We start from the raw sequence: 72,089 nt of genomic DNA, 5'->3' as shown, positions 1-72,089 counted from the left end.
CACCCGCCCTCTTACAGGGCTCTAGACTAACTTTTTGCCATGGTTGCACTGGTGCGCCTAAAAATAAAATTTAGGCGCACCAGCACAAAATTTAGGCGTACAAGCACAAAAGTTAGGCGTACCCAAATTTTTAAACTGCATTACTTAACACCGCAGTTTTACATGTTCACGTTTTTTTTTGATTTGTAAATGATTAACTAACAACCTTTCAAAATGATTAACTTGACACCCCCTTTGCTGCCCAAATTAACAGCAGCTCCATCAGCCCCCATAGCAATGATTTTATCCAACCAGTTACTGCACTGGTCCCCAAGAGCAGCAAATGCTTTCTTTGAGGCAGCATAAATTCCTAAACAAATTTAAAAAAAATACCATTTACTTATCAGATCAAGAGTTTACAATGCAGTCTTTTTCAGTTTGAGTTTCTATATTCATGTATTATTGCTATGTTTAATTTTCAATGATAAGAACATGCTAGATATGGTTAATTCAGTAACACGACGTAATATTATTAATCATATACATAGGCTACGTGACATGACATGGCTTACCTTGGGCATGGGCATGCTGGACCTCAATGTGTCCAATCAGTATATTCGCTGGTCTTCCTTTTTGCAAGATACGAGCGTACACAATGACACATTCTTTTGTGGCGATGTCTGTGTCTCCATCGATCAGGAAGGCCATGTATGTACTGTTCGCAATTTCCACTGACGTCTTTTTTTTCAGTGTGTCAGCGATTACGCCTATAAACTGGGCGCACGCAACATCATTGCTGTATGTGGGGTTTATGTCCAAGCCATTTTTCCTGTGAAGAGTTATTTCTGACTTGAACTTAGTAAACGGAACTTCTTCTTTTGCAATATTGTAGGCGATGTTAAACTTAATGATCATCTCGGCCTCCTCCGATGACCTGTTTACTCCTGCCTGCATTTTAAGTCGCATTTGCGACCAAATTGGTCGCACTCTAGAGCCCTGTCTTACATCATCTATAATTGACTGAGACAGGACTCTTCCTGACACTAAACCAAGGCACAATGTACATTTCAATTCCTTTAATTTTAAATATGTTTATATTGTCTATCCTGTAAAATAGTCAGATGTCTATTCATATTAATGTACAGAATTCACCTGCTTGCTGCTACTACTGCACATTCACCCAATGTATATACTATATGTATATATATATATATATATATATATATATATATATATATATATATATATATATATATATATATATATAATGTTTTTCCTCTACACCCCCCCCCTCAATTTTTTTGCACATGTCGAGGAGCGTGTCAGGCTACATTTCACTGTGTGTTATACTTGTATAACTATGCATGTGACAAATAAAGAATCTTAACCTTAACTTTAACGCTTGGGGAGTGTGATCGTGTGTACAGCGTCTCTTTATGTCTGTCTCCACGTTGGTTGAGTTTGGAGTAAGTGCATATGAGAGCATGAGGGTGGGAATGGATGTTTGTGTCTGTGTGTGCCTGTATGTCTGTGTCTATATGTCAGGTTGGGTATCAGACGTCACCTCTCTGGGGACATCTCAGGCCCTCCAAGGTTTGGAGGCCTATCTCCCCCCACCACCACTTCCCCTGCCAGTGGCGGACTCCCTCAGACATCGGTGCGTTGGTTCTTTGTGTCTGGGGATGGGCGTCCAGGTACACACCGGCTCACTCAGGCACGGCTGGCTGCCGGCAGAGCTCACGGGCGCGTCACTGCAACTCCCCCTGGCTTCTGCTCCGCGGCTGCTGAGTGAGCCCTCATCTGGGACTCTCCTCAGCTCTTTCCGGGACAGTGGCGCGGCTGCCCCTCTGTTGGTCTTCCTTGGTCTCTTGTGTTCTGGGGGCCTCTGGATGTCTGGAGTTTTGATCTCCTCCACACCTGCTTCATGCCCTGGAGGACGGGGCTGTGGCCCCCCCACACCCTCTAGCAGATCATTACATGAAGGAACCTTTTAAAAAAACAAAAAACAAGCGCGTCCATGCTCACAGGTGTACACACGGGTGATCACACCCACAAACTACACCCTTTTTGGCTCCTACCTCAAAGCACACTGTGTTCTGTTGATCTTATGTGCTGCACAATAATGTTTAACATTTAGTATTTACTGTCATATTCCCATATATCATTGTGATGTTGTTTATTCTATTACTCTTGTTCTCTTCTGCTTGTTTTCTTTTTTCTTTCTCAGCAGGTGATCCAGGTGATTGATATATGCATATTTTTTCTTTTTTTTTTCTGCCCATTCTGTTGGTTTTTGTTTTTTGCCCTTCTCCCCCGTCCCTCTTCTCAGCTGTTTCTCTTTCCCTCTTTCTTTCTCCCCTTCTTTCCCCCAGTCAAGTCTGTCCCGTATTCAGCAAGTGAAAATAAAATAAACAATAAAAGGTGAATCAAATGGACCATTACGGCAAGGCTGGGATGGTCCATTTGGTAAAGTAAATCCGTTGGGCATCTTTCTTTGCCTTTAGACAACAATTCTGATGGCAAAAGAGCCAAACGGGACAGGCCAAAAAAAAAAAAAAAATGCGATACGTAGGATGGCTATTGTTAAATGCAGCCTCTCAAAGTCAAACAAATCAAAAATATTTGGCTTCTTAATTGATTAGGTTTGGGGCAATCAAGCTACTGCACACAAACAAACTTATCTCCTGCATATTAAGCTCATAAATGAATACCATCTCTTGGCAGTGTGTTCAGCTGAATCTATGGGTGAACATAATAAGGCTTTACCTGGGAGTAAAGTTCATTTTCCCTCATGAATTCCATTCAGAGACCAAAAAAACACTGCTGATGTTATTAGGACTGGTGCGTGGGCAATTTACACACATGAATAAAATGTGGTTTGATTTTGATGAAGACAGTATCTCATCAGTCCCCTTGTTAAAACTGTTTTATTATCCCAAGGTTAAAGCAAGGTCCTTAAATTCTGTACATAATTTTCTCAGAACAACTGTACCAAGTAATAGTATTATTTGTGCTGTGTGTGAAACGTTTCTCCAATGCCCTCTTAAAAAGAACATATGAAAAATTAGCGATTCTTGTGGATAAATCCATTGGAATGAAACCAAATATATAAAAGAAATTACTTTATTTCTGTAGACATACTTCACCCAAGTCAGTTTGAAGTGCTTCCTGTTATAAAAGATAAATAAAAGCAAGAATTTATTATAAAACTCACCTAAATCTTTTTTTCTGTTGTTCAAAACTCCCCTATGAACAACTAATTCTTGGACATATTTTAAAATAAATTCAGGTTTGTAACTATAGAATTACTTCAGCATAAACTGCATTAGATATTTATTAAACATGTCCAAAGAAGTACATTTTCCTGCTGGAAAGGAGATCCAGGAGATGGCCAATAAAGATACTCAACACTGAGCCAAATGGGGTAAATTAAATGGTTTATAAAAATTGCTCTGAAGGAGAGAGATGTTGAGGAGAAGCAATGAGGATATAAAAGAGTAAGAGTTAAAGCAAACAAGATTTCATTTACATATTGTCCTCTAGGTTTAACTACAGGGTGACACACCCACCCCGTAACTGAACTTGGGAAATGGATGCACCCTTTTTAAGGATCCTTTGATGAGCCACCATAAACATGCAGGTAGAGTTTGCTGAGGCTCAGTGCCCAAGAGTCTACAGCTTTTATGGAGGACCTGACATTTGTCTCAAAGCTGGTATGAAAGGTTCCACATGTTCCCCTTTGCATTATCAGCATATATTTGATGGTAGATGAGAAGGCGTGGTTCGCAGTCTCCGCTTTAATTTATCCCAAAGGTGTTCTGGTGGGTTGAGGTCAGGACTCTGTGCAGGCCAGTCGAGTTCTTCCACACCAAACTCACTCGTCCATGTCTTTATAGACCTTGCTTTGTGCGTTGATGCGCAGTCATGTTGTAACAGGAAGGAGTCGTTCTCAAACTGTTCCCACAAAGTTGGGAGCATGAAATTGGCCAAAATCTCTTGGTATGCTGAAGCATTAACAGTTCCTTTCACTGGAACTAAGGTGCAGAGCCCAACTCCTAAAAAACTAAACCACACCATAATTCCGCCTCCAATAAACTTTGCACTTGACGTAGCGCAGTCAGACAAGTACTGTTTTCCTCCTCCACTGGATTGGCAGACAGAGACACACACAGACTGAGACTCTACACACTGTTCTTGAGATACTTTGAAGGCCATATGAAGTTTGAAGGTCTGTAGAGATCGACTCTGTAGAAGGTTGGCGACCAGTATCCTCCTCAGCATCCTTTGACTTCGCTCAGTGATTTTTGGCCTAACACTTTGTGGCTGAGTTACAATCGTGCCCAATCACGTTGAAGAATAACATTAACAGCTGACTTTGGAATAGTAGTGAGAATATTTCACACTGGACTTGTTGCACAGGTGGCATCCTTTCACAGTACCATCCTGCAATTCACTGAGCTCCTGAGAGCGACCCATTCTTTCACAAATGTTTGCAGATGCAGTCTGCATGCCTCACCTCTTGATTTTATACACCTGTGGCCGTGGAAGTGATTGAAACACATGTATTAAATACTTTAGATGGGTGAGTGAATACTTCTGGCAATATATCTGAGCATAAATGAAGAATGTAAGTTCACCCATAATAGGAAAGTATTGAAATGCTGAAAGTTCTGCAACTCAAAAGTCTCTGCGGCAGTTATTCATGTCTTCAAAGTATGAAAGGGGAGAACAGTAAAGGTCCTGGCTGTCACTCAGATGTAGCTAAGGCACAAGGTCTACTGGAGATGTCGAGATGTCACTACTTAAAAAAATGAAGGCAAAGAATGAGATTTTGCCAGTCCAGGATGAGTTGGAAGCTTCAGTCATAGAGGAGTCAGTCAGCAGGATGGCTGGAACGTGACAGCAGGGACCCTGAACAAGAGAAGAGCACTTGATGGACTGCAAAGAAAAGAAAAATGGCTTATACACTTCATAATCTTCTAATGATCCCTGTGCCAATTTATATCCTCAACTTTACTTTACTGTACTTTAAGTGTTTAATCTTATTCTGTTGTAGTTATGTACATAGACTCAAATTTATATAGTACTTTTCTAGTCTTAACTCTGAGTACTTTAGATTTTACATCACCCTATAGCTGCATGCTCATACAGTGCTTCATGCAGAATCTACCCAGGGCCATTGAGGATGTACAAAAAGACTTAAACTGACTTAGAGATTCTAACAAGGAACCGTCTTGCTGTCAGATGAGAGTGCCGGACTAGCCTACCAAGGTATAGCTTGTTCAGAACTAGTTGGTGTTAAGGTTTTAGGAAGGCAGACTAAGTTCATCTCAGCTTTTTGTACTGGAGTAAGGTTTATCAACAATATGTAAAGCACAGATAGATTTTTGCTTTTGCATATGTTTACACTGTTATAACGGCATTTGATGTTTATCTGTCCAAAAGCTTGGACACAAAAAGAGAATGAAAAAGAGAATTTATTCATATGAGCCAGACTTGACATCGATCAGTTGTAGTTATGCAGGTGGACATAATAATGTACCTACCCTTGAGTGACATGCATCGACATCCAGTTGCAGGAAACAGTAGGTAAGGTGCTATCAAAAATGTGACTATTCTTTTTATTATTATTATTTTTCCAGTAAAAAATTATGTTTTATATATCAATGGAGTTGCTTGTCTGCTTGAACAGCAGGCACAGTGGCATAAAAGCCAAAAGTAGTCTTGCTAACACTGTCCCCCCCCCCCCCAAAAAAAATAAATAAATAAATAAAATTGAGATTTATTTGTTTATTGTTTTATTTAAACCCATGTCAAAAAATGTAAATATAAGCTTAATTATTTTTACATATATTATTACTGTTTTGCAGTAGTTGCACAGTCACTATGTCAGGAGAATCACAAATTAACTGAAATCCAGTACCTCAGTTCAAAGACAGAGGGCAGCATTGCACGCAAATCCACTGCTGTCATTCCCATTAAAAGAAAGATGCAGCTCAGTCCTTCAGTTCTTTAGTATATAATTGTAAATAACTACATGGCATTGGATGACATTATTCTAAAAATGAGGACAGGGATATTGTGTAATGCTTACTAAAAGGGGGGGGGGGGGGTGAAATAGCTCATAAATAGGTTATAAAGTAACAGGCTAGTAATGTGGCTTGTTGTTGGGGGGAGAATAGAAACACTGACACATGAAGTAGTCAAAAAATGTTCCTAAGTGGAATGAGGACAGAGTAGAGAGGACCACCTAGTGGTCTTCATACTTCAGCTTGGGGTGCATGTGCGTTTGGCATAACTGGGAAACCTACTAAATGAATGGTTTAAAACGCATGTTGACATATGAGCAACAGGAAGACAGAAAGGCGTCTATGATACTACTTTATATATACTATCAATATTTTGATATCAACCATGAGTGTTTGTGTGCTTTGGTTTTGAGAAGCAGTGTTTCCAAATGCGTGCGTGCCATGACTCCAGGTTACAGCTCCCAGTGTAGGCTTCTTTCTATCCACAACACTCGTCAGGAAAATCACTCCTGTGAATGGGCTCCACTGATCCAAGCTGCAGCTGACTGACACCCTGTGGTGCAGTGCCAGCACAAAAAATTTTAGATTTGTTTATATGCTGACAATCATACTCTGAGCAACCCTGACAGGCAGTGAGACACATAAACAATGTTTTTGCTCTGAATCTCCAAATGAACTGAAATATGGATTTTAGGTGTATTGGGATGACCTGGCTGTTTTGATGATTAGTAGTTATTTCTTATACAATTGAAGTGTATCAAAAACAAAGTAGAAAAATGTTTTATTTTTAATAATTGTTTTTTAATGATTAAAAATAAAGGCCTAAATAATTTGCAGTATTTCTACAGAAATATAAATGCTTGTTATACTTAATACACCACATAGTTTAAAATTGGTGTTTAGTTCCTCTTTAAATGCCCAATACTGGGGGAGTTATCACTCAACTTTTTATTTTATAAAGTAGTCAGTGGTGATGGTAGCTGGTGGTGGAAAATCAAATCAGTTTTTTATGGTCATATGATAATATTATTCACATTTTATGCGAATAAAAATGGGCTGATTTATAAAGCAGTTTAAGAAAACTGTTATGATCACCTCCTTACAAAATACTTGAACTCCTGGGCTTTCATATGTTTTATTCAGTCTGGCCTATTTCTGGGCAATTCCACCCAGTGAAAACTTCCATCTCTAAGCAATTCTTTTGGGCCCCTGGCAAAAATCATGTGTCATGTCACACATGCCCAGTTTGCAAAGGTCGATTTGCGATACATTGCTGCATTTAACAAAAGCAGGTTTTGTTCATCTGTGAAAGTTGATGAATTATGCTGGAACTGGCAAATATAAGAAAAATGTAGAAATGTAAATCAAGAGCAGAGACGAAATATACAAAATTTACTATTTTACTGATAGTTGATCTAAGAATTGACTGTTCTCCAATATTGCATGTTTACAATATGAGTTCCCACTGGTCAAAGCTCTAACCAATACTCATAACACATGTAACCACAGAGAGATTTAGTATGTAAATATATACTGAGGTCTCAGGCAAAAAAGCACTTATTTCCATGGGTCGCAGCTAACACAGTGCAAGGACTCTTAGACAGATGCAGCGATAATAGCCAAAGACAGATCCACCTAACATAGGCTCAATTGTGCAAGAGCTACATCAGATAAACAATAGCATTCAGTGCTTGTTTTAACAGTGAGAAAGTGATTTGACCTTGTGTCACAAAGGCACAAATAGACTAGGGTAGATAAAAGCTTTTCTGGGTGATTGGTATTATGGGAGGAACTTAACAGAAATAACAAGCTGAGAATTTCTGATCAATTTGAACCAATACATTTTTAGTGCAGAAAATAGAACTTTTTGCGTCATGTGCAATAACAAATGGAGAAAACTCAAGGTTAGATCTTGTTTTCACAAGGGATTAGATTTTTATTCTGCCTGTAAATAACAGGCAACCTCAGATTATTTTTTTTGTAAGCATGTTAATTTAAAAAAAAAAAAAAAATTAAGTTGTGGCTGGTTTTACCTTTTAGGTTTCTGCTTTCCAGAAACAGATGGATGCATCGCCATCTGCTTTCAATTCGCATGGGTTTGTCCGATCTGGAAAGCGCACCTCCAGTTCAGTGTAGCGTGTATTTTTTTTAAGACCTGCTTTCTTATTTGATTGTGTTTTCCCAAATCAATGTTTGGCAAGAGGATATTGCTTCATATAGTGATAAATAAGGGTATAATTAGATCAAAAATCCCCCAAACATGCTCAGAATCATATGTTAAAAAGGATCGGAATGAACAAATTCCTCATATTCACGTTGCAGGTAATGCTTTGCATTTGCCACATGTTACATGCATATCTATTGCACTATAATTACCAACTCTAGACGAAATGCTATTCTAATTCAACTCGTCGTGATGTGCAGTATTGAATTCTTGAGTTTGGTATTTGGTTCAGCTGTTATCAAATAGCCTTTGCATGCTTGTATTAATTCTTGGTTAAAGTCTTGAAATGAGAAGGGAACTAAAACATGTAAGAAAAAATTAAACTGAAATGAAAGAAATTGCCACTTGATGTGTGTATAAGCGGATTCTCGTCTTGGTTTAAAGTCTTGAATTGATTTTACCTTGACACTAGTTCACTCATATGGTCCACAGTTTGACTTATGTAATTCACACCATTCATTATACAGTGTTTTTAATAGTAAATGAGCTGTAACATCTGTCAGCAAAAGCACTCAAAGGGAGGCAATTAGCGGAGTGACCCGCACCTATTTGTTTGTTCTTTTATGTAATGACTGAGTGACTTACAAGGTCTGTTGTTTTTAAAGTTTTGTGTTACACGGAGCACAAGACAAATGTCGTTTGGAGTCGCACATCAACATGATGTAAGGTTAATGTTTTCGAGCTTTTGCAGTGGCTCCAGTTATGACTTTAGTTATACAATCAGTCTGCTTTTTCTCTCTACATTTCTCCAAACACGCATCACGCCATGAAAGGTAGCAGTGTTCAGTTCCACATTCTCGCATAAGGTCAGCGGCAAAAGTCTGGGGTTCATTTTCTTTAAGTTTAAAAAAAAAAAAAAAGATTAATGACCTGACCTGATCAGCAAAAAAGTCAAAAGTAGGCCTAAATTGTTTATAGAATAAGAATTTAAAAAGCCCTCAGAGCTAAATATTATATCCCTGCATTCTGTTATTCTTGGCCTTTTGACCTATTTGGACAAACAAAGCAGATAAAGGCTGAACAATGACACGCAGAGAAATGTCTGTTTCAGGCTTTTAGTGAACAGAAGTTGAAGCTGAAGTATAATTCTTCTCTGTGAAAAGGAAGTGCCCTCTTAGCCTCAGAAGTTAACATTAGCTCTTTGAGCTAAAATAGCTCGTTGCAGCCATTTTGCATAATTGCATAGCAGTCTCTGATATAGCCTCTGAAAATGTTCACTACTTTTCCATGTTAAATTCCTTCAGTGCAAGATCTCAAATCCTGCCAACAACATTTCAATGGGATTCAAATCTCAGCTGTGATTACTCTGCTACATGACTTTATTCGTCTTCTAAGCTATTCCTTGGTTGTTTTTTAACTGAGCTTCAGATACCCAAATGGAACAAGTTCAGCCTTTGGACACCTTCATGTTATTTTTTAGCATTTGTTGATCCAATATAAGATTTAGAATTGAATCAGTGATTCAGTGATTTGTCTGTCCCGAAAAAGCCTGCAGTCTCCTTTATGAGAGAGTGTGTACGATCCATGCAAAGAAAATCTGCACGAGCACATAAGAGGAAATTGGAGTGAGGAAAAAAGACAGAAAAGGCAAGAAATGAATAAATCAAAAATCTGCCAGTCAAACAGCTACCTGCTGTGTGCTGCTCTTGTCAGTAAGAGCACATCTGAAAGTAGCTATGTACGCTGTGCTTGTAATGATAATATGTAGTGTAATAATAATTTTGGGAGATCTGTCTGCTGGCCTTGTTTCCTAACTGGAAATTTACATAATAGCTGTTATGATGCTATTACAGCTATTATATATTGCTGCTATACTGTAGTATAGCAGCATAACAGCACTATCACCTCACAGTAACAAGGTCCAAGATTTGAATCCAGCATGCAGGCTATGTGATCTCCTCCAACAGTCCAAAGGCATCCACGTTTTAAGCGATGAGTCTACAATATCTGTAAGTACTGAAAGCAAGTGAGTGAGTGTGTGTCTGTGTGAGACCTGCAAGAGACTGGCAAGTTGTTCAGAGTGTACCCCACCTCTTGCCATGAGACAGGCTCCAGTCCCCAAAACCCTGAATTGGGTAAGTAAAAGAAAATGTAGCGATGGATGGAAATGTTTTATCTTTTAAAAGGTTGTGATGGTGCTGATATTCCTGGTAAGAAGACAAAGTGTGTAAGAGCCATCACATTGTCTCCAGACAGTAAGACAAAAATACACATTATGCACAGACTTATAAGTGACACCCACGGCTGCCTTTCCTGTCACCTGCTGCATCCTGTCATCATCCTGTGATGCTGCTGTAAGTGCCTTCACCTTCTTCTTCCAGGACACCGATGCTGGTGGAGCCAGTCCTGAAAAAAACAGCAGTTTGAATTCAACCCTGTAGCTGATATCACTTACAGAGTGATGATTTACTAAAGTATTTTTAGTGCAAGACATGCACAAATGTGTGAAAAGCTGTAAGGATGTGATTTACTTTTTCCATGCATCTTACTTTTTTGCTTTTTAAATAAAAACAAACATAAATGTGTCTTTAACAATCAGAAAGCATCAGATAAAGTTAGCATATTCCATGGGCTGTACTGTACTTGTTGTTACCCAATATAACACTTAGAATAACTCAGAATCACTGCCCTAATTTTGCTCATGCATGTCAGCACATCAAGCACATAGCCACTCCTAAATAAAAGCACAAACTAACAAGTCACTCAGCGTTTCCTGTTAATGTAACAAATCAATTATCTCTCATTTCCTGTACATCTAAAGAGCCAGTTTGCTCCGGTTTCCTGTTTGTGTCTCGAAGGAAAGATATTTGCCAGCAGAGCAGCTGTCTTGTTTGTGACAGACCACATGCACACGTCAAACAACTTCTAATAGCTGTCTTATCACATTAACATCACATAAACATGCCATGAACCCATCAGGAGGGCAGCATGTGTACGTGTGTGTGCCCACTCCTTTGTTCAGTTGATACTGCTGTACCTAAAGCTGATGGACCTAAAAAACATGTTAGCTAACAGATGGCTATTTATACATCCAGCAGACATAGGGCACACAGCATTAACATTAATATTCATACATCTCTGATGAAAAACAACAACTAGAAACAGATATGCGCAATTTAGCTGCTAAACGCTTGATCACTGAAAACAGCTGCCTGTTGGAACTGAGGGTTATACACATGATAATGGGACTGGAGCGTAAACCTGTTGACCATTAAATAAAAAGATTTTTGAAGGAATCCAAAAGGTTTTAAGTGTTGGGAAGCTGTTCGTTTGTTCGTTGTGATGAGTAACACCTTTAAGGTACATAAAATAATTTGATCTATACTTAATATAACACTGGTTATTTTGCTGTAAAAATTTCTCTCCCCTGACTTTCCACTGATTTGCTTCACAGCGAAGAACGAGCATCGAAGACCAATTTTACATCCAGATAAATATTTTATTGTTGCTATCTCGTGCCATAAATGAAATGTGAAGGTCGTAAAGCACTACGCGGTCTGCTCATGTAGTCAGTTTAATTATTATTGCCATGATATGCATTTGAAATTACACTGAAAGAACATTTGAAAAACAAGTCATTTTGGCATCATGGTGAGATGAAATATATAAAAACAAAAGCCACAGGGAATGTTTCACATGGCTAACAGCAACACTACAGTTTTAAATAAATAAAAAATGAATGAATGCTATGTAAAACACACGCGCGCACACACGCCCAGACACATCCACATAAATTCTTTCAGCAAACATATACATCAAAGCAGTCGATAACACTAATAAAGTACAATACAATCACCTGTCCCTTTCAAAAATGTAATTTCAGTGAGACACATGACATGGGGCTATGGTGGTTAGTTCCTGATTTTGTTTTGAAAATATACTGCATATCTATTTATACTTTTCCATATAAACAACAATGCTTCTGATAATCTTAATTTTTTTAATAATTCTAAAATACTTCTATAATATTCAAAAGGCGTGTGTACAATTTTCTCCCCGCAGCAGGTTTTTATGTAATCAAATCAGATTCTTCTAAAATAGAAGAATAAATTAAAGTCTGAGCACTTGTGTTTGCAAGCCCAGTGGGTTTAAGAGCCGATAGACGTTGTTTGTCCCACGCCCACGTACTCTCACAGAGATACTCAAAGGACATGTGGTCCCAGTTGCTGTTGGAGAAAATATTTAAGCTGAAAAATTACTTAAGTGATTTCTCAAATTTTCAGAGCAACTAATAGCTGTCTACTATAACTGTGTAACCCAGCAAGGCACTGATGAGTTGTGTAATTAGTGATAACACTACCTCAGTTTGAGCTTCTTGTTTTCCCTACTGCATACTCTGTGCTCACTCTGTGTAAATTAAGTGAAACTCAGACCTTTATGTTTCAAGTTATATGAACTCACATGCACATCAAAGCCCAATCTGTAAAGAGATGAGCCCTACTGCCACACCTTTCCAGTTCACTTCCAACATAGCAAACTTTCTGTGCCCAAACATCCATGGAGTGAACAGCTAGACCAGACTTTTTTTTAAGAGCAGTATATTTGAAACCGCGTACGTGTACCAGTTTTATTTAGAGTCCTTATAACCATTTTACTAGAGGGCCACAGTCCATATCTGTGAGATCACTATAGGTAGTGTGAGGTGAAAGCTCAGTAAAGACAACGAGAAGATCGAAGGCGCTGGTGCTGCTGAAGGAACACGATGATAGTTGTACTGGCTTTGGATTCTGTCAGGCGGCTGCACCGTGATGTAACCATTGATGATGCGAACCATTGGGGGAGGCGGGGACTGCACCACAGAGCTGTAGAGAGAAAAGAGGCAAAAACATGGATTTAATAATGAAGATTTATAATATCTCTCAATTGAATGATGGGTCGTAAATGATGAACACAAAACAGAATGATTTTAATTGGTATAATTAACGAGGATCCTGCATTCATTCTGTATTTGCATTTCTTTCACTGGTTTGTGGGCAAAGGGAATGAGTATTAGTGTGGGTAATACTCCCCCCCCCCCCCAGGCGCTCCCCAACTGAAAAAAAAATTGGTTGCACAATGACGCTGCGCATTGCACACTGACACAAATTAACACTCATTAATGCAAAATAATTTAATTTCGGCTTTCACAATGAACCCATCTTCACTGCTGTGACATTAACGTTTGCTTACATTCATTGATTTTTTTCACTCTTTTTATTACAGGAAAAACAAAACAACATCAGATCTTAATTTCAGAGGCTTTAAAACTCTGTATGCTGCAATTAGTAAACTACACCATAATTTTTCTACAGGCACTGGCTCCCATTTTGCAATTTAGAATCACTACAGACTGGGTAGGGTCTTATTAATTCCAGACTTTTACTTTTTTTTTTTTTTTTAAACAAAAAGCATTTTGTTTTGTTTCTGCACTGTACAATTCTTTGGTACTGTAGGGGAAATTGTGGCAGGATCAGCAGGAAAACCAGCCTCTCTCCACATCCACACATTGTCAAAAATCGCCAGAGAAAATATGCAGACTGCAGAAAGTCAACAATGGAAACATTAATGATGATGAAAGCCACAAAGAAAAAGTTCTCTGACAGAATTTCTGGGTGCTCAAATCACTGATCGTCACATGACCAACTGCCAATAAACCTGAAAGCTATTATGCCCTTTGTTACTCTTCCTTCATCCCCAAATTACACAGACTGAAGTGTCTGTGAGGCAATGACTGCTTTGAGGTGGTCAAAACCACACAGACATCATAGCATTTCCATTTTTATTAAAAAGAAACACTCCTAACATAATGCCACTTTGCCCCAAATTTACATTACTCTTCATACTTATTTGCATTCAGCCAAATACTCAAGGGGCATAGTTTTAGAGAAATTAACTTTAGTTTGTGTGAAAAGGCCTTAAGAGGCGCAAAGAAACCAGGTGTGACATACCATGGCCACACAACAAAGAACTGTGAGACTGGAGTTGCTTCTTTTTCTCAAATTGCCTTACTTTCTCTTACTCAGCCACCTTTTTAGACATTAAAATATACAAGAACGTGCATAACATTGTAACGTCCATGCACAAAGAGTCCGTTTCATTTCTGCTCAAAATACAGGATCTTGCGGATTTAGAGAAAACACTTCTGCAGAAATAATGTACACAAATGTTCACAAACCTCCTCTGTTCACATGAAGAAGTGACACTATTTGTTTAGCTTTTTCTTTCCATCACTAATTTGGACTAGTGCATACTGCATATTGAAATAATAAATACTGGTAGCACAAGTTCAGTTTTACAAACTGCTGCCTGCAACAACTTCTTAAGTCCAGATCTACATCTGAATAACGCTAATGTTAGCTGTTCACCCATTCTCTGTTTCAATTAAGATAAAAATTTCTCTGTTTTGTGTCAAGATCACATGTTGTCCTTTTGTCTTTTCTCTTGCAACCCAAATTTGGGCAAGGCCATGGAAAATTTAAATTCCCCAAAGGTGTGACTGAATAGATTAGGACTGTTTATGTGTTGAAGTTCATATTAGCGTTACTGCTTCCAACCCAATGACAAAACTGTGTTTTGCCATTGCAAAAAATGCAGGGATGTTTCCACATGGCAGACCACACCTTGTGCAAAAGATTCTTCTTTGTCTGAAAGGTGATCTTATCGTGCTGTCCTGTGAGTTCCTGCCTGGAGCTACTGTGAGACCAAATCCCGATACTTAGCAGGAATTCCCAGGTCGCTCTTTTCATAACCAAGACACCTACACTAGCTTGGAACTAGTCAGGACTCATATACCACTGCAGGGCACATATGTGTATGTGCTGAAGTTTATGCAAACTGCATGAAGTGCATGGTGATGTGATATGGTGGCTGTTTGAGCCTGCAGCACTGCACCAGGAAGTGTCAGTTTTATTCTATATACAAGTGTGAGTTTCCCTTTACATCCTCTCTGGCTTGTTTCTGAGCTCTTGCTATCATACTCTCATTTCACCTGTGGCCTTTCATCTCTAGTCATTGATAACCCATATATAGAGAAGAAAGACCTTCACCTCTTTACCCCTCTTTCTTTCATCTTACCTCTCCTCTATCCGAACCCAGAGGTCATTAAAATGCCTGTGCCGCTGTTTCTTCTGCTTATTCCTCCTCTTTTTCTTTAGCATTTTTCTCTCAGATTTCTCCAGAACCTCCAGGCTATCTGGTGGCAGAAGCATGTGGGGTAACAGATCCTCCTCCAGAGTATGCCCCTGACCCTCCTCTTTGTGAGGAAGCTCGTGCAAGAAAGGTTCCAGCTGAGGCGACTCATCGTAATGGTCCTCCAGCTCTGGTGAGACGGGTCCAGATGATGATCGCCTAGAGGATGCACATTACAGTAGGGTAAGATGCTTTAGAAAGAAAGAGAAAAGGGGTTCGTTGCATGTCACTTTTATAATAAAATCATCAACTTTAGTCTTTAATCATCTTTAATCCTGCCAACGATGGTGCCAAGCCTGTCTGCAAAAGAAGAAGAGTAGTTACCCTGCCTAGGTGATCAGAAGCAGAAAACTGGGGATACAAGGCAAGGAACCATATGAAGATTATAAGATGATGTTTGCCTGTCCGAAGCAAAAGCAAAAACTTGAAATCTTTATGCTGAAAACACATTTTTGGGGCTGTTTTAATCAAATCACGTGGGACAAAAAGAGATCACTGTTGAAGAACTCATCAAGCGTGGTGAACTATATGAGCTCCAATTAACAATGATCATGGATACGAAGGTGATGCTGGACTATACTGGCGATGAAGCCAGTGTTGGTTTCACACTTCACACTGCAGCCTGCCCACATTTCACCCTGCATATGATTGTCTGGAGGGCTTTGCCATAAATGGAACTTTCATAATGCACCAAAGAAGATGCAGATGAAACAAACTGAGCACATCTTACAGCCTCTGTGCCTTGTCCAAGGATATTGCCATGGACACCAAAGAATGTAAGGACAAGGTCTGTTTTGCTGTTACAGGCAAAATAAATATCACATTTTCCTGTGAGGTCACTGAAACATGGCATTATAGTCTCGTGGGAGAGTCTACAAGTGCAGAGAAAATGCTGAGCAAAAGTAGCAAAGTGCTGAAAGCAGGTTAGAGTGTTTTTATGCAGGCCAGGAGTTTATTCCACCTGACAGTCCTGTTAAAGAGCCTGCCAATAAAATATTAACATGACAGTTTAAAGTGAATATTTGATCATAATAAGTAAATGGCAGTGAAACAAGCAGGAGAAATACACTTTCAAATCACAAGCAGAGCGAAGTCGAGAAAAAAGTATTATTAATTATTAATATTATATATTATTATAAACAGGTCTCCATTCTTTCTCCATTCAGGATGCAATGGAAGGACAAAAAACTAACTACAGTCTAATAGTTAACATAGCTTCTTTTTGTGGAAGAACAAATTACAAGTTGGGAAGCATGACAGAAAAACCTAAACTCTTCTTTTTGATACTATTTGACACTAGTTTTCCTTTCAAGACACGTTAATCACCATGAATAAACCAATACTGGTAACAAAGAGAGTAAATGCACTTAGACCTGAACAACTGTGATGTCAGATATACTAATGAGAAGTCGAATAATAAATTGTTATACATGGATATAATGAAGGCTGTCTGTTCTCTCAAGACAACATCAAGGTAGTCTATGAACAGGCAAGATGTGGGTTCATCTCAGGCTCATAATACCGTATCAAACACGGGGGCTGTGTGTGAGAAAGTAGAATTACCTATTCATTCACTCAGACACAGGAACAAGAACACAGATTTAAAGCGAGATTACCACCCTCAGTGTGCCAAGGTAGACTGCACTACATGCTTCACAGCAGGAGGTGAGAACCCTACTTAAATTGGCCTTTTCAACACCACTTCATTGGTGGCCAGCGGGGAATTTGTGACACTTATCTTCCAGTACAATCTAAGCTGAAACAAGAGAAGACTTGCAAAAAGCACACAGGCGGGGAGATGTTACCGAAAACACCATATAGTATATGAGAAACTGCATCTAAAAGCCATGGATGTCTTACGGTCCAGTCCTGTTAAACAAGCAGCATTATGATGATGATTAGACTGAAGCAAACTCACCGGTTTATGGGTTGCCCAGCAGGTGTGTGCTCCACCTCATATCCCTGGCGACGAAGCACGTCAATAACTGTGTTGTTACCCAGAAAGTGACCTACAACCAATAAGTAGAAAATGATAAATTTGCTGTTCTGAAAGGAGATGATGAGCCATCTCAAACTAAAATAAGCGGAACATTGTCAGGACAGCACCAGCTCTGTTAGTTCTCTTTCTCGTTTAACTTAAGAGTAAAACAAAAAGCAAGCCTGATATCACCAATCAAATTATTACGCATACATTTATATATCTGCTTCTGTCATCATTACAAAACTTATGATTCCTACATAAGTAAGTTCAGTGTTGCTTTTCTCTGCATCTCCTATCCACTTGTCATTGCCTCTCCTTTTCCCATTCCTCTTCCACGTCCTTTACTTCGAGCTTTCTTCCTCCATTCTTAATTAATCTTCTACCTTCCATATTATATCTCTTTTCTTCCCTTTCCATTTTCTTCTCTCTGCTCTCCTTCTTTCTTATGTCCAACTTCCCCTCTTCTCCTTTTTTCCCCTCTCATTCTCGTTGTGACCCTCTCAGCTAGGTGAAGTAGGGGCATTGAGGCTTCAGGTTGCCATGTCAAGAGGTCTCCATTCTTCCTCTCACTCTGACAAAAGGGAGCAGGGGTCCATTGTTTGGGCCTGCTCAGCCGTGGCACCACAGAGCTGTGTAAACAATGAGCCCCAGCACTTTAATCTGGCCTAGAGCCATCGATAGAGAGAGGTTAGCTTAGATGCACTATGGGTGTCGTGATGCTGCCCAGAGACTTGGACTGAATGCTGGTTAAAACAATGTCACATTATGTCCCAGCCATAGAAAAAGGCCAGAGAAGGGACTTCTACAATGTTTGCATATGATCTGCTAGAGTAAAACAGTTAAACGATTTGTGAGTGTGAACTTTGTGAGTTTAGTCTTAGAAGTCTTTTTGATCCCATGAGCCCTATTTTCTTCTAAAGCCTTTTCTTTTTCCTACGCTACAAGCTAACTGTATATTTCTAATGTATAAACAGAAAAAATACCATTAATTATGCTTTCATATCTTATGTTTTCTCTGTCTTAAGGCACATTTACCTAATTCAGGTTTGCTAAAATGTGTAGGAGAAAAAACGCAGTTGCCACATAAAAAGACATTTTTTGTACTTGTCCAGTAATCATTAGCATGGTCGGCTAAATATCCAGAAGCCCTTAAACTCACAATGAGAGCTGAACCAGAACGAAACAGAGACAGAGACACTGTTTTCCAGCTTGCCCAGGTTTAGAAACAACTCAGCGTGATTTATGCAAGTTTAAGTCAGGGGATTAAGGTGGGATAAATGGAGCTGTTGAGCACAATATAGAGCCATAGAGAGATGGGCGGACTTCAGAACTTCAAAGGAGCACAATTCACACACATACGTACACACACGCAAGCGCTAAGGAGGTAAGCCATCAATTCTGTCATGTCCCCAAAGGCCAGTGTGTTCACGGGGAGTGAGAGCATGTTTGACAAGATGAAAAAAAATTAGAGTTCATTTATTCCTGAGTTTAAAAAAGTTTTTTTTTTTAATCCTGTGGCACAAGAAAATAAAATAGAAAGTGACATTTGTGTGCTTTAAATAATAAATATTTTTTAATAACAAGCTATCTTATCAACATGTAGCCAATGCTTTAAAGCAGATTTTAGGGCATGCTTAATCAATATAATAGAAAACACAAGTGGTGAGACTTTAAACTTTCACATGCTTGTTTCAGAGGGACATTTTTATTTTAGGCGTTTTTTTGGATGCCATGCAGCAAACCCTTCACACAAAGACCATTTTATAAGTGTTCCATTTAGCATGAAACATGGGAAACTTGCACTCTAATCGTGCGCCCAACTCATGAAATTACAAACAAAAACAAAATGTAGACATCTTTGATTAAAAATGATTGATGCCCCAGGAAAAAGGTATAAAGTGGGAAAAGAAAATTATGTGTTAGGCCTGGATTTTGATGAAATATGGCCTGTGTATGCTGTAACATTTGGCCACTGGCTTTAACCTTATAGGCTGTTTCTTTTGTAGATACTAGTTTCATTTGTGTTATATTAATGTGAATTGTCCAGAGTAACAACATTGCTCATTAATTATATTTATTTTAATTAAGATAAATAAAATCTAAGATTCTTACTTTTGGATACATTTCATTTTAGTACACTCTGTGCCTTTTGATGATAAGATGAAGCAATATTTTCACTAATTTAATGGAAAAGGTTAGCCTACACGAACTTAACAAAACATACACAAGGCCACACCCAGATGTAAGCATATACCATAAAATATGATTCTTCAGTGAAAGCAAATTCTTCTTAGTATGTGTAATTTGTATGGATAAAAAAATTACTAAAGTTACCACTGCCCTGTATAATGTACCCTGCTCTCGCCCTGTGACTCCTGGGATAGGCTCCAGCCCCCCAGTGATCCTGAATTGGATAAGTGGTTAAGAAAATGGAAATGGGTGGATGGACAGAAAAAAGGAAGGCAGTGTTCTACTGCATACGTGAGAGATAATATCTAAAGGTATCAACAAGCAGAGCTCCACTACGGCTGCCTCCAGCACAGTTTAACTCCTGGTTGTCTCAAGCTAAATCAAAACAAACATATCTTTGTACCATAGTTATAAAAGTTGGAAATGTTGGAGTCTACTGACTCACCATGTTTCTCATTACTAATTAAGTTTAGAGTTTTCTAAGTTAAGGTGTTGTTACGTGTTGTTTTGGGTTGGGTACATAAGCAGTAGTTTATATTTATAGGGTCCCATTCAAAACAGAGCTGCAGGCTGCCGCCCAGCATACAGCCCACGCCACAGTTTTAAGAGCACACTTCTAGAATAACATGTGTGACATCTGACATATTTTCACTGATTACTCATTTAGACCAATTTCATACATTTTACATTTATGAAATTGGCTTTTACTTTGTGTCCTATTGCACAATATATTCACTGTATGGTTTATTTTGTACCACTGAGAAGGGGGGGAATGGTACAGATAAAGACCTGTGACCTGAAAGCTTTCATTCACAGCTAACTTCCTTCGTGGAGCTACATGCATACATGAATGGACCTCTGAGTTGGAGTACCATGGACCAGTTCATGTTATGGTTATATAAAAGTGACATCTTTTACAATCATCTACCAGCAGAGTCTAACAATAAACATGAAAACTAAAATCTTTCAAAACACTCTTTAAACATTGTGTCTGAAAGCTGTTACAAGGTAGTCATTTGCATTGTTGCAAAGACTTTTGCTGGAAAGATGGATACATCAGCGGCTAGTCTAGTTCTTACATCCACTTTCCCACACTGTCAAACTCAATGCCGACATCATTGCTCTAGTCCAGTCATTTTCTTGTCTGGTTTCTGTAAGCCAGTTAGCCTCCATTCTGTGTGCTGTAAATATCACTGCTCATTTGTCATTCTGCCATTCAGGCTCTAATTTGTTCAGCCCATCTCCGCCTCACCGTAGTCACTCAAAACTCTATACAAACCTCCATCTTCACCTGCACCACGACTAGCGTCTAAACTCCAAGGGGTCCTGGGCTAAATCCTATCGTAGCCGGGACTCTGTTGTTATAATGGGTCATCTGAGTCTCATCACCACATAGAATAACTGAATTCTGTATCTCAATAAATTATGTTTCTCTTCATTGAACTTTTATTATGATATTGAGATAACATTACTTTCCTGGTTGACACTATAAAACCAGGAAAGTAACTCTATATAGTCCTGTGAAATACTAAGTACACCCTTAAAGCTTCCATAGGAATCAAGGGGGTAAGCAGATGCTGCTAATCAAATGCACACGATTAACCGATCATCAGCAAGTGTGAGCATCTCTGTATAAACAATAGTTTTGGCAGTTTGGTGGTCTGGAGCATGTGTGTTAACATAACAGGTTAACGTGAGGCCACATAATGCCACAGTCTTCCCTGCAAATTCCTCACTAACGTCATAACGTGGAATGCTCAAAGAAGCTGCGAATAAACCGGGAGCTATTTCTCAGCATGCCAAAACAGTTAGAAAAAAACTGAACAGATATGCCTCGTTTGGCATGGTTGCCAGGGGAAAGACTCTTCTCAAAAAAAAAGAACATGACAGCTTAGGAATTGCAAAGTTGCAAATGAACAAACAACCAAACTTCTGGTAACGATTTTAGCTTGTTTTGCAACCACAGGGCCCGGAGTCTAGAGCTAAAGGCTAATTGCAAGGCAATCTATCTAACAGCTAAAGAATGGTCAACATTTGGGGATATAGCAGATACCAAGCACACCAGTAAATCTACAGAACAAACACTGGCAAAACAAATCAGGTTTGTTGCAATGACCCAATCAAAGTGAGACTGTGAGTCCTGTGGCAGACAGTGTTGGTCAAGTTACTTGAAAAAAATAATCATTAACTAATTTCTGATTACTTCCCCCAAAAAGTAATCCCGTTACTTTACTGATTACTTATTTTCAAAAGTAATTAATTACTTAGTTACTTTTTAAAAACACGATTTACAACCTGAATAGGTGATAAAGCGATAGATCTTTCAGCCCAATTCCACTTTTTCTGCATAATCCATCATACAAAATGTAATCAAATGGAAAAGTCTCTTTTTAACTTGTTTTATCAGTTTTAATCTTTTAACTTTACGCATCAAGCAAAAATTTAATTATATGCACCATTCTCTGACTTTAGTTTAACATTTAAGCCTATTTTCTGCACATTCTAGCACATAGGTAAAATAAAATATTTTTTGTGTTTACACTCAGTCTTTCAAATAGATGCAAGTAAAACACAGCAGAAATTAAATAAAGTCAAAGACTAGCAGTCCTGTTGCTCTATTTTCACCTCTAAAGCAGGAGTGGGGTAGGCGGAGGTGTGCTCTGGTGCAGGTGTGCTGCAGCGGTGTGGAAGAATCCGCGAGTTTCTCTGTGAATTTCCCATTATGTCGTTGCGCACTCGGTGCTTGTTTAGGGGTTTTTTTCGCTGTAAAAAGAAGTTTTCTTCCCACGCAGTGATCAGCGGACACTAATGTTTTTGTCACTTTTTATGGAATTAAACTCAAAGTAAGGTCAGTACTTCCACGCTTTAAACGCTGCACGCTCATACTCTCTCCTGCACTCGATATATTATCCATTGTTGATCTGCACACAGCTGTTGTCACAAACGTCGCACTCACTTACGTCACTGTCATGAGACATTCTCGCAAGAAATCACAGTTTTAGTAACGCAGTAACGCAGCGTTCCTACGGGAAAGTAACGGTAATCTAATTACCGTTTTTGCGATAGTAATCCCTTACTTTTAGGGTTGCCAACCGTCCCTTAAAATACGGAATCGTCCCGTATTTAGAAACAAAAGTACACGCCCCGTATTGAGCTAATAAGGGACGCACTTTGTCCCGTAATACAGTGATAATCAAAAGTAGTCTATAAATGTTAATGGAATTAACGCTTTGTTTGAAAACATAATTCCCAGCCCCTCTCCTGCTTTGTGACCAATGAGCTGACAGCACACTTATGACAATTCGAGTATGACAATTCAGATTACCGCTCATCTCATTGGTCGAGGAAAGGTCGCTTACGGAGAAAATACCGGAAGACAACAGATGACCACAACAAGAAGCATGGCCAACAGGGAAACAAACGCCGTCACTGCGGTGCAAGTCTCGGACGACAGTACACCTAAAGCTGGGCAGACACTGTGCGATTTTTTCAGTCGCGTTATTCAGCTCCTGCTCAAACTGCACGATTGACTCGCAGGGATTAGAAGTTGGTAGGTCACGATGCAGGTCTCACACTATACCGCCCGATGCTCTGATGCGACCTGAGAGCTCACACTGTGCGTCCATAAAATTAAGGTTATAACAGAAAATCTGTCGCTCGCTCTCTGTCTTTCACTCACACAGACACACCACCACCATCAACTTTGCTAAATTGCTAATGAAAAACATGATCAGGCAGCTGTGATTTAGCAGCGATGTAGATCCAACTATTTTCACGGTTGTTGTGGTCGTGATAATTTTGTGAGGCCACATCGAAAAGGCTCGGATGAGCTTTTCAAAGTTCTACAAGTTGTGCCTCCATCGCTTGTGTCCAGATCACACGCTGCACAGCCGTGCTGCTCCGTCTTTTTCACCGACGTTTACGTGTTTGCGCGCGAGCAGTGTGAGCGGCTCACGAGCGATTGATGATCGGGAGCTGGTCGTGAGGTGTTAATCACTTCTCGTTACCCCACGTATACTACACGATGAAGGCCAAAATCGGTCCGATCACTCAAAAATCGGCTCAAAATGGGCCTAAAACCGCACAGTGTGAGCCCAGCATTAGAGCAGCAATGTTTGTTCCCCTCAGAGAAAGGGAAGAATGGGAAAAGGAAAACACCTGGCTGGAAAAAGTTAATATGGGCATGTGCAGTGAATATCAGCGCTATGTGGCCAGAAGTGTGATAATATAATTTATTTTGTGTAATAAACGACTGCAAGGATAGATGATTACAACAAATAGATGACTAATACATAAAAGTAATACACAGATGAATAATGATGATGAGTTAAGATGCGTAATCATGGGAACAAGCGGGTTTTCAAACGGGAGCAGCTGATTAGCATTAGAAAAGCTGAAATAATACCTCAGCTGAAGCCAATTGTACTAAATGCACTAAATGTGCACTGTTACAAGAATATTTTTCTTTCTATTGTTTTCTATTATTTTAAGTTAAGCAGGACAGAGTTCTTTTAAAGAAAGATTTACTTATATTCTCAAAAGTTAAGCATGACAGGCTTCTGTTTAAGAAAGAGACCTGTTTTACTGTGTTAATGTTGTCATTTTGAGCTAAAAATAAATGGCTAAATGATCATTTGTTTCACATGTGTTCATATCACAAAGAATACACATCTACTTAAATCAAATTCAAGTCAAAGGGTTAAAAAAAATAATTTCACACACAAAAAAAGAGCTAGAAAATTCACCACACTGGGAAGGGTGAAGACAACTGGGTCGCCCGGCCCTGGCCACGAGGTGTCCCTTATTTATTTTTCAGGGAGTTGGCAACCCTACTTACTTTACTCGTTACTTTAAAAAAGTAATCAGATTACAGTAACGCGTTACTGCCCATACTGAATCAACACTGTAAAGAACAGTGGTCAAAATTCTTCCACAACCATGTGAAAGACTTAGAAAGCCATACAAAAAAATTATTACTTCGTTGTTGCTGCTACAGGTGGTGCTACTAGCTAGTTACAAGCTAGGTTCTACATGCTAGACTCTGCAGTCCACAGGACCTTTTCACATGACTTTAAGTGCTAAATGTGAATATTTGTCTGTAACATGAACAAAATACAGTTTTGCTAACTCTAACAGAAAAGGACCACAGCAGTATTTGTCCTTAAACGCTTATCCAGTTTTCAGAATCAGTGTGTCAAATTATTAGAACATATGGTAAGCTTTAAATACTGTTCCTTTTCCATACACATCAATATTTACATTACAACTTGTAACTAAGGCTGAAGCAGCAGTTCTCATAACATTACAGCATGCTGGATAAACAAACTCTACACGTATAGGCACCGCTGAGGACATTCTGCCCTACATAGCCTTTTCTTTCCGTTTATGTACACATGTTCCTTGCTAGTCAGCTGGACCCAGCAGCCCATAATCATGACCACTGAGCACTGAATAAAGCCTTTTACTGAAGACGATGACAATAAGATATCTGATGTGTGGAGCGTTTGGTTTGCTTCTTTCGGGAAGATACTATTATTGGCCAAGACGCAGAGCCACAATCTTTGGCTCAAATGGTCATTTTCAGTTTTTCTATTCTTGTTCAGATATTTGACGCTACAGCGGTTTCCTGAACATCAACTGTGCATAAATTATAGCACAGAGACAAAGAGAGCTATAAAAACAGAGAGATTCAGACTTAAAATAACAAACTGAATTTCATGATCTGACATCTCTAGGACGTCGGAAGTACTAACCTGCCAAAGATTTTACTGGAAAATCAGTTTTGGCTCTTTGAGCTGCTAAAAGTTGAGCAAAACCTCAGTGCCTTCAACTGTCAAGGAGACTTAGCCATCCATGGAGGCAACAGTCATGTCAAAGGCAAATGACAAGAAAATGACTGGTTATCAACTCACATAGAAATCACACAGCCATCCTGGTGTTTTTCAAACAATGCCAGCTCAGTATTAACACACATATCAAGTGTCTGGAAATACGGGCTCTGCTTACACTGCACTTTTTTAATCTCTGGTTAAGTCATAGATTTGCATGTCCTTGATGGACAGTCAATTCCTCCTTGTATTAAACTGAAACCTCATCAATTATCAGTCACATGCAATTTGGTTGAAAAGAACAGGACACCGTTGGAAGTAATATCAAACCACAGGCATGATGATTAAACACTATCAAGCTAGTTAAGAGTAATTACACACAGTGCCTTGTAATACAGTCTATCAATCTTCACTTTATTATTCTATCATAATTTGTAGACGGATAAAACATTTCATTGGATACAGCTGAAAATACTGGATTTCTTTTTTGTGAATGGTTTGTTTCACTGATTTTAAAGCAGGCTTCACGACTTTTTTCTTTCTATTTTAAGGAAAAAATGAACAATTGGCGTACAACAAATGAAATCAAAAAAGCTTTACATAAAAGTGCTGCTTACTTTCAAGAAACTAAAATCTGACTCAAAAGTTTAGATTGGAGCAAAACAAATGAGTATTAAATAATTAATAAATATTGATGCAGTGATTTTTGTTTCTTCTTAAACAAAAAAAAGTTGCAAGGAAAGTTGGTGGCAAATCTACTTAACACTTTGAATAAGATGCATTTCTCATGTGATGCAGGTATTCCATCTTACTTTAACTAAAAAATGTTAGTAGTGACCACAGAAATAAAAGTACAGTACGCTGAGGGTGATGGGAAATAAAATCACTTTGGGTCATAAAACCAAAGTACTGGTCATATAAAAAGTTCTGGCATAATATGACTTGATATATTGTTAACTAAAATAATAGAATAGTATAATTTTATTGAACAAAACAAACTTTCTAGTGGCGTGGTCAGTCACTAGTTTTCATCCAGTTGAGACTCTGAGAATTTTACAATAGCAAATCAAATACCTACCCAGAGAAATGCATAGTTGGTACTAGAGCTACACTGATAACACTGCTGTTGAAGGTGACAGAATGGAAATACATGAAATAACCACTGAGTGTTTAATCTGAATACCACAGTGTGATTGCACAGCAACAGCTGTTGTTCTACATACATGAAACTTTCATAATCTTCCTACAACGCACAAAGTCACAACTCCTCTTATACATTCAAAAGATAAACAACCAAAATATTGCCAAGCAACCGTCTACAGATGATAATTGGTACAAATTTGTACCAATTATGCACATATTATACACATATAAAACCATCAAATCATTTTAATTTCACAACAAGTAGAATGCAATTTATATCCAAGGTACTTTTCGTGATGCATGACTTTAGCATGCAGCTTAGCAACCACCTAGTAATGGGCTAAAACATTTGATTTTTTAAACATGAACTATAAAATGCTAAAGTACTTCACTTTATATATATTCACTTTATAGTTTTTGACATTTAATTTCTATCTACAAAAATGCTATTATGCAAGATATGTTATGATGCCACCATGGTCTAAAATCACAGCCCAAATAATCCTGTATCAGAGGCATACACTAGATTATCTCATGCAGCCAGCTTGTGGCGCTGAAACTCTTAATGTTAACATTATTCATATCCTTGTGGGCACTGTGATTTTTTTTTACCATTGGATGAGTCATGGAAAAAAACTTTTTTTAATGTCATTGCCTGGAATAAATTTAGCATGATGTTACATGCAAATATGTGCTGTCATTTTGATCCAAACCCCCTGCAGGATAAGGGTACTCTTTTCGTGAAAGCATAAGAGAGAATGCCAAAACCAAGACAGCTTTGGTTAAACGGGTGTGCATACAAGCCAGCGGATTTAGTCTCCACCCAAGTCTCAAGCCTTTTATTGGAGTACATCAACTTTCTAACTGTAGATTATATTACATTGTAACTCAGTACAGTTTTATCTCTTGCAGGTCCTTCAAAAACATAACTTACCACAAAGACTTTAAAAATGGTGGACTCTGTAGCATCAGAGCAGTCCAGCGCAGAGGACAGCAGTAGAGCTTCATGTGTTGTTTTAGTCAGACTCGACAACATATTACATCATTACAATCAGACCTCATTCATTCAAACTCCTCCAGGATGTGGTTTTGAAAGGGAGATGCCAGTGATAAGAGAAAGCTGTGATAAACGATGGTTGTGATACGGCTGTAAGAATTTGAAAGACTGATCATACACAAGAGAAAGCCACACACCACGTACCTTTATAGAGTTAGGCCAAAGAATGCTAACATCTCCACCAATACCAAAACATTTCTCCTTGTACTTCTCTCAGGCATGTTACTGTGTGACAGACAGTTCACTAATAGGCTTAATTCAGTGAAATAAAACAATTTACAATCAAACTGATAGCAATCAGGATTATGTAAACAGACACAGCTGTTGAAGTAGAGATGACAAAGAAAAAGCGAGACACACAGGGAAGGCAAAACAAAGAAGCTAGACATAAATGCAGACAGAAAACAAGGCAATTCAAGACAGAAGCAGAAACAAAAGAGCAGATTTATCCTTCTTACAAAAGAAAAACAGATTGCAAAGCAATACAGGAATGTCAAGACTTCAGATGCCAGACTGTGATAGCAGAGGACAAGAGCATCCTTTAAGGCCACAGTTTTACAGCTAAAACAAACTATTGAGATTCTGTAGACTGTATCTTGAAGCTGTGCCCACGCAAAGTTGGCTTACTACCACCAACCTGAATAAATGAGTGGGGACAAGACAGTTTGAAGCGCGGTGTTAGCTTGGTGGTGGTTTTCAAACAATTAACCAAATATCTTGAGCTCAAGCTAAACTAGGGAAAACGGAGATTAGGAAATGTGAATTTGAGAAGACATTACAACTAGACGTGAACTCCTCGTTCACATAATTTGGATCAGAAAGGTTTTAGGTGCTTCAGAGGAAATCGATTACATTGCCTTCATCTCATCTGACACTGTTTGTTACCACCAATTTGTTATTTAATGATCACCGTCTCTGTCCCAGACAAGTGTTTCGGAATAATGGTCTCTTTAATGTGGATGTTATTTGGGAGAATGTGAGAGAAAGTACATGGAGTTGCATTGCTTAGTGCAAATTTGCTGCAACTTTGTTCGCACTTGCAGAATTGATGAAGACGGATCATTAAATGCGTTTGTCATTTAATTACTTTGTCTTGCTTTGTGCATTTTTTTGTTTTTTTTAAACATGAACCATGCTTATAATTAGTGTGATAACCGCTCAAGGGTCTGCAAGAAGTTTCTAAGGTTGTGCTGAGGAACTGCAGCTTTAAATTTATGCTGAGCCTAAATGAAAAACAGGGCACATAAGAGGTATGTGGTGTGAGGTTGTTTTTTAAATAAACCCTCACTTGAAAATTTGTGGTGGCACACAGCACTTTGGAGCCGTGTTAGGGATTACATCTGTCAGGCTGCAATAGTCTACACTCTCTCGCTCAGCGCAGTCCTCATTTTTAGCTCCTTCTGCCAAGACATTAAGGGACTTGAGTACACACCGGCTCATTGACTGTGAAAAAGGGATCAAAGTTGGAAAATTCTTTACAAGCGAGCAGTTCTGACAAAATAAACCGGAGCAATGCCAATTCTGAAGGTCCCTACCACTGAATGTCTCATTTTACAAATAAAGTTTCAGAGAATATTTAATAGGGGATGGTGCTGGGCCACCTGTCCACCTACAGCCTGGAACTGACTGTAGCATAAAGTGGAAATATCAAAGTAAAGCTCCTAAAAAACTGTACTCGTCACTTTCCAGTGCTTATATCCAGTTCAGCGTCTCAAGCGCCAAGAAGGAGAAAAAAATACCCGTGTGTTTGAATACCCGTGACTGAGAACGCTCTCTTACTGATATACAGTCTTTGGATTTCATGTTAAATTTAATTGTTTCTTCAGCTGCATGGTAGAGACTTTTTGAAACGGTAAAGTGAGACAGATGAAAAATGTATGCACAATGAAGACATTTATATAAAGAAAGAGAAGGCAATTTGATATATGCAGATATATTCTTTTGAGAAAAAGAAACGGGCTTTGTAAAAGATGCCTATTGCAAGTTCAATATTATACAAGCTTACATACTCACCAGGTTCACCTAGCTAGTATTAGGTTAGGCCAACTTTTCTCTTCAGAACTCTCCTAATTCTTCATGGTACAGACTGAACAAGGTGCTGTACACATTCCTCACATATTTGGGTCCATATTGAAATGATATCATCAGAAAGTAGCTGTACAGTCATAATATAAATCTGCTGTTCTACCACACTGCAAAGGTCATATGTTGGATGTAGACCAGGGGTGTCCAACGTCAGGCCTCGAAGGCCGGTGTCCTGCAGGTTTTAGATGTGTCCTTGATCCAACACAGCTGATTTAAATGGCTAAATTTCCTCTTCAACATGTCTTGAAGTTCTCCAGAGGCTGGTAATGAACTAATCATTTGAATCAGGTTTGTTGACCCAGGGTGATATCTAAAACTTGCAGGACACCGGCCCTTGAGGCCTGGAGTTGGACACCCCTGATTTAGACTGATGTCTGTGGAGCCCATTTGAGTACAGTGAACTCTTTGTCATGAGTTGTCACAGTTTGAGATGATTTGAGATGACAAGGCGCATTATCCTGTAGAAAGCAACCAATCAGGAGATGGATACACTGTGGTCCCAAAGGGACGTGCATGGTAGGCATGCACCACACCATTACACCACCACCACTGGCTGGATGGAGCCACTCTTCCACCCTACTGTTGCTGCAGAAATTGAGACTCATCAGGCCAGGCATCAGCTTTCCATTCTTTTGTTATCCAACTTTGGTGAGCCTGTTGAAATTGTGGCCTCACTTTTCTGTTTTTAGCTGAAAGGAGTGGCATCGTCCGTCAAGGTTCGATGTGTTGTGTTCAGAGATACGCTTCTGCATAACTTGGTTGCAACAAGGCATACAACAGGCATTTTTGTATTGGCATCAACTGGGCATGTTCTCTTTTTCAGATCATTCTCTGTAAACCCTAGAGATCAGCAGTTTCTAAAATACTCAGACCAGCCTATCTGGCACCAACTATCATTCCATGTTCAAAGTCACTTAAATTCTTCCCAAATTCTGACGCTAAACAATTCTGACGCTGAACTGGCTGAAACCACATGCAAATGTATTTAGGCATGTACATGCTGCAGCCATGTGACTGGCTGATTAGATATTTGAGATTTGAGATATTTAATAAGCAGGTAAATGAGTGAGTATGAGTATGTAATTATTATTATCCTTTCTTCTGGGTCTGTTTGACCAGTGGTTCACAATCTCATGGTCAGGACACTGGAAGCTAATAAAAAGGTAGACGAGTGTACTTGTCAGCAAAGACACAAAGCTTTGTTCTGTGTGAGCAACACATACTGCAGACTTTGATTACCGTTATACTGAATCCAGAAAAGCCAGAAAGTTTTAAAGACTGTCAAAAGTTATCAGTTGTTGTTTTTTTTACAGCAAAAGAATGAAAAACTGTCTACACAACATGGCCAGTTATGTTACACTCTGCCACCAGAATGTATTCCTGGAGGTTGCATACTGTAGCCTCAAAAACCACTTCCTCTCAAACAAAAACAAGACACGCACACACACAAACCTCTGCGATCCTGCTGTGAGTCTCTGCTCAGGTTTTCAACTGTTTGAGCACAGAAAAAAAATATACCAACGGGAGTCGGATGCCCTCTCACTTTTTAAAAAGAATTCCAGATCGTCATTTTTCTCAGATGTTTTCTCACAGGACTTCCATCTAAAACATGTGGCTTGGAGTGCAATTTTGTGCCCATTTAGTTTGAGTAATCTGCAAGAGCTGTAGCAGTTGTCCACGAGGCCTGCATATTGTCTTTGCTTTAGGTCTGTGTTATAACTAGAAGCAGATCCACGGGACAGAGTATTTTAAAGTCTCCCCGGACGTTTGTGACTGCCGTGTTGCCTTTACAACACAATCACTTTTCTTTTTCTCCTTTTTTTGACAAATTCAAAAGCACTCTTTTCAGACAGTTTCCCGGTTGTTCGTCCTCTGTCTCTATTCACTCTTGTTTTATCCTTTACTACCTATTTAAAAAGATTGTGACCTGCATTGAACTGTGAGCCTACATCCTCCAGCTTTCTCATTTTAGCTTCATAAGAAAACATACCCACGTTTAACTTCTGCAGCAGCTAAAACATCCGAAGCAGCTTGGGCAAAACCTAAAAATGATGTTTTTCTGATTAAAACCTCTCATTCACTCCAGATCTTTTTAAATGCCAAACAGAAGTTATGACCCACAAAAGGGTAATTTCAGCACATGTTAATTAAAACCATACCATCTTAAGCTGATTATTTTGTTCTTTCTGCATCTTTAGCAGGAGGACAGCACCTTCATTTCCCTAATGCTTATAATTTAGGACACATGAAACTCACTCATTTATCAAGTCATTCATTTTAGGACTCTAATGAAGCTAACGACTATTTGTACTCTGTTCAACTAAAACGGTAGTTCATTAACTTCCTTGCTTCTTCTTTGCACAAACAGTATTGTGGGAACATTGTAAGACCAAGTTCTCCTCTTGCAGATATAATCTTTGAGAGGACACAGATGTAAAACACAAAATAAAAATGCATTTGTTATGGAAATGACATCAATCAAGTATTTCTACAAAAAAAAGATGAGCACATGTTAGGGCAGGCTAGGTCGTCCAGTTCCGTAGGCTATACTCTCACAGGGAGTTAGAGGACGGCCCCTCGCTTCAGAGTTTGTCTGTGTTTACTCTTCTTTCCAGATAAGGTGATTTCTACTCCCCAGCTTCAGTATGCCTAACCTTCATACTTCTGCAGATGTAAATAGAAGTTGCATAGGCAGAGGTTCCAAGTGTCCAAGTGTCAGGTCCTAATGTTACAGAAAAGAATCCCCTGAGCATAAGGCCTCCCCCAAATAGTAAAAGCTAGAGTGACCTACATTTCTTGAGCAAAAATAATCTTTCAGCAATAAGCGGTCAGAGAAATATCATGAGTTAGACATTTGTTTTACATGTATGTTCATTAACATGCACTGTCCCAAATAAATTGAATTAAATTAGTAAAGTACAGCTCCCTTGTTCAGCCATGAGCAAAGGTAACCTCTCTGAGTGCCTCGTTGATCTACTCTCCTCCTCGCTCGGTTACTCTGTCAGCTCTGGTATGTGTTTGAACTCTTACTTAATCCCACAGACTGCAGATAAAAATTGAGAAAGCCACTGTGACATCACCCATTGGTTAGTTAAGTCCCATTGTGAAGCCTTAAGTTCCCAATCCGCAGACCTAGAAACCAGCTGGCAACTCCTTGGCAACCCCTTGTTTCTAGGGAAAAGTTTGTATTCCCCGACTGGTTGGTGAGTGGTTGCTGGCTGTCTGTGAAACTTAAAACTCCAGTTAGACCTAGAGATCAATCAGTGAACCCTGGTAACATCTGGTTGCTAAGAAAACATCTGTGTTCCCCAGACTGGTTGGAAAGTGGTTGCTGGCAATCTCAAAATGAAATAGGTCACCAAAAGACATATGGTGCTGCATCAAAACCCTGCTGGCAAATGCTTGGTTGCTGGCAGGTTGCTGCTGTCACTGTAGCTTGCATGGAAGATTCTGACTTGTAAAACAATGAATGAAGGAAACAGACACCATTTGCTTTAAAAGTAAAAGGTGCACGTTTTGAAACATCTTGGTTGCAGCTGCAAGGGGACAACTTTTACTTTGAAGGTGAAGATTCTCCATTTCTCGTTTGTGTTGCAGTAGTTTCACTGCAGCTCGGCTAGTAGTTCGCAAGCATCTTTGATTCTAACTGTGAGCAACCATGGCAACATAATCAAAACCATCACAAAGAGGTTTTTGGTGCTACATGCCAGCAATAGCCAGCAACCTCCAGCAAACACTTGCCAACCAGTTGGGTAATACATTTTTTTTCGCTAACAGCCAGAGGTTGCAAGGGTGTCCTCTACCTGTCTCAAGGTCTGTGTGACTGAAGCCTGAGCTGTGAGTTTTTGCCATCTTTCAAAATCAAATTAGACCCAAATTAATACGTCTCCTATGAGTTTTCCTACATCGAAGCCAATGTAGCATTTTCCAAAAGATTACTAAAAAATGGGCAGTGTAGTCCGTGCTGCAGGGAGAATGGACTGCCATACCCGTTATGTGTCTGTGAGCGAGGGAGCAAGAAAGAGAGTCGAAAAGTAAGAGATGTCACCGACCAGAAACAGGAGATGGAAGCATGTAAATATATAATATATATATATACAAAGTTGACCCAGACAACAAAGTAAAGCTAGTATTCGGCTGCGATCCCGACACGGAACCCGACGTATTAGCCAGAGGTCTCTTTACGGTTTTATGCCGTTAGGGTTCGGAGCCGTGGACCTGTTTTATATACGTGCGGAATAGTTTTCTATACGAGATCGCTGCAAAAAGTGCAGCCTTACCTAATGTCCACCTACTGTTACTCACTTTATATTAAGATTTTAACATCTAGTTGGTATTGGTATGGCGAGTAACCTTCAGTAAAAGTAATAAATCACACAGCAATGTAGATTCATGTAGTTGTAAAAAGCATGATAATATATTAGGTAATCCAAAGTATTCAGAATACGTTACTCTCATTGAGTAACATAGCGGAATACATTACAAAATACTGTTTGGGGCATGTATTCTGTAATCTGTAGTGGAATACATTTTAAAAGTAACCTTCCCAACACTGTGTACAGGACACATAAAGCTAATCTAAGCCAGAAAAGAAGTTACTGAGGTCAAACCTTGCTTTGCTTGTTTGAATGTACAGAGTCACCGTACAGCCAGAGACAGACTCATTCATACAGGAACTGTACATGAGAAATTTCCACTCAAAATCATCAATAGATGCACTGCTGCTGCTAAAGATGTCATTTTTCTTTCCCTCTCCCCTTTTATATAGAAGCGAGTTACCTCTGGTCCAAATGAAACTGAGCCTCTGGGCAGGCATGTAAAAAGCCTTTTTCCAGGTGGATAAGGAAATACTCCTGAGTTTGAATGAGGTCAGTGGGTGAGGAGTTCAACTCTTTTAATAAATCACAGCAAACTGTTGTGACAAGCATTTAGTGCTGCAGCCGAGAGAGAAGCGTGAGCTGTAGGAAATATGTCTTTCAAGTACAGAGGCTGAGGCCTTTGACCAGATGACTTCAACAAAATGTATATATTTAGGAGCGCTTCACTCAGCAGCTTAACAAGCAGTTAGTTACCCAGAGGGGCTGACAGGTTTATCGCTCTTTTATCCTCATGGAAGAAGACATTGCATGTGCTAATGATACATTACAGATCGTGGTATCTTAACATCTGATTGCTAAAATGTTTTGCCTTTTAATCTGGGCTGAGTTTAATATTATACATGCAAACAGAAACTACTCACAGTTTTAAATAATAAGTAAAAGTCTGTCTGGCTGAACTCTAAGCAGCTAGTTGTTCCTCTCTTCTGACACAAAACCTCATCACAGTGTGTTTACCACTCTGGAGGTGGTAAACACACCGTGTCCACCTCTTCAGATTTGTTTTTAAAAAAAAACACCTGATAGCTGTTGTTTTATTCGATCAACATGATTAAATATCTTAATAACTGATAATTTCATTTATCATTAAATGTATCATCATAAACTAAACCTTAAAAAAAAGGTTAGGCATAAAGGTGTCATTCAAACTTAAATCCGGGACTTAATGTAGGATTGGCAGATGGTCTGGCCCTAGCTGCCTGTTTCCCTAACCGGTGTGTGGTAGGTCTGGTCTGGATTTTAATGGTGTTGGATGACATGTGTGTTACTTGTGTCAGCGACTACCCCAAACAGTTGTAAACTGGCTGTTTATGAGTGTGAGGTTGCTGTGAAAAAAGCACCATATTTTTTTTGACTTTCACACCATCTGGGCGAGAAAAACCAAAGGGGCAGTGGCAGCGGTGATGCCGTGCATACAGTAAAAACACACAGCAGAGATCTGAGCCATGCATGTGGAAGATTTAACCTGGAGAAATCTCTAGTCAATCCTATGAAGCTACCATTTTATGTATGTAGGGGCAGTAGAGGCTTAGTTTATTTACACAAAAAAGTGTTGTAACAACAGTTATAATGTAATGCTTTTCAAATGAGCTGAATATGGTTTGATTGCAGTGTGTAGCAGGATCATAAACTATAGATTCTGCATCAATTTGTTTTAACTCTTCATCACAACTATATTTACATTGAGGGAAATATTCAAACCTATGTTTATATGGGGTTGGCACGGTGGTTAGCGCTGTTACCGCTGGGTTCAAACTTACTGACTCCCCAAGGCTCAATGTTATCACTGTGCCAGTGGTTAAGTCCTGCCACAGACTAAAGCATGCTTTGTAAGCTGGTGACTCTAAATTGCCTGTAGGTGTAGATGTGAGTGTCAGTGGTTGCTTCATGCCATATGATTAGCTGACAACCTATCCAGAGTGTACCCCGTCTCCCATATGACTGTCATCGTATCTGCTAAACCTAATCCTAATCCTACTCTGCACTTTGGGAGAGCAGCACCAACCATTGGCAGCAAATAATGCTTTAAAATATTAAACAAAAACAAATACCTGAATCCCAAATATCAATTGAGATTATCTATAACATTAAATGTGATACAGAACATTTTTGCTTCTGCATGTATTATTTCACATAATTGTGAAATAATAACTGTATCATTATCACATCATAAAATAACAAAAAAAAGCTTCTGAGTTATTTACAGTGAGATATGTACGGTTATCTTATTGGCTTCACTCTATTTTTGTGGTACAGCACTTATGTGTCAATAAAAGCCACATAACTTCACTGTTAACATAAAAACTGATATAAAGTAGCAGCTGAAAATGGTTACTGTCACGCTACCATCTTAAAATGGTAGTGGGATTTGGATTCACTGTCATGTCCATTGGCTCGAGGGGGCTCCAATTGGAATATGCCAGATATATTCTTATTATTTAAGTTGCTTTTAAATAGTTTGGCAAACAAATGCATTATAAATGTGGCTATGTTAGTACCCTTTGCTTATGTTGAAACTAGAGGACTCAGCAGTTCATCAAGGGATTCCAGTACCAAGAGCAACCCACATACTGACTTGTCAAGGTGCTTTGTGTGAGTTATGAGTTCATGTCAACTTCTGTCATGAGTTGCAGCTCATGAGCCAAAACATCCATTTATTACAGGCATACCCACAGTACTAAACAGCTCACTAACCAAGGGGTATTCACTTTAGCAAGGCTGTACCAAGCTAAACAGCAAAAGATCCAAAGTCAAACCTTAATTGTCTGTGAAAAGAGTCAAACATTTCAAAGTACAGTAACCGTTAGAGCCTGTCAACCACACTGGCTATTACACTGCCGCAAATATTTAAATTTGTGGTTTTGGAGCAGATTTTCAGGGGAATCATGGTGTGCTAAGGAGCTTCAGGCTGAAACATGGATGTATTCAAGTTCAGCCTGGAAAAAGAAAAAACATTTGAGAGCAGGCAGAACGTCGCTCTCGGCCTTTAGCGATATGTAAACACACCATTTTATTAAAGTCAAGCGTGCCAGGGTATGGCAGAGATTATAAAGGGAACAAGGGTTCAGATTGTATACATGGATTGGGTTACTGTACCTATGGAGCGGAGCAATAACCACTTCCATATGTCTGTCTGAACATATGGCACGTTTTCAACATCATCATTCACGTTGAGTGATGGGCGTGGTATTTCAGACAAACAAGTGGGGGGAAAAGACAAATTTCTAGGAGGTATTTACTTACAGTACAGTAAAGTACAAAGTTGTGACAGGATAGCTGTTTAGCTACGCAAAGTAAAACTGGAAAAACCTTCATAGTTTTACCATTATGGTCAAGACAAGGGCAGAATATATTGAGTCTAAAATCACTGCTCCTTCTAGGACTAAAGAACTGGCAAATATTATATGTACACCATTATGAGTTATGTTGTTAAAAAAACTTTTAAAAAATTTTTAAAAAGGCAAATCGCTGAAAGCTGGCTCAAATCCCAGTATAGTCAAAATCTTTTTATTGACATGTTTTTGTATGAGGATGACAGGAAAGACTGGGGCAATGTCTCTGTTACTCTAATAAGCCTGGTTTTTATGCTTTAGCAGAAAGATGGGGCACTAAGCATGACACAGGGTACTTTGTGCTGCAGGTGTATGAAACTTTTTTCTACCTTAAATTTTCTCATAACAACCAGAACTACTGGGTGGTCACAGAGGTCTGTGCACCATGAATGTGACTCTGTTATAACCGGCTCTTATCACCGCATCTCTTTTCCTTCTTCAAATCTTTACCCACTGCACTCTGTGAACTTGCATTAACAGGCAGTTTGCACAAGGAAAAGAAGAAAGGACTCTAGACAACAAAGTGTGAGGTGGGAGTAAAGAGAGACACAGCCAGTGTAGAGTGAGAGTGTGTGTATGTGTCTGCTCCATTGGGCCTTAAAGTGTAGTGTGAGGTACTGACCAGCGACCGCTACTGTTTGTTTGACTGCTGCCTTCCTGACCACTATTCTGGCCAGACTGCTGAAAAACAAAGTTTATCTAACAGTGAAAGCTGGGATGCAAACCAATCACAGGCCACATTCTGGTGAATTTTTAACATGAGTGTGAAAATGATGACAAGAAATTAAATAACAATTTCTCAGTTGACCAGTCAGTTTAGCCCCTACAGCTCAGTTCAGGTAAAAGACTTTGGCAGGGCCTCGTTTTCCACCCACGTGTAACAAAGCAATTCTTTCTTGGTGTATAAATCAGTGTGTATGTGTTCCTGTATGGGAAATTATTTAGGGTGCGAAAGCATTTTACTCTAGTGTGTGACTACTGTCCATTCATGGATTTATTTTATTTTTTTCGTACAATGCAAAAACACCTAAATACTCACATAATATGGCTCACACAGTCAAAGATAACAACTGTGGGTCAAATCCAGTGCACGATTGTTCAATTATGACAGAAGGTATACATATCTGCACAAAACCTTTACGGGTTCCTTTGACTATGCGTCTCCTAGTTCGGCTTGTTCACCAGCCAGTTTGAAGTGTAGCCTCAATTTCTTGTTCTTAGCTAACAGGAGAGGCACCCGGTGTAATGTTCTGCTGCTGTAGCCAATCTGCATTAAATGCGTGCATATAGAGGTTCTCTTATCCATAACAACCATCTGCCTCTCTTCATTGGCAGTGAGGCGGTGGAGAGGGTGAGCAGTTTTAAATTCTTGGGGGTAACTGTGACCGAGGACCTGTCCTGGGGCAACCATATCACCTCAGTTGTACGGAAGGCCCAACAGCGCCTCTACTACCTGAGGAGACTGCGGAGCGCACACATTCCCAGATCTCTGATGTTGAACTTCTACAACTGTGCCATCAGCAGCGTTCTGACGTATGGATTTCTAGTGTGGTTCCCCAGCTGCACCAAGGCCGATCAGCAAGCACTCCAGCGGGTGGTGAAAGAAGCTGGCAGAATTATTGGAACAAGTCTGCCAGAGATCAGTAATATCTTCCCCACTCGCTGTCTGAGGAGGGTGCACAGTATCCTGCGGGACCAACATCACCCTGCGCGCCACCTTTTCCATCTGCTGCCCTCAGGGAGAAGGTACAGGTCTATACAGGCCAGAACATCCAGACTGGCCAACAGCCTGTATCCACAGGCTGTGAGGCTCCTGAACTCTCTGCCCCCCTCTCACGGACAATAACCATATCCAACTTCTTAATAGCAATGAACTGGTCTGCATTGGTGCATCATATCTTTATTCTCTTCCCCCTCCTGCCCCCCCCCCCCCCCCTCTTTCTTAAATAGATAACTATCATATCTGATATCATATCTCACAGTACAATAATATTGAATGGGTTGCATTGTTGTATTTTGTCATGTTTCTCAGGTCTTTGTCTGAATTTCTACGAACATTATTGCTAAGGATTGTCTTATTGCATTGGAGTCACACTGGGTTAAATATGTACACTTGGGTTTTAAGGGGTATTTATTATTTTCTTCTTTTTTTTGGGTTGTATGGAAGCCCCAAACGCAATTTCATTGTTCTTGACAATGACAATAAATAAATAAATACTAATACCTTAGTTATAATAAGTAATTATTTAAAGTATTGTTGCCTTGCTATCAACTTGAAGCATTCATAGCATTCTTCTCTGGCATCTGGCATTAACAAGGCAGTTTTATCCAGAGAACTGTTGCTCGCTATTTTCTCTTTGTAAGACAATTTTCTGGAAAACCTTGAGATGGTTGTGTAAGAAAATTCCAGCAAATCAGCAGTTTTTTGAAACGGTCAGACCAGCCCGTCTGGCACCAACAACCATGCCACATTCAAAATCACTTAAATTACCTTTTTCCCCATTCTGACGCTCAGTTTAAACTTTAGCATGTCTATATGCACATATCTGCCTAAAAGCACTGAGTTTGTGTCATGTGACTGGCTGATTAGGCTCAATTTATGCCATGTACTACCCATCAGTTCCAGAAAAAAAATCAGCTTTTCTGTCTCGTGTTACTTAAAAATTGACTTTGCTTTCTGTATCTGAACTTGTTAAGGTGCTCTGACTACAACGCTTCTAATCTCCTTTGTAGAAGTGCGCTTCAGAACTACTGAAGTATACCTAACAAAGTGGCCAGTGAGTGAATTGTCTTGCTGACAGACAAACAGACAAACTGCGTTGATCATGTAAATAAAAATTAAATATAAAAAAACAACCATATTTCCTCATCACAGTTAACTTTGTACTATATTAGAATGTTAATGCTGAAGTTATTTTAGGTCATTATTTTATTTCCAGTGTACTTAAGTTGTTGTGGCAATAAAGCTTACTGAAAGCAAAAATGAAAACCCTCAACAATTTTCCACATAGGTCAGTCAGGAATCTGCAGGCCGACCTCTGCAGTCAAATGGGATCATTACCCGGGAAAAGAAATATGTCAAATATGCTACTGCTGTTTCAAAAAGCACAACTCTAATTCCTCTGAATCAAATTTAATCTAAAGTTAACATTATTCATAATCACAGATTACCTAAAGCTTTGAAAATGTGGAACATAAAAAAATCTTTAATCTGTTTAAACATTCTTTAACGAATCAGAGGGACATGATAAGGTCAGTGATAAGACAGATCTCACAGCTGATAGCAACAGGGAAACGAAGTACCCTGACATAATGGGCTCCATTGTAGCCGGTGTGTGTGCGTGAGTGTGCTTGTCCTCTGACCCCACCCGGGATAATTAAGGACACATTTTACCCAGATACCCAGGGGCCTGTGTAATGTGTGTGTGTGTGTGTGTGTGTGTGTGTGTGTGTGTGTGTGTGTGTGTGTGTGTGTGGACCATCGTGTGCCACATCCCATTCCTTGTACACAACGACCTAACCTGCCCTCCATATGTCTAAGACCAATGCTTCTGGGCTGATTGGCCATATCACTTTCACTCACCAGCTCACATGCAGACACACACATGCACAGTGAACACACATATAAGCACACACCCATACATACAAAAATACACACAGAGGCACACACCTTCAGAGACCAAGCCCTTGTAAAGGCACCTCCTTAGGGGATAGCTCTGAAATGTACTCCTTGTTAGGCACTGGGAGTGGGTTTTGTGTGTGTGTGTGTGTGTGTGTGCGTGTGTGTGTGTGTGTGTGTGTGTGTGTGTGTGTGTGTGTTCATCTGCTTTTCCTCATCTGTTTCCTGCAGCAGACCAATAGTCTGTGAAAGCCTCTCTCTTTCTGCTCAAAGCTCACTGCTGTTCTACTCAAAAATGACCCCCCAAAGGTTTACACAGTAACATTGCTTAAAAGCAAAAAAACACAAAACAAAACAACAAAATTGGATTAAGAAATTAATACAATTTGGTCCACTCTTCTCATACAGCTCTGTATAAGAAGTATGAAATGAACTGAAACTTTATGACATGCCAAATTCAGAATGTAATGGCGCTACTTTTCAATAAGACTCCCCTTATTGATGGCTAATAAATAGTTTATAGATGTGTTATTAATTATCTGTAAACACTTTATGCAAAAATAAGCTGATTGTTGGACATTACATTAGAAAACTGTCCAAAATATAATCAATAGATCAATCAGTGATTTACAACAAAGACAAATTCAAAGGATAGAGAAAATGAATGAATCAATTGATTGTCCATTTTCAAAACAGAATAAAGAAAGTCTGGCTGATGGACTTATGCACACATAAAGTGAACACACACACACACACACACACACACACGCACACACACATAGAAGTATGCTTGATTTCTGTTCTTATCACCGTCCCTGTTTTCATTGGATTCTTTTATTAGATGGGTGATACTTATGAGGTTGCTATGTAGTGTTAAAAGAATTCAAAGTATTATGCTGACATTTCTAAATGACTCAAACACACCACAAGTCTGCTTCTGGTTAACCCTGCATTGATAAAATTATGGTTTATAGAAGATCTCCTTTAAACTAAACTATTTGGACTCAAAGTTGATAAAGACCATCTATCAGTCAGTGAGTTATTCATTCATAGGGCTGATTAGCAGCACCGGTTTCCATAAATCCAATGCAATAACATCCAAAAAAATTGTTTTCTTTATTTAAAGACAACAGTAAGAGACACGAATTCCCACTTATATGTATAAATGTATATATATGTGTGTGTTTCTGGACTCTGCCCTTTCAGTTCTGGGAAGACAAGCTAAATTCAGCTTTTCTGGGGCTTCTGTTCACCTCTTCCTTAACCTCCTAGGACCTGGCGTCCACATATGTGGACATCACATTTTGAGTTGTTTAGACCAAAATACTACATTTTGCTCTACAAGTGTCTGATATCCACTTATGAGGACATTATACTGCTATTGTTCTATTGAAATTTAAAGCGAATGCCCTCATATGTGGATCTCATTTTTCTCAGAAACAAAAATCAGGTAAAAAAAAAATAAAAATCACGTAATTCTTTGTTTTTACATTCATCCGGTCCCAATCAGCCCAAATAGCAAAGAGAAATTAAAAATGCATGCCATGAAAGAGTTCGGGTCTTAGGAGGTTACGATGTCTTTGCTTTCTCTACCTGAGTTTGCTAAGCTGCTCTGACTAAGAAGTCTCTAATCTCCTTTGTAGGAGTGCTCTTCAAACAAAACTGGAATTAAAGTCATTATATTAAATGGATAAAAGTAATTATTATTACCCTGCCACCAAGGGAGCAAGCCAACAACCACACTGGAACATCCAGCCACGCACCCCAGAACAAACAAGCATCCACATCCCAAAGACGGGCAGAAGCATCCAGCCGGGAGCAGGACCATGTCCCACAGGGGTCAAGGCTTAGTGAGCCCCAGGCCCCGCCATGCACACACACACACACACACACACACACACACACACACACACACACACACACACATACACACACACACACACACACACACAGAGACACAGACCATTCACTCATTCAGTCATTTTGAAGGTAATTAAGTAAATTTGTGTCCAGGAGTTTTGGTCTGGACTGAAGGAAAGATCTCATTACCACTTTACAAATACACATACACATAGAAGTATCCACGGGGAGGAACTCGTGGATTTGGGATATTATACGTATATAGCGGCATTTACTGTATCTAATAACACACTAGTAAACCAACAACCCACACTGCATATTATAAAGCTGATACTCCAAACACTGATCACAGAGTTCACTGTTCATTTTTTTCTGTGTGTATTTTGTGTAGATTAGAGAACACCAACCTGCTCCAAAAGCAAAAAAGAAGCTCTTGTCTGGGTGTTCCTCAAGCAGAGCCTTGACCCTCTTGCCCATCCTTTCATTTCTCTTGTAGATGAGTTCCTGTCGGAAGTAGCTGTCTATTTCCTGGGCAGTGGCCTGCTCATTGGGTGGCAGTGTCACATTATTGAAGTTAGGGACCTATAGTTCCCAAGGTAGTTGGCCATGAAAGTAAAACACAGAAGACATGATTGTTTATTTATAGGTTATTTGCAAACCTTTGACTAAGGTTGAATCAATAAAAAATCTGAAATTCTTAAGACATATCGTTCAAGGGTTTTTACTTATTTATTTTCTTTACATGACTGATGGTACAATTGACTTAAAAGCCTTTGGACTGACAAAGATCTCATGAGATTGGCAGGAGAAACATATAGCAATGGTGGCAAAGAAAGAACAGAAGTAGCTAAGTATGGAGAAAGTGCATGTGTGCGCTGGGGGTGTGTGGGGTGGGGGAAGAAGAAGGTGAGGTGGGTCAGTAGGTTAGGGGTGAAAGTAAAAGGTTAAGGGTTGTGCCAGTTGGACAAACCTAAGATCAAAATGAATCTAAGCTTATTAGACAGACTGAAAGTTACAGATAAGACAAGACAAGACAAGATAAGATGAGATTGTGGATGATCTGACCTGTGATGTGTCATGATTGAAGATAATGGAGTTGAGATCTCCACAGTTGTAGTGCCTGATGAGGTCTTCAGTGGTATATGGGACCTGTAGGCTTCCTGCCCTTAAAGACTCCTGTTGTAATAAAGTCTGGTTCAGGGCAAAGATCACCTAAAATAAGACAGGGATAACCAATTAATGAAAGATTTATTTCTACCTCCCTCTAAGACCCAGAGGTTTTTCTGGGGTCAAAAATATGAAGATCAAGCAAATTAATGTCAATTATATGTGTAAAATACAACTTCTAACAATCAAACAAGCAGCGAGTCAGCAACCTCACACATACATGTGAGCATTGGTATGTTCTGGTGTAATTACTGGATACCAGCAATAAACAGTGCCCTCTCAACTACAAGCCAAAGCAATCTTTGAACAGTTATTGGCTGTGCAGTGTGCCACTGCTAAAACTGCCATGCAGCTGAAGAATGCTATTGTTGGGAACCATTAATGATGACAGTTGTATTCAGGAGGCTTCATTCTGTGACTCTGAGGTTTTATTTCAAGGCCTGCCAAACAAAGAGAATCAAATTGAGAGTTAAAGATATTCCCAGATCAGCTGTTGAGCAATGCAACACAAAAAAACAAAAACAACAAAGAAAGAGGATCAAGAGAAATGACAGCACATGTGGCTGTCAATGCAAGACAATGTCAATTATCCGTAAGAGAGAGGAGCTCTGCTGCTAAAAAAAACACAAATGTCTGATAAAAGGTGAGAGGATAGCTCACCTAGAGCGGAAAATCTTGAGAAGCGAGGAATCCACATAAGGAAGATTTTTGCTGTGATGATATGTAGTGGTAACTGCCACAGTGGGGAAATGGAGAGGAGCTATCAGTTTCAACATAGCGCAGCATGCCTAGCCTTTTGGAGTCCAGCCTGGTTTAGAGCTAAAATGATCCATTATCTGAAAACTATTTTATGTACACTCTTTATAGGATTCCATTTAAAAGTTGTTGAGCTATACTAGTCTGACTGACAGACACTGTCAGCAAACAGCAAACATGTTAAATTTTAGGCAAGACTGGGCATAAAATTCTGATTTACGTGTCCTATTGAATTAACCACTTTAAAAAGGACACTTTTTTCTGCCTGGACCCCTTTCAGCTTTGCAGCACAGATTCAGCTTTTGTGTGAGCATGAAATCAGCCAGTGTTTGGTTAGAGAGACCTGGTGAGATGAAAGACATATGCACACATGCACATGCAAATATAGATATACACAATTGCACATCAGCGCACGCACATGCTCAGAAAGCTGTACAGTCTACACATCAGACTTGAGACAGGGGTTCGTACAGAAAGCACCGCCAGTCACCTCAGTGCATGGTCTCCCTCTGATCTCTCACCGCACACACACAGACACATGCACACAAACGCACACCTTTCACCCTGGAAGCCATTGATCTCAATCCCAGTGACAGAAGAAAGTTTTGTATAGTTTATTTGCTTCTCAAAAGGAACAATGAGTCAAAGTGAATACGTTTTTGGTTAGCAGTGGAACTATGTAAATTTGTCCACAGTATGTCAGCATGTTTTTGCAATTCACCAGTTTGTGTGTGAAGCCTCAGCTCTTGAATTCTGTAACGATATGCGTATCTGTATGCAAGGCGGACCTGAGCGGCTATTTTTTTGTTATGTTTTTGCTTTTTATGTTCTGCTTTCTAAGGTGCTCCGATGACACTTTTCCCCCTCGGCTTCCCCTTTGTGGGAGCCTCCTTATAGCTGAAGAGAGCAGGAGAGGAGAGCAGCGTGGAGCAGATGCCTTCTTGTCAGGGGGACAAAGAACCCCTCCGTCACCCTCTCTTCTCCTCTCCTCTGTGCTCCCTCCAGCTTTCATCGGCCGCGCATCAAAGTGGAGCTCTGCATATGAAAAGGACCCCCGTCTTTATGCCACGCAAATTAGCCTATCGCCGCCCCTCCCCGACTCATTTCACAAAAACACCCTCACATCTGTGCCATCTCCGTGAAGGAAGGCCCTCATCTGCAGGGTCTCCCCTTTTTCACTGCTCTCCCTTCTCCTCTTTCTGTGCTCGCCATGCCTTTCAGCCCCTTAAATTATGGTAGTGAAGGGAGAGGAGGAGGGAGCGGAGGTGTGGGTGAGGGGGAGGATCAGTCATATATAGGCAGCTTAAAGTACAAAAAAAAATGCGGGGAAGGAATAAGACAGACAGAAAGAAAACACTAACCAGAAAGTGAGGAAACAGAAAAAAAGCAGTAAAGTGGAGGACTGAAAGGAAGAAAACCTTAACAAATCATTCCTTTCTTTCTGCTGTAATCGTCCTCTTCTACTACTCCATTGCGGGTCAGCGGGTGCTTTTTCCCCACTCGGCTCCTTTCATCAGATCCCCCTGTTTCTTCTGCTGTCCCCTAACCCGCCCCCTCCTGCACACACAGACAGACACACAGACACACCCCTTGCTGATATCAAAGAAAGCGGAGCCAATGAAAGTCAATAATTGTCCTTTGTCATGGAAATCTCCCCTCTTGTGGAGATGGAGTGGGGTGGGTGTGTGCATCTAGAGCAAACATCATCACGGTCAGATTCCCACATGTGGAGATTTGGAGTGTTCAAAAAACTCTTGCTGCTCTCGCCCTGGAGTTTGGAGTCTTAGTTTAAGGTTTTGAGTTTTGTAGAGTATTGTTAAGGTGTTACACCTCCTCAACTATTTAGTAAAAATTGTCATTTGGTTGCGAGCCAAGTGGAAAGATGCTTTAAATCATGTGAAGGAACATGTACCAGAGCCAAATGTTGATTTTCTCTAAAGCAGAGGTGTCAAACATAAGGCCCGGGGGTCAAAATCGGGCAAGCAAAGATGCCAGTCCGTTTCACTGGAAGGCTTTTTTAATTTTGAACTTTTCAGGATATTTTCATACGTTTTACAGCTTTTTTCTATTAATAAAGATCCCTTGTCATTCATTCTACACCAAAGTTAGATAATGGACAAACAATTAAATGAAAAGTTCCTGCTATAGATATATCTACTGAATCATTTGTCTAGGTGTCTTTCTTTAAAAGAAACACAATACTTTTTAAAAACAAATAATTTTTGCTATCTTGACAAACTAACATTGTCCATTAACAACACAGATGAGCAGGACTGATAATGTTTGCTCTCTAAAGGCCCCAGTATACCCACCAGGTTGCTGGCTTCACGGCCTCATTCATTTATGCTCTCTGTTATGGCAGCAAAGCAGGTAGCCACTACATTATTTTCCTGATCAGAGAACTACATGTGCACTGATGTAGGAGAAGAAGAGATCAAAACAAGGAGAAAAAAACTGCTTTTTCCAGTTTTGTCCACAAAGTATCATCTTTTCAACTGTTCCAACATCTCCCTTTATATAATCTGTGAATGTTTGAGCATTTCTACTGATATACCATTAAAACAGCAGGGAAAAAAAACAACACAGTCATGTCTTCAAGCAGGTTACAAAACTTGATAAGTGCACGACCAAGAAACGGTGGCTAGTGACAGCAGATTTGACGTCAATTCACTGCACTGAATATAAAATATCCCTAAGTCCAAAATTAGCATTAGCATTTTATTGTTAGCCAAAGCCACTAGACCCTATTTTAATGATAGCACGCGGCAGCTCTGTAATTAATCAGGTAACATGTGTCCAGGCTAACATGTATGACAACTGTTGATAAAGAGTGGGCTGTTGGTCTTTTAATAAGCATCACCAAGTTTGTTGCACTACTTTTCATGTGTTCAGCTTCTAGTGAGGGGAAGGGCTGTGAGCCTGTCAGCTTACAGTGGGGCTGTGTAAAGCAGAGCGTCAGCTGGTGGAAGTGAAGAAAGCACTGTTGATTTCAATACTGCTGCAAATGAGTATCTAATGCGATATAATCTGTGCTTTTTCTTTATCAATTAGTATTCGAGTATCAGTGTTTTTTGGTTTGGTGTCAAAAGGTATCGAAACTTTCAGTTCTGGTGACAAACCTATTCAGTACTAATGTGATGGCACCATAAATAAGTCAGCACAATTAATTCCATAACACAGGAATAATATAGGAATAGGAATAGTGTCACAGTTTAGAGAAGGACCTCTTTTGTATCCAGGGAAAGACAGCGGCACAACAGCCAGCAGCATTCAACACTGGTCTGCTTCATGTTACTTTAGGTTCAGTATATTTCGGCCTTAATGCTGCCATCATAATCACCATAATCATAACAAGCAAAGATAAGATGACTTTACGTCTTTAATCTCGCCAACAATGTCATCAACACATTTGGTCTGTATATAAATATATAGACTATGTAAACTATACGAGAGATATGTCATAATATGAATCTGGCATAATGTGACCAACATGTAAACACAAAGCTATATTCCTTTTATGGCAAAGCCTCCAGCTAATTTATGTTATTCTGATTGTAAGAGCTGGCACTGAGATTTAGAGAGTGTTTGACTAGTTTAATTTTCAGCTGGGCTTTAATGAGACACTAAAGATGAGCATGTGTGCTGGTGCGTGCAAGCGTCTTTGTGGTTTTTTTGTGATTTTTCCAAATATTCTGTTTTTGCGTGCCTAAGTGAGCAGAAAAAGCATATGGAGTAACACACGTTTTATAAAGTAGGCTATCCACACTGCTGACAAACCATGTCCTCAGACAGATGCGTGCACACACACACAGAAAGAGAGAGAGTGAGACAGAGATCTTCCAGGCAATCTCCCAAGTACAAATGAAGACTCCCAACAGCTCCTCGGTTTCCTACTTGCTTGTGATGCTATCACAGTAATACAAGTCTCCTTTTCTCTTTGTCATACATGCACATAAATAAGACAGAAACAGGCACTGAGTATGATTTATACCACCAACAGTAAGAGAAAGGTTCAGACCAATAATAGAGAAGAAAACAAAGAAAAAAAGGGAGAGAAAAAGAACAGTAGTGAAAAGACTTTCACTACTGTTGTTATCGATGAAACCTCAGGATGAGAGTATAGACGAAGACGAATGCAGGCAGAAGTAGGCAGAGACGGGGATTCTGAATTACTTATGAGTGATGTTATCAGCGAAATGTTAGTCAGAGCAGTCAGCCCTAAAACAAGACCCATCAGGAGCACAGCAGCACTGCTAGGACTTCACAAAACAGTGATTCAGAGACCTTGTGCTGTCCTCAGGTAGTTAACATTTAAACACCAATGCCCTGTGATTTGATTGTGATGGGGTTCAGGAAGTAACGTCTATTTTTATCTGAGTTTCCAGACAAAACAGGCTAAACTTCTAATACCTAAGATGATTAAAAAAATGTGACTGATTTCAAATTGATTGTTTTCTCTTTCATAATAGTCTCATTGTGTATTTTAAACTGAAAGTCTCAATTTGTCCACTCCACAGTTTCAGAGGTTTCAGAGGTTTAAAACCATGAAAAACGAACTTTCGCGTTTCAGTGTAACATCTAACAGTCTTGAGAAAAAAAAATCAACATAACGTGTTTATTTTGTATTTTTCTGCTGCTTTCTGGTCAAATAAATATCCAATATTGGTTTTGAGCCAGGAAAAGGTGTATGAAAATAAAGAGAAAACCTAAATAAACTAAAAAGGTGGTTTAAACCATAACTACAAGCTGAAAAGCGAAAGAAAACATAGCAAGTTTCTTTTTCTATAAGACTGTGGTTAAAAAAAGTGAAGATACTGCCAGTTTTATGATTTTTGTCTTTATGTTTGTAAAGAAACGGCTGTTTAATGGCTATTGCGGCTGCAAAAGTGGAAATAAAGTGTTTTATTCAGCAGACATTCAATGACACTCCCACCGCACACACATAAATCTTTCACCACAGCGCAACCTTTTCACTTTCTTGCTGAAAACCCACCATTTAAACACAGATACGCACACCTGTCAGTTTGACTTATCCGTATTGTTGCTTCTTTCTTTCAATTCCCTCCTTCCAACTCCCCTGAGCATATTTTCTCCGACTTGCCTACACATCTCTCCCTCACACATTTATCCTCCCATCGTTTCATACCTCCCTTCTTCTCCTCTTTCATCCTGCATATTCCTTCACTCCCTCTTTTTCCATCCTTCTCTCCTTTGATCCTATAGATCCCCTCTATCAGATCTTTTTAAGATTTGACCCTTACATTCCTCGGGTCACTAATGACCTCCTCGCTCCGTGTGTATGTTTTCGTGTATGTACGTGTGTATAACCTGTACAAGATTAGGTCTCATCTTAGTGTGTTTATATGTACATGTATGTGTCTGTGCCTATATGTTTGTGTGTGTGTGTGTGCTTAAATGCTTCATCATCATGGATTACTGCCCGCTCTGCAGAACTCAGAGCAGACCTTTGAAGAAAGATTTATTAATTTTCCAATGCAACAAAAGAAGGAAAGTATTGGGCAAGGATTTCCTGTACAGGAAAGAAAGAGGAGAAAGTAAAAAAGTCCTCAGGCCCAAAGCTTTGAAAATAATAATGACCAAAAACGTATTCTCTCTCTTTAGGGAAAAAGTATCCTCATATACCATTTATATTTCCTAATCCTTATGATCCTTGTGAGTTAATGCTGACATGAACAACTCCTTTAATAGCCAGGTTAAGCCCACAGTTTCATTTTAAATCACTAAAATACTAAAATCATCAGCAAGCAATTTTTACTTCACAAGTGTGTTTATAAAAGCCAAGTCATCTAAGATGAGCAAGGATTTCACTAATAGCTGTTATCAGTAAAGTAATATGTTTGTTTTGTCTGCTTTTTAAAAATGTTTTCAATGAATAAGTTAATGTGCATGTTTTGTTTCCTCATAGATCTCTTGGGAGGCTGAAGTTTAAACTTAGAGTGTGTCGATACAATTTCTTATTGATTAATTATTTGGAGTAGAGTTGTGCCTCCAGACTTCAGCACATAAAAAAATGAGCACATGCTCCATGTACATCACAGAGAAACCAGCGGCCAGCACTCAGACCACATTCATATGAAACCGTGACTACACTTCTCCTTCTCTTCCTCTCTGTGCGTTCTCTCTCTTTCTCTATTTATCTCTGTCCAAAACCTATCTCTCGCCCTCCTCGCTTCCCTTCTGTCTCTCTCTCCCTTTCTCTCGCCCTGTAAAAACATTCTTGCGGGGTGCATTTACCTTGGTGCCCGACACAGCCAAATATTTAGGCTGTCACAGGGAATCAGCCTCAAACCAAATGGCTCGAGGTTTCTACACGCGCATTGTGTGTGTGTGTGTGTGTGTGTGTGTGTGTGTGTGCACGCACGCGCAGATCGTGGGGGTTGTGGTGATTGAAATGTCAACTTCTCAAACCCCCGCGCTCTATCCGGCTATACTGCTTCGCTATACCCTGAACAAGCTGTACAGGAGTCCTAACAACACGCCGTTTGCACACAAGGGTCATTCTTAGTCTGTGATCAGCCCCTTGATTTACTGTAATGTCTTCTTATACCTGATTGACTGTCTAAGTAAAAATGCCAAAATGTCAAAGTTCAGTAACTCCAGCTTTTCTAACTTTTTATATAAATTAACATAACAACAGTGGCTTCTCTGTGCAAAGCTAATTTCCTAATCAACATAGAAGCACTGTAAACACACACTTTCCCACACACACATGCTGCCACCTGTCATCACACATTCTGACAGTGACCAAACAGGAGTGTCCACTATTCGCAAAATTTTCCTGCCTCTGTCTTCCTGCCTGTCACTCTTCCTTTCTCTCACACGTACATACAAAACAGGCCCACACAGCAACCAGCGAGCCACTCGGCGACTCGGTCCACCAAGACACAACACAAAGATCTTGAAAACACAGCGAGCCACAAGGAAAACAGCCATCAATCTCGACGACTGTCTGTTGACTGAAAGAACACTATTAATTCAGGACAGCACGAGTCAAGAACAACACTGCCAAGCTGTTTCATGCCGAGATTCAAGCCAAAACAGCTGCGAACACTTACTGCAGACGCACACTGACCATCTGAGAATGTATGTGTGTTATCACGCAAACAGGCAAAGAAAGAAGAGTAGATTAATTCAAGATTTTCCACACTCAAACAGGCAAAAATTAGCCACCGGCCACGTCGGAAATAAATTGTTTTATCTTCTTTCATCTGGGAAAAAGTTGTAATATTTCGGTACAGCAGGTTGCTTCAATAGCAGAGTGTTGTATGCCATTGTAGACAAATGGCTGGCCATCGACAAACTGGGAATCGCAGCTGGACAAAAAAAAACCGCCAAGCAAGGATACAGGCAAGAAAAAGACTTTCCAGTATTTCCAATATCTGGAAATATCTCAGTGTCGAGTTTATAAAAAACATAGTTTTAGATGCATGAATTGCATTTTAGTCCGTGTGCTCTTTTGCACTCCAACCTCTGCAGAAACAGAAAAATCCCACTCAGTGCACTCATTCCACAAACTTTGCCCCCTTGGTGATGGTGGCAGCTATTTCATCCTTAGCCTGTGGCGATAACAATGCATAGATCAAGACTGCTTGATGGTTTCTTGCAAGGCCAGAGGAGTATTTATTAAAAGCTTATCCATTTACATCGCTGCCAAACCACAGTGATTCAAAGAATGGACGTAGTTTGTTATTTTCGAGTTGACAATTCTGTTATATTCTGCAGAACTACTCTCGTATTTGTAGTAAGGTTATTTTAACCAGCTTTTTGTCTTTATCAGTGTATGTACAGAGTAAACACAGACCAATCACATGCATTCTAAGTCATCCACATCATGCTACACAGATAATTGAACCTTTATTCAGCACACATGTGAAAACAGGAAACTGCAAAGAGTCAAGATGCAGAAGTCCAAAGAAATTATGGAAACATATGAAGACAAAAAGAGGCTGAAGGTGAAAAGGTTTACATGGGAAATGTAAATTACGGAAGAAGAGGAAAAGGGAAAACTCAAACTACTACTACTACATGCCCAAAACTTTAATCCAACAGCGTTGACTAAATTGCTTTGTTAAGATGATTATTTTGTACTTTTTTGAATCTGTATATTAATCCCGTAAAAAGTTTGGACATTGAATTGAAATACACCAAATTCCTCACTGCACAGGATGATGGGGGCAAATGATGTTTAAAAAAACAACAACAGACAGCAGGATAAGAAATTGCTCTCCAAGTTCTCCAAGAAATAAAGACACAGCAGGAATTAAAAACCCACATAGTGCTATTTACCACTGGCCTAGACTCAGAACCAAATCACCGCGGGCAAACCAAACTGAAGAAGCCAGGCACATGCACAAGCACACACGCTTATTTACAGTAATATGCATGTGAACACTTTCAGTCAGCTTGCATCACTTCTCTTATTCTAAACAAAAACAGAGACTGGAATCCCAATAAACTCAACATCGACCTTTAACGCCATCAGCAGTATAAACGCTACACCTCCCAATCACCTACAGAATAAGTCTATGCAATGGAAAATGGGCCCTTGCATCCAAACCATCTGAGAAATGAATCTGTTTATTGTTCTGTCAGGCTGATCAGTACAGGAGACAAAGGAAGTAAAGGAGATAAACAGAGGGTGAAAATATTTTTGAGACAAACAGCGGGAGGAAAGAGAGAATCGTGTTTCCACGGAAAGAAAAAGAAATAGCGGTTAAAAAAAAGATAGGTAGGCCAAGTGAAAATCAGAGAGTGTGATGGTTGTTGTTGTCTAGACATCTACCACTTCCCACAGCTTCACAACCACAGATTTATGAACAGTCAACAAAATATGAAAAACATCCAAACATCACAAATGTGCTGGGAGTTCAGTTTTCAGAGAAGTGTCCCTCTGCAACTATTGTGAATGGTACAAATATAAGCATCCTGATATGCAAACTGACACCAAAATAGCAACTGTCAAAGCAACACAAATGATGAAATATACTGTAAAAACAGCAAGCGAAGAGGCTTCAACACGTTTTAGATAAGGGGAGGAAACTGTGAAATAAGAAACAGCCAATGAAAGATTCACACAGGGTCAAAGAGTGGTTTGCATACAAGTTTAGATGGTGAGGAATCAAACTTTGCATCATGTCTGTAAAGTTTCTTTATTATTGCAGACTCAGAAACAGTTTCAAAGTGTGTGACTTCAGAAAAACTGCAAATGTGAAAAAAAAATACAGCGTGCTTGTTTTTTTCCCCAACAACAAAGATACTGAGTACAAAATTAAAATAAAAAGCAACAAGTACTCACCTGAGCAGTTTGCATCAGAGTGAGTCTGGTAGGTTTTGCTTTCTAAATTACTTTGAAAATAGATAAACAAAATCGATGTTTGGGGGCAGAAAAAGTATCGCAAGTAACAGACCATGAAAATTAGTTATATCGATGGTATTGAAATACATAGGTTAAAAACCTTACCAAACAGTTTTGTTGAAGTCACAAAACCACCTGAAACTCAAACCTCAAAAGCCAAACCTAAAAACGCCTCAACTTCTGAGTAGAAATTCCACAAATGCTGGAAAAGTATGTGTTCACAAAGGCTTAGGTACACCTTAGCAGGTTTTTTAAACGTTATTTTAGCCTGGTATTTGAATGCAGCAATGTCAATAATGTAAAATATTTGACTATTTTCAAAAAATGATTCAAACACACATATAGCACGTCACGCAGACAAAAATGCACGGCACACAAAAACCACACACCGCATAAGTTTATACAACATATCTGTCTTCATCTACAGATACGAAACAAGTCAAATCACCAGACCATCACATTTGCCGTTGTATTCAGACCAATATGTGTCAGTTATCTTAGCAGCGATTTATCAAAAGGAGTGTTCCTCTGAAAAGATCTTATCGAAATCAACTACGGGCTTCCAGAATTGGAAAAATTGCTTTTACCATTTTTTTTTTTCGTTCAGGTAAAGGGAAACTGTGCAGGCCGTGTGACACTCAAACCTCCAATTAGCTCTGTTCTCAGCCAAAAACACATATATATCAATTTTCCAATTGGGTAAGAAAATGAGGCAGGGACAGGTGAGGCAATGTTTAGTAGTTACTTTGACAGTCTAATGCTTTTCTTTTTAGAGTGTGAGCAGCTTAATTCCTTTTAGAAAAATCAGCTAAATAGTGTCCTAACCTGACATGTGCAGAGTGTCTGCAGCACTATTTACTGTCAAATGCTTTCACCATAAGGTGTACTGCTTCACAATGAAAGAAGACCAGGTCTGCATGCAAGGCACCTAACAAAAGCCCAAGGAAAGACAGAAATTTTCCTGCCTCTCCTTTGGACAGCTTGACAATGTCTGTGGTGTGCTGCTGCCTGAGGTAAAGGCTATCTGATTACCTTTGCAGGTCCTGATTAGCTGTGGAGCATGTGTAGCTCGGTGTCTCTTTGCCAGCTCATGTCAGATATTCGTGTAAGTGATCACAACTGTCTAATCAACCATGGTTACCATGCCTAATTCTATAAAGAGTTAAATTAGAGTGTTTAATTATGCCCACACAAAGAAGTAAGTGCCAGATCTGAATCATGTGAAGGCTACCCACATGGCAATTTTTGTCAATACAAAGTTATAAAAGGAGGAGAAAATGTGGGCAAGGTTTTGTGGAGCAATTTTAGTCTGACAGTGGAACACTGATAATAAGCTAAGCTACAGAGTAACTTTTTTGGGCCTCTCCAGCTCATGCTAACCTTAAAAACCAGCACTATGAAGATGATTCTAATTGTCAAAGGCTACCTTAAACGATGACTGGTTCCTTCGTCATACACACATTGTAGCTAATCTTAAATTAATGAATGAATAAAGTTATTACCAGAATTCTCAGCAGAATACAGCAAAAAGATCATTTCAAAAGCATCTTCCTCATTTCGCTGCATTTGCAGCATGTGTAAGGTCCTGGCCTCCACTCCCAACATGACAGCTATTCGTCATTTACAAAACATTTCACTTTTTCAGCTAATTTGTAGAAATTGCCACGCAGCAAAAAATATCTCAGAAGCATCTAATAGTGGGTCGAGCTGTGTTTTCTGAAACTGAACACAGCCTGGCAAGTGACACGTTAGTAATGGCACGTAATGGTCAAAAAGCAGCTTTGCAATGTATTTAAGAAATCATCACCTAGCTGGGGGGGGGGGAGAAATCTAGTGGATGCTCAAGGCAGCTATTCATTACAGACCTGCTGTGAATGAGGTGTGTAACAGCACTGAGACAGTTCAAAACATCTGTGCAGAACTCTCACAAAGTGTGCTGTGTGGCACTCACATGTGAAACTTCACCGAAACCCCAAAAATGTGGACTGGAGCCAGAAGGACACAAGTGCATTTATGGTCATTTATCTCTTTTAAAAGTTTATTCAAACACATTAAGTATTATCAGAATCATTTACCTGCTTCATTTAATGGTCAATAACATCATTGTATTTTACAGACTGAAGCCGAAGCCAAAAAAAAAAAATCTTAACTGGAAATACGTGCTACAAATGTTTAATCAACTTTTTTCTAAGTATGAGAAAGCTGACCTCAAAGCAAACATATGAAAATATAATTATCTGACATTCCTTCAAATTAAAAATGATAAATATATTATTTTCCTAATTTTAAAAAATGTCCTTTAGAAAAAAAAACCTTTTGACAAGTTCCAGGTGACACAGAAACTATTAATCCTCTGTGTGGGAGCTTGCGGACAGCTTTGGCCTTGTATCACTCGGCTGAAGTCCAGCCAGGTTTGGCTCACTTCGACAGGCAGTGGAGTAACTGGATTTAATCCAGACCAGCCACAAACCTCAGCAGCACACAGAAAGCATAAGCTTACCAGGCAGAATTTATGAGAAATCATGTCATACGGCGAAAGGTTAATTTAAAAAGCATCTCCATGTTTTTTTCAGCATTCAGTGATGATCCAGCTTGATAATACCTCCTTGAAAGGTGTTCCACTGTTTTCTCTAGGTCAGAGACCGCGGACACAACGGAAATTATTTCACAATCTTGTTGTTGAAGACAGAGGCCAGGTCTGTGACCACTTGCATTTAGTTGCCATCTTCAAAGCAGCTTTGGTGCACCAAGATAGCAATTAAGAATTGTTAAGATGGGGCCAGTCTGTTATTAGTCTGCTGTAAGTTTGCGATTGAATGGGTCAGGTTGGCAATAGGGTTTGTTTGTGATGAAACAGCGATTAACTACCAGCAAAAACTGCAAATCTGTTGCACATCTACACACACAGAAATCCACATGAACTACTTGCATTCAGAGGCTACTTAGAACCTCACACATTTGAAACTGAAATCCAGATTTTCCACCACAAATAGTGATGTGATTCAAATTCAGGCGGTCAGCAACCTTGCTTTTATATAGTAAAATAACCAGAATACAACCAATGAAGACTGACTTAGATCAACTGCAGTGTGTTTGCAATATTTCTTTGTTCACGAATTGTCACTTTTCCAAAATTGCTAGCAAATCTTTGCCAATCTGTCTGCAGTCACAGTCGCACCGTGACTGTTTGGAGACACGTTACCTCGCACAATCACCTTGGTTGACTAACGTTTGAGGGAGTTATACCCGCACGCTTGCCTCGGACACTGAGGCACTGATTTTTCCTAGTCGCAAGGCAGTTGTGGACTTTTACTCTAGTGTGACTGAGCCATTAGCGATATTACAGCAATTTAGCTATCAAGTAATCCTGATCAATGGCTTCATCAGTCATGGGAAAACAAACAGGATAAAATTTACCAGAGTCAAGACTGAACCATGAGAAGCAACCTTTTATTTTTTTTTAACAAATCCTTTATCATGACACTTTTACTTCTAAACTGTTTTTACTTAGCTTGTATCTCTTTTGCAACACACAGAAATAAATTACACTAAAACAAGCATGTATGGGATTTCTTACTTTTCATCAGTCACATGCTAATTTAATGCTAATTGGTCACGACTTAGTATAAACAACAAACCCGGGGCCTCAACCACATACAGCCCGCAAAAATGTTAACTTACACTACAATAGAGGGATTGATGGGCACCAAACAAATTGAAATTAGTGTCGTAACGACTCCCGCAGCTCTTACATGTAACCTACATTAGCTTTAGTTAAGCGAAGGCCTTAGTATGTGAGGGTTAAGTTCATTTGCAGATGCTGAGCTTTTCTTACTTAAATGAAGGCGGCGGTTCACTGTGAAACAACAAAATCCATGTTTCTTTGTGAGCTGTTTACTTTCAGTAAGGTTTCATAATCAGATGTTGGAACAGTGGATGGAAAACTGCCTATTAAAATAAGCAGTTTCAGAGATATCTTTCTGTTCATCTGAGTTATTTTTACATGTCCCAATTCAGTTATTATACATTAATCCTTGAAAAAGATCAGGTCAGCGATGAATTATTTCTAATGAAGTGTGTTTAACTTGTGTTACCCTGGATCAGGATTAGTGACTTGCATTTATTTGACATAAGTGGCAGCTATTATGTGCAGTTTTACATGTTTTCTTTAAGAGCTTATGTTTTCTAAAGCTTTGAGTGTAAGTGTTATGTTTTAATTTGGAGCATCCATGTATGAATGCAGTGTAATGTTGTCTGGAACCTGCAGAAACTTTCATGACTTAGCGTTAAGTCAGAAAGACAAGCTATTAAATCCCTAACTGAGCAGCAGAAGCTTGTGTTACACAACCAGGAAAAGCCTGCGGCAGTCTCAAAAAGTCAAACTCCGCTCGGCGGGAGTGTATTACTGTATATACTTTCAGGAATCAAAGCTCTTTTTCTTGGCACGCAGTTGGCACCATCCAGCTGAATCTCATCCACTTTGAAGCAAATATACTCAAAAAATAAAACTATGCAAATGGGTGGACTTACACAGGACAGGAAAATGGAATTTGTAACGTTTTTCTAGCTCGGTATGACGCCGGTTTTCTAATGATTCTTTTAAAAAGGTGTGCAGTGATCACACAAAGAATATCCTGACAACAAGAGAAATAAAAGAAATTCTCTCTAATATCTCCTCAAATATTTGAGACGTTACACGTGTAAACTTTAAAGCGAAGAAGGGAGCGCTGTAATATGAACATGAATATTTGCGATCACCAAAGCGAATGGCACCACATTCAACTCCTCAACCACCAGGAGAAAAACAAAATCTCTGGTGTTTTATTCTTTTCTTTTTTTTTTCTTTTTTTGCTGTTAAAATGAAAGCAGCCAATACAAACTACATATCAAGAGTCGATACAGACTGCTGATTTTTGATTTGTATTCTTTTCTGACTTGTTGCCAGGCTTCAGTTTCTATCTGTAAAGTGATTTGGGAGTAACAGTTGCCGCTTCTTTGTCTCTGGTGTCATGTATCGAGACAGATTGACAGATAATGTCTGAGGAAATGCCAGACATCTAATACGGGACTGTTTGGTCAACAGTGGGGAGGAAATCAAGCACCGCCATTTGACATGAAACCGAGGAAAGAAGCTGTAAGGGCATGTTCAAAGTTCAACCATAGAGCTGTATATGCACATAAACATGCACTTACGCATACACACAGATACAAACCATCATTCATATCCAACTCCTGCAAACAAGCACAGAAGTGCACATGTGCATGTAAATATTCACGTGCACATGCAAGCAATAATAAACGGATACAAGCAATTATATGAAAAAATATACACTGGACAAACACGCCCCAAGCTGTAATTAAACATGTGCAGTTTACTCCCTGTGATCAAAGTAGAGTGAAGCAAGATAATAAATTATTTTATAAACAATTTAGAGACGAAATGCTCGAGTTAATGCTGGGCATAAGAATACAAATGACTTTCTGCAATATGAATGAGATCATGCAGCTGCACTGCAACACCTGGGCAACAGGTTGCATGTAAATAAATGTTTTTCACTAGATCGTGTCCTCCTGCGCTCAGTCCATATCTGCTTTGTTGGCTTTTTGAAAATTGCACTGCATGTTTGCCTTTAATATTTCAAACAGTGATGTTTCGTTGCCAAAACCGTTTTAGCAAGTTATTTTAAAAATATGCACGATTCATCATTTCTCCAAAATAACAAATTAATATTCTTTAAGCCAAGACAATTATTTGGCAGAGCATTTAACTTCGACTTCAAGAGTACCGTAATGAGCCTAATAAATTCAAGTGCAGGTTAAAATGTTAAAATGCTGTTCTTTTCCCTTTATTTTGACTGCAGCCATAAGAGCACACACAGACATTTTTCTCGTCACATGCTCACTGCTATGACTTTTCAGTTGGACAAATGAGCTCTAATCAGATTTGCTCCTGTGTATTACTGTGTAATACTGTCATTATGACTCCATATGTTCTCTGTTTCTCAAACGAAAGAATTTTTGTTTTCCCAGCCAAAACCAATACCACTGCCCTGCCCGCAGTGATGATGATTCACTGATTCCGTGACCAACAATTACCTGCAGTGTAGCAATAGTTTTGAATTTTGCATTTTGATAAAGAGCTAAATTATTTTAACTTAATTTATCTAATTAAAAAAAGATTTATCTATAATCTTACCCCACAACATGTTTGAACAAAAACTCATAGGCAGGTCTCGTCCCATAGTAGAAGCTACTAAACAGCCTGGATGCCAGGCTACATAAAAATAGTTAACTTAAGTTGCCAGCCTTAAGCTAATTCTGGTACAATGCATGGTTCCTTTTCAAATAAAACCATTTTAATTTGGCAGCACGGTGGCACGGTGGTTAGCACTGTTGCCGCACAGCAAGAAGGTCCTGAGTTCAATTCCAACATCAGGCCGGGGTCTTTCTGTGTGGAGTTTGCATGTTCTCCCCGTGTTTGCGTGGGTTCCCTCCGGGTACTCCGGCTTCCTCCCACCGTCCAAAGACATGCAGCTTGTGGGGATAGGTTAATTGGATAATCCAAATTGCCACTAGGTGTGAATGTGCGAGTGAATGTGAGTGCGAATGGTTGTCTGTCCCTGTGTGTTGGCCCTGCGACAAACTGGCGACCTGTCCAGGGTGTACCCCGCCTCTCGCCCTATGACAGCTGGGATAGGCTCCAGCACCCCCCGCGACCCTGAAAAGGATAAGCGGAAGCGAATGGATGGATGGAACATTTGAATCATTAGTGGCCTAGAATATGCTAGTCAGTAAATCCCTGAGAAATACATTTCTTTGCTTTCCGGTTGAGAGTTAGACAAACTGTTACGAATGCGCTCATATCTGTGCAGTTAATCTGAACCATGGAGGAAGTGTGGCTTCATGCATAAGTGACAAAGTCTTGTGCAGAGCAGCACACTGAAAGCTGAGAAATTACCAAAACAATTAACATTTATATTGTTTATTGCTTACAATAGATTCGGTTTTGACAGGCAAGCTCCTCCCATGGGCATTAATACTTTTTTTGTTCATGTAGTTGCTCTTTAGTATTATCTTCCTGTAACAGCACACTTCTGTTACCATATCTTCTTTTGATGCTCTTACATAAATGTAGAATTGTATTTAAAGTTCAAACAGTTTTGTAGAGATTAAAAAAAAAAAAAGGATGCAATGGGTACGTTAGTGCAGTAAGAAGCCTTTTTGAATTTGAGGCCAGAAACAGTTGCAATTCATTTTCACACGTGAACCTCAGATATTCTTGGGTGAATCAGGTTGGGACACTGTCTAAAGTTGCACTTTCTCAAATGTAGCACACTGCTGTCAATGGTCTGAAACGGTTACATTCTCACTACAAGACATACTCTGGTTTTTTTTCTTAGGTGAGGGCACAGCCGGGTTAAAGTATGCAGGAGGCAGGACACTTGACACCAACTCGCTCACTGTGAACTCACCTGACAGTGACCTGTGCTATTCTCAAGTGGACTCGATTGAACAGCACAGAAACTTTGTAAGGAGACAGCAGGTTAAAGACGGCCTCATATCCGATCTACATTTGCTTTTCGTGTGCACCTCCACAGGGTGATGGCTCAAAAAGTTCAGGGCTGATGTGCATGTGTGAAAACAGCTTGGATTACAGACATGCAGGAAGATATGATAATTAGGTTAAAATCACTAGTGCTATTGAGCCTTGTCCGTGTTGAATTTCACATCAGGCAGAAGTTGTGTTTGGCTTTCCTTAGTAAAATATCTCTCTAATATCTTATGCTTCTCCTCAGGCAAAAAAGACGAGCCTAAAAAGAGGGAAGAGAGGCGAACTGAAAGTCTAATGAGAACTGAACTGCTCCATCGAAAGAGAAAACAGCTTCATTCTGAGTCTGTGATGTTATAAATGTGGGTTTTGTTCAGATATCATGAGGCCTCGACTTATGAAACCTTGCACATCCAGAGCTCAGTGGCTCGTCAGTTCTTGTGAAAAGAAAATACCACAAATGGAGTTTCAAGGTTGTCAAACAGAGGTAACGTCATGATACCTTTAATGAAGATGGAGTCACGCCTTCCTTCCCTAATGGCTCTTCTACTGATCTCAGTCTGCATCTCAGCTCTCCCTGTTCTCCTGGTCATGAATGAACCAAATGGGCTCAAAAAATTCTTTCTCTGTTCTCCTAGACGTACACTGAGACCCGCATTCATCACCTCTCCATGCACCATTACACCCAATGATGGAAGCAAAGAAACAACACTTTCATTAGCAGGTCCGCTCCACTGAGGTGTGGAATGTCTTGTGGGTATCCAGCAACAGTGACAGAGAAAGCCAGCCTTCATGCAGCTATTGTTGTCCTCAACAAGCTCACTTAGTGTAATGGGCAAGGCTGAGCTCGCTCTTCAAAAGACTAGGGGCACCACGCAAGAATAAGAGCAGTCATGCTTAGCCAGATTAGAGATGCGACAAAAGAAAGCATAATAAGTTGTGGCATGAAAATAATGACCTAAATGTGCTTAATTTATATTGACAAGCAAAAAAAAGCCGCATCTTGTCTTTTTTATGTAAAAAAGTTGCACCGGGTACCAATATTCTAGGGTATCAACAAATTGCCTGCCTTTAAGATCCATGAATCCAGTAATTTTTCTAAATTTCCTAAGCCATCGGTCCAAGAAGCATTCCTGCTGCATGCAGTAGTTCAACATCTAAACTTTTTCAAAATTCATATACTTTAGAGCTCAAATTTCCTTGCTTGATGCAATTACTTTATCTCTTTGTGAATGTCTCAAGTACAAAACCACAGAAACCTTTCAGGGAAAGATTTGTTCAAAATGTACAGCATTATCTTTATATGTAAATGACTGCATTATGTCATTTGCATTCCCCTCTGTGAATTTATCTGTTTGGATATATTCAGAGAAGGCAGGAAGCTGGCTCATTAGCTGATTATGGAAAGAGTTGAGATTATGAAAACTAAATGACAGTGAGATGATTGTGTAATTCTTTCCTTCTTTTTCTTTCATTTCTTAGAACAAATACGAAGCCTTCAAAACCCATTAAAAGATGTACTTTGGATGTCCAATTATACATGATTGCAAAACCTATTTGTCTTAAACTTCTTCAAGGTTTTGGTAAAATTCCTGAAGGGCAACCATGATTTTCCAGTGCGAAAGTCAGAAATAAAGCTAGTGGTGCAGTCATCCAATCAGCTGTGGAAAGGTTTTGTGTTGATTTTTCACAAAAGAAGAGAATGTCTACATCAACTGTGGCTTTGAAAATCAATTTTACTTCAAATGCATACCCATCTGAGTTGTTGGAAGTGAACAGGCCTACATGCTGGTTTGTCCTTAACAAAGGCACGAGGAGAGAACTTTTCACTGTTTCAGTACATTAAATATTTTTATTTTCCATGCCAGAGCCAAATAGCCAGTGAAAACATTACAGAGACTATTACAAACCATAAATGTGCTTCTCTATTTGCAGCCTGATTAAACATCTCTGTCAAGACTGGTGGCTGAGGCGGCAGTATTGTTTCACCAAGCGTGTATCTCACTCATCACACTCTATCTGGACATCTTACAGTTGAGTTGAGCTAAAAGGCTTTAAATGGAATTGCCCTTTTCAACTACAAGGCAGAACTGTGAAAAAAGGTATAAAGCAGGCTGCTTTAAGCCAGCGGGGTGAAGGCGTCAGTCGAGCTGCTGGTGATTAGACTGAAACTGAGTGTGGAAATTACGGAGTGCCAAGCTGTGTGTTGTTTTGATAGGATCAGGACAGGGGTTGTTTTCAGGACACTACAATCCATTGTTGAGCCTTCTGGAGGTTTTGTGGACCTAATTAAATGGAAGCTGCGATGATGGAAGGTTTAATCACTTTACAGGTCTGTTGACAAACCCAATTTCAGCCACCCGCAACCTTTCTCTGATATTAATAATGTCTAACAACCATGTCTATACAACAAAATAAGCAAAGTATCAATGTCTTTCATAACAGGCCAACTTTGATTCGGGAAATGAATTAGGAGATATGCCACCTCCCGTAAATGATTCTGGGCATTTAAACTTCTTTGCAAATGTTGGTGATAATGTCAGGTGCATACACCAAATCACCATTTGAGCAGTACAAGCAGTGCAAACTTCAGACAACTAGTTGTTACCAAAATGTCCTTCTGTTTTCTTTATCTTGTGTTAGTTATTTGTTTCATTATTGTGCCAGGGCAACACAGAAATCATCATAGAACATATGAAGTTGTTTAGGTTTTCAGTCCCTTCAAACATTTTATAAAACTGATGTGACGAAACAGATAACAATAGCCGGTTATGCTAGTTATACTCTGACATCAGTCAACAAGACCAACATGGGCCAATACCAGTGGTCATTGGATACAGAGCCTGCCGTAATATCAGTATATCGCCATAACAGAATGCTAGCCTCTGATGGTAATGTAGTACCTAAATAGGGAGCTACTTCAGCAACCTCCAACAAACTAATCCTGCTAAAGGTGGAAAGGGCAAACTTGCTTCACCACTCCCAACACAATCCAACAGTAAATAAAGTAAATGACTCAACTAGCATCCCTGGAACACTTGCTAGTCATGCTCAGTAGACAGAAAAAGGAAATGGTGGATGGAAATTACTGATGCTGTTACATGATGGAAAAGGTGGGATTTAGCCAACTAGTTAAAATGATCAACCCAAGACACAAAATTACAGGTTAGAAAATATTTTTGAATTTCTGCTTTATTACTACTTTATTACATAAAAATATTACATAGCTCCTGAAGTGTTTGAAGATTCCGTTATTTTAATTGCTGTTAAACAAAAGTGTTAAGCAGTTATGTTTCTAGTTTTATGCTTACATTTGTTTTATGTTACATCACTTTATATAATGCTTTGTCACAACTGCTACATTATAATGGGCTCAACTTTGTTCTGAATTGGGCTCCTCTCAGTTTTGCTGTTGTTCAAGGTCGTGGTAAGTAGGGGTGCTGCAGCACCCCCTGCCAAGTGCCAAAAAAACCTAGGTAAATGTGTTAAAAACCTTTATAGTGGCAAGAGTGTTCCTGTTATCAGCTGTCTAAGAAATGTGTGATAGGAAGTTGTAATATATTAAAAATGCCAAGTAATGATGTTTTTTTCTTTTCTTTAAACATCACCAGCTATCATGGTCAAATGACTTTACATAGTAGCCACTAATAGTTAAAACATGGTGCATTTTTTTAAATGACAGTAATATCAAAACACTTGTTTTGTTATCAGCTAGCTTATAAAAGAGCACAGCAAAAGACCAGCATATTATAGAGCATCATCCCCCTGATGACTCTCAGAACTGTTCCTGTTGGCCTCACCAGAGTGATTATTCTCCAGTGACGCCATGGTTACTGTTCAATGCATTACAGATGAAAGTCACAGACCTGTTGCTGATGAATGCCTTCAAAGACATTTTGAAAACTTGGGACAATTTCTTCTGTAGAACTCGTGAAGAAATTCATTGCCTAAACCTCGGAGCACCTTTGGAGTATTATATTTGTGCACGCAGATGAAAGTAACCCTTTGGCCTATTATAAGCTGCTGCAGTTTAATATTGTTATTAGGCAGTGATTTTACAGTCCTACATTTGCTGCAGAAGGGCATTTGACCATATTGTATGCTGTGCAAATCTGGCTTTGGGGCGAGTATTATATGCTAAATCTGATAGGTTCTAGTCAGCAGTGTGCAAACAGGCCTGTTGTATGTCCCGACTGCTGTATCTTTAGAGACTAAACAGCTGCAATACCTGAATCCTCTTTAATGTTTTTATAATGGATTGGCTCACCTGTGTTTGTGCCTGATGTGTGCGCCCAGAAGTTTAATTATTGTAGTGCCTGAGTTAAGATATTGTAAATAACTGTGTCTCGTCTATGCGGAACAGTTGAGTTAAGTTTGGCTGTTTATTCTTGCCTGCTGTGTGCAGTGGGAACTATTAGTTGCTACGCTGACAGACTTTTTAGAGTTCAGCTAAAGCTGCTGGGAGCTTGTAGCAGTAGGTTCTCACTTCAAATTACATAGCTTGTAATCAGTGACAACAACGAATTGAAAATGGAAATTTTGGTAGCAGAAATCAATGTCACTGGCTGCAAGCTGCAATAACAAATAAAACATATTTTTTCTAAAGTGTCATAAATATCATTATTGCAGATTTCCTGGAAATATCGAAACTATATTAATATATCCACTGGCCATTGGATATTTTGTCTAATTACGAAAAAAGCATGCTTTCTAGAAAGGGGTTAGCAATTAGCTGATACTCCTGTAGTTCTTATTTATTAGAGGACTCTAATCAAAAACACTCACAGTTATTCAAAGCCATTCTTAAATCAGTCTTAGATGTTTAGAGCACAAGCTAATCATCTTACCTCAGTGAGAGGGAAAAAATGCTTTCACAGTAACTGTCATCTATCACTCACACGCCATGTGTTTATTAAGATGTAAGCACTGCCATGGGGAAAAAAGATTTCTATTAAACTGCCTACACCAACAAGTAAAAAAGCATAATTCATTTTACATATGACTGATTATATGTGCTGTGAGATTATTAAAACCCTTGTTTCCATCTCTAGAGAATGCTTATATAAGTGGTGTTGGGTGGTTTGAGTTGAGACTTATGGTGGCCAACAGGGCGTCCTTTAAAATAACAACAATTTAAGCTTCTGGGTGTTAGGCTAAATGGTGTAATCCCTCTAACTCCCGGCCAGCATTGGCAGAAATTCCACAGTAATATGCGACATGATTTCATAGTGGCTGCTGTCTTTGAGACATGTTTGTAATGCTGAAAGGGTCACCGAGGGGCACAGACAGATAAACAGAAAGGCTGTGAGAGAGGTTTGAGGAACAAGGTTCCCTTTTTTCTGATGATTTCAGACTTGAGTTATTAGAATCCATTTTTTCTTAATAACAAAAGGATGTAAAAAACAAGCGCTTGGATGTTTATACAGCTGATTACTCACACCACACCTTTCTCCACATAAGCTATGGGAAAAGAGGGAAAGGGACAGTCTCAATCATTTATATTACACATACTAGTGTCTTATGCTGATGTATTTTACAATATATGAGAGTGTTGGGGGGGGAGGTTGATGTTTATTGAAACAAGCAAGCCTGATGCATGAAGGCTGAAGCCTGAACCCACCAGCTGCTTCATGTAACATCACATCATTTGGCATCATCAGCATGAGATGGATGTTGTTCAGACTCGAAAAGACATAATCGCGTTCAGATAAAGCACACATCTTAAAATAATGTTTATCTTAAAAGTCCAATCAGTTGCTCACTCCTCTGTGGAAGTTATTAGAAACTTATGTGCTGCTACACATTAAATGTTGACTATGGAGATAATTATAGCCCAGCGACCTTTTTATGCTTGTGTAAATTGTAACTGTAGGTTTGGGAAATAGCATTGCTTCAATGTGTCCACCTCACTCTCCTCATCATGTGTAATTTATCTGAAACAGTCTCTGCTGTAGGATTACAGCTGTACCACTGTGTTTCTGTTATTTTTGCAATATTGACACTTTCACACAAGCAAAGATGAGACGGTATGAAGAAGTACATCTCTCTAACTAACCTGGGAGAAGTTGAGCCCATTGAGTGGATGGCACTGTTCCTCCACCTTCTCGACAGCTCCTGTTCTCTTCCTCATCCTCTCCGCCTCTTGGGCCAGATACAGGTCCAGCACCGGCACCCCTCTCGTCTTAATGTCTGCCTCGGTTAACGAGTTCACCATCAGCATCACCCAAACGGGTCGCTTCCTCTCCCAGTTCCCAGCGATGGCATTGAAGAGGTAGTCTGCGTAGAGTCCCTTCCCTCTCTGATCCGGGGTCATCCAAGAAGGCATCATGAGCTTTACATACTCAAGGTGTCTTTTAAGCCTCCTGTAAATGTCTCTGGGTAATACGTCCTGCAGGTTCTCACCTTGAGGAAGCAGCTGACAGCTGGTCAGAGCTGAGATGGTGTAAGGGTCTGTTAGGTCCAACTCAAAGTAGACAATATTGCTCTCCTGGAAGGCCTGCTTGGAATTTTCTGGGATAAAGTCCCAAACACGTGTGTAGGGAACATGGATTGTACCGTAGAAATATGAAGGAGGGTCCCGTTTGATCATCCACAGGAAGGAGTTTAGGTCAGTTTGCTGTGGGTACAAGAAAAAAATATTAGCAAAGCTACAATCAAGATAGACAGACCCGTTCATGGGCCCTCTTCCACTTATCCAATTCAGGGTCACAGAAGGTCTGCAGCCTATCCCTAGTGTGATAGGGCGAGAGGCAAGATAGATCCTGAACACGTCGCTAATCACACACGGAGACAGACAAACATTCACAATTTAGAATCATCAATTAACTAAATCCCATGTATGTGTTTGGAGTGCAGGAGGAGGCCAGTGTAGACAGACATGTGGAGAACACGTAAACTCCACACAGTAACCACAAACAAACATAAACTGAGTGGTTCATAATAACGTGCTAAATATTTTACTTTTTATGTTTGTTCGATAGTCCTAAACCACAATCTCATGAAATATAGAAATCCTTAATGTAGGAGATTCCTGATTGTCTAATTAATTCTAATTGTGAGTTGCTCAAGTAATCAAATTATCACCCAAGCACGTAGCATCTAAACAATAGCAACTCTAAGAAAAGAAAAAAACATAGGAAAACAAGCGAGAAAGAAACAAAGGGGCAAATTTACAGTCTTTCCATTATGTTTACATTACAGCCTGTCTGACACCAACTGCCTCTTTGTCTGTGAGTGGCTGTTTATTAGACAGACCACTAACATGCTGATAATGACTTATTAACAGGCCACTTAGAGCCCAAGTGTCAAATGAACAATACACATGTCAGTGACTGTCAGACTACAGGCTGTTGCCCTGAATGTTTTCCTTCCTGTTGCTGCTGGATCTGACCTCAAATTGGTCTGAGTTACTCTGGGGTATGATGAACGGTGTTACAAGAAGACTACTCGCAAAGAGACTGAAAGGTTATTTTTATGAATGCACACATCTTTTTGTAGATTAGATAAAGATCTACAAATAACACAATCCCAATACACAAAAGGAGTGTTAAAAGAAATAGTTCATTGATTAGCTGACAGAAAATTGTAGGCAATCCACTTCTTTGTAAGATTGTTAGTTTTCAAGTTAAAGCTACATTAGAGATTTGGAAGCTTTTTTTCAGATTTCAAAGATCAGATCATCAATTTATTAATTAAACAAATAATGACGATAAGTGAGTAGTTGCACAAAAAACAAACTGGGCTGATTTTACAAGTTATAAAACCCTCGGAGGGTTTAAGTAAAAAAAAACTAAATCCAAGACAGGTCCAGTCTGAGATCAACTATTTTATCTGTTATGCAAAAAGTGCAAAATTAAAAGCAAATGAAAAGACACAAAAAGCAACACTGTTGCAAACTGAAACAGTGTGATCACTCATACACTCTCTTCATACAACTTACTTTCCTGTTCAGCTCGCAGCTGGCGGAGTCCTTCAGCCTCCACTGGTCTGCTCGGACCAACAGTATGAGGCAGGACTGAATGAATGCGCCCAAAGTGCCCCGCATCGTAGCTGTCTCCAAACCGTGCACGGTGGCCTGTGTTTACTCTACCACAACGTGTTTGCAGCAACTATACCAAAAAAGCATGGACCAAGTCCTATTTCCACAGCTTGGGCTCCGTGCGGTCACGTAAAATGAGATGACAAGTATCCGATAAACCGCCGGACAGAATCATGTTGACTTCAGCCTCCTGGACTCGACGCTGCCGCTTCACGTGTGTCTGAGAGAGAGAGAGAGAGAGAGAGGCGGTCATAGGAGTCTACACAGGGTCACATCATCCTCTCACTGCTGGTCATGTTGAATCCCCCTCCAACAGACACACACTCCCCTCTCTGTACTCCCTTCTGGCAAGAAAAACTGCGCGAGTTTATCCAAAAGTTGCCTGCAAAAGTTGAAGCAACAGGTCCACGCCGTGCCAGCACCTGAAGCTAAACATCAGAATAAAACTCGGGATTACGTTTTGACCTCTGTTTTCCTGACGTCTGGTTCGGTGAATGTGAGCGTGGTGCACGAAGCTGCACTTGCCAGATAGATATTTAAAAACCCCAAACTTTTGCGCACACTGCTCCGTCTATCCACGGAGACGTGCACTGTTTGTTTCTGCGTCTCTCTCTCTCTCTCTCTCTGACGTGTGTGAATGAGCACCTACCACCCCACCCCCTCCCCCAGGTTGTCTGCATAAACCCCACTGCCACCACCCTGCTGCAGTCCACCCTTTCCTTTCTCTCTCTCTCTCTCTCGCTTTCTCTCTCACACTCACATACAGTAATCTGATTAAACGTCACCTCGTCGATCACAATTCATATGTCAATGAATTCAGTGTGCATACCTTTACCAGACTTAAATCAAGAGCAATTTATCACCGATATGTGTGATTAACAAAAGCTACACTGATTACAGCATTTATCCCTGATTTCAATTATCGTTAGACTGATGAGGTCTCTTTTTGTCGCCCTAGAGAAGCAGGCCCCAAAGGCATTGTTTTTTTGGGTGCCGCTCGAGATCCCGTGGATAGATTATCATGTTCTAGTCCTTAATGCCTTACAAACAGGAGGCATTCGCATGAGAAAACCTGCCATAACACTGGCTTACATCTGGGACAGACAAGGAAACCGCAGAGCTTCACCTTTTCATGAAAGGCCAGCAGAGACATGCAGCAGCTGAGAAAAGGTCAGTCACCTCGCCCTGAATAAATAAGGACTACCAATATGACATTTTTACTATTCAGGGTCCACGCAGAAAATGTATTTGTAACCTATTTTTATATATTTATTAGGTCGTATTATCATTAGATCCAACACAGCTTTACATTTTCTAATGTTTTAGCAGTTTTTGACTGAATTTCCTAAGTAAGGCCTTGAGGTTTATATCTGCGTCTCGAGGCCGATCTGTGCGCTCTGGCTCGAAACCCCTGGTTCACACGGGGGCAGTGAACACATGTTGATGTTTTCAGACGTCTGAGTAAATACGAAATGGTTTATTGACGCGAGGAACGACCCCGGGGCCCGATTTCTGTCGCTTGCTGTTTGCATACAAATAGAACCGGCTGGAGAGAGAGAAAAGTGTCTTGCATGATAATTGGTTTCAACAGTGCAAGACATTAAGCTCACGGAGTCAAGCTCACCGAATGTAATTGACAGCGTTGACTCGTGCGATTTAAATCCGTTTAAATCATTTAGCAGTGAATGATGATAATCAGATATGTGGCTGCATGTGCATACATTTCCTCTTGGTACACTAATAATCTGCTGTGTTTTTGCATAGCTGTGTGTAAATAAACCAACTTTACCAATATCGGTTAAAGCGCCTCCTAGTGGATAGAGTCGTTTCTGCAAGTTCCAGAACTGGACTGAAGGAGAAAAAGGAAGCAGAGAGGATGGAAGATAGGATGAAGGGTGAGACGACAAATTCAGTCCAGAAAAGTAAAGACAGAAAAGAAGCAGCGGTGTCAGACAGAGTGTTACGTTGAGAAAGAAGCCGGTCCCTCTGAGTTTATTCTGCCCAAAGATAGTTTGGAGATCATTCTCACCATCTTTTTAGAATCCAGAATTGTAAATATAAATTATAACACATGGTTACTCGTGCTATTTTCGATCCATTTCGACTTCACTCATTTCTGAACATTGCTGCATTTGTCTAATGATGTTAGTGACTAACAGGAAACTGTCAATCATGTACATAAACAATCTACTGGAAATGATCTTTATCTTAAGCTAATTTGTCCAATCTGTTGGCAGGACACATTGAGAGAAGCGAAAACAACTTCGAATGTGTGTGTGTGCGTGTGTGTGTGTGTGTGTGTGCGTGCACGCATGTGTGTGTTTGATCATTTG

General features: G+C 39.6%; 1 protein-coding gene across 1 annotated transcript; it reads right to left on the bottom strand.

The window, feature by feature from the left end:
- Nucleotides 1-11,691: 11,691 nt before the first annotated feature.
- Nucleotides 11,692-70,314, bottom strand: trabd2a (TraB domain containing 2A). The gene is made up of 7 exons (XM_085281221.1): nt 69,658-70,314; nt 67,774-68,334; nt 43,936-44,082; nt 43,278-43,452; nt 17,318-17,408; nt 15,286-15,558; nt 11,692-13,034 (listed from the first exon to the last, which is right to left on the bottom strand). The coding sequence occupies exons 1-7, from the start codon at nt 69,760-69,762 to the stop codon at nt 12,827-12,829; spliced, it is 1,560 nt and encodes a 519-aa protein (XP_085137347.1). The 5' UTR covers nt 69,763-70,314; the 3' UTR covers nt 11,692-12,826.
- Nucleotides 70,315-72,089: the final 1,775 nt, after the last annotated feature.

The sequence above is a fragment of the Mchenga conophoros genome, linkage group LG7 (assembly GCF_057382185.1).
Source record: "Mchenga conophoros isolate Kocher_MC1m ecotype Shallow Benthic linkage group LG7, M_conophoros_male_GT1.1, whole genome shotgun sequence".
Lineage (NCBI taxonomy): Eukaryota > Metazoa > Chordata > Actinopteri > Cichliformes > Cichlidae > Mchenga > Mchenga conophoros.
This window is presented reverse-complemented; position numbering and strand designations above follow the sequence as displayed.

Coding starts and splice junctions, on each gene's coding strand:
- trabd2a (XM_085281221.1), bottom strand. CDS start 69,762: ATGCGGGGCACTTTGGGCGCATTCATTCAGTCCTGCCTCATACTGTTG. Junction 43,453..43,935: donor TCAATCATGACACATCACAG/GTCAGATCATCC, acceptor TGGGAACTATAG/GTCCCTAACTTCAATAATGT. Junction 17,409..43,277: donor CTTTTTTGCTTTTGGAGCAG/GTTGGTGTTCTC, acceptor TATTGGTTGTAG/GTCACTTTCTGGGTAACAAC.